The sequence below is a fragment of the Heteronotia binoei genome, chromosome 1 (assembly GCF_032191835.1).
Source record: "Heteronotia binoei isolate CCM8104 ecotype False Entrance Well chromosome 1, APGP_CSIRO_Hbin_v1, whole genome shotgun sequence".
Taxonomy (NCBI): Eukaryota; Metazoa; Chordata; class Lepidosauria; order Squamata; family Gekkonidae; genus Heteronotia; species Heteronotia binoei.
Window position 1 is genome coordinate 227,677,915 of NC_083223.1, and position 71,427 is coordinate 227,749,341.

Consider the following 71,427-nt stretch of genomic DNA (forward strand, 5'->3'; position numbering starts at 1 on the left):
GGGATGTAGGTGCGTGGAGGAGGTATTTGTGAATTTCCTGCATTGTGCAGGGGGTCGGACTAGATAACACTGGAGGTCCCTACCAATTCTATGGTTATACTTCCTGTAGAAGCCATTTTATGGCGGTCCTTTAGTAGCTGTGATCACTACACAGTGTCAAGATTCCAAAGGTGCCCTCAGGCTCAAAAAGGCTGGAGACTCCTGCCTTATGCCATCTGACTGCATTGTTTTTTATAGTTTGTAAACTATGCTGAGTCTCAGTGAGACAAACAGGCTATAAATAAATGGAGTGAGAAAATAAATATTGCCCCCCATACGGCTTAGAGATGGTAAGGGAAACTATAAAGTTAACATTTCCTTTTGGCTCTCTAGTCACCTGCAATAACGCTTGAAAGCAAGGGCCATAATCCTGCACATACTTACATCAGCTAAACTGCAGACCAAACATCCAGAATTCTAGAAAAACACAGTGAAGAAGACTATGGGATTTGAACAGAAAGGAATTAGGAAGCTGGAACTGCTTCCCACCACCAATCTCCGGGGAAAGTTTCACGGGCAAGATTTTCTTTTTCTATGTGGCTTTTAAGAGGCACAGAGGCAGGGCCAGGCCCAAGTTGGCAACACTCATTGACAGCAGAAAGCAACAGCTTCACACTCCACCGTGCCCTCTGGTCAGTAGCAGCAGGGAAAAATCACTGGCCGGAGATTGAAATCCCATCACTTGTAGCCGGGAGTAAATCCCATTGAGCACAGCGGTTTACCTCTGAGTAAAGTAAACTATTTGGACTTCAGCTGCAATTCAGAGCATGCATGCTTGGGGGTAAACAGCGGGACTTGCTGTTCCTACAAAATGCACATCAGGGCTTGCTGTTAAGAGTGCACTCCTGAACCAATTTTGCACTAAACCGTTAATCCTGGTTTAACTGTCCCCACACTGACGTTCTACACTAAAATCAAAGAAACCAACTATATGATTTTACTGTAGAATGTCAGCATGGGGACAAAGTTAAACCAGGATTAAAGGTTTAGTGTGAAACTGCTAGAGAACTCAGGATCCTGAAACTCAGTGGGGTTTACTAAATCTGCATAGGAGTCGGGCTGGAGCAAAGACGCATGTAGCTGTCGCCGCCGAGGAAGGGTGGCGTCCTAAGGGTCAATTCCTCCTCACTAGACCTTTTAATCCTAGTTCAGCCCTGTCCTCAAAATGATTTTATAGAGTTGGTTTCTATGATTCTAGTGTAGACTGTCAGTTTGGGACAGGGCTGAGCCAGGTTGACAGGTGTACCGCGGATTTGTTTCAGTTTCTCTCCGTTTTAAACCGCAGCCGGAATCCAGGCAGGGTCAGAACTACTGAATTCTGCAAATTGGACGCCCTCCCCCATAGTTTGCATTCTGCCTTCTCCGTAGTACCCCACGCCCACCCCCCAGGACGTCGGGTCCGCGCTCCCCCGTGCGCGAACTCTGCACCTGCTCGGAGAATTCCCTCTGCAGCCCCTCCCCAAGGAGAAGAGCAACGGGGGGAGCAAAAGGAACGCGGCGACTTGCTCGGCAGTTGCCTCAGAAACCGCCAGGGGGAGCGCGAGCACGGGCGTTGAGCAGTGCGGTTTAAAAGCCGGCGGACGCCGCAGAAAGCAGGCGCAGCCTCGAGAGCAGGGGGTGGTGGGAGAGTCGCGATGGCTCATGGCAACCCTGTGGTGAGGGAGGGAAGCAGGCCGAGGGAGGACAGAGGAGGAGTGAGCCCAGCCTGGAGAAGGAGAGGAGGGGCGGAGGGCTTGTGGCTGACCCTTAAGAATAAGTCTCTGCACATCAGCAGGTGTTGCCACTAGATGGGGGGCACAGCGTTTGTGTGGCCCGCTCTGCGGTGGCCTTTCTGGGACCTCTGTTGTCTAGTGGCATGGCTGAGCTGAAGGTTTTGTGAAGTAACTGGGAGAGTCGCCCTTGGATGAGCTCCCAAGTCTCTCCCCCACCCCCTTCCGGTCAAATGTAAAAAGAAAGCATAGTTTGATATACTGGTGCTGCAGATAGAAAGCATTTGAGGGGGCTGTATATTTGCAGTGAGATGGATGTAAGTTCTGTGAGCAATTGCTCTGAAGCTATTTTCCTGGTCTCTTACTGGTTGAGGTGTACAATGTTAGCAAAAGCAGAAAAGAGTTAATACTTAGCAAATGTGTTATATACTTCATGAGTGTTCAGAGCACCTGCTATGTATGGTCTCTAACAATCTTGCTATTCCGCAAGCTAAATGCGGAGAGGTGGAATTTATACATGCCATTTGAAATGTTTCTCTGCTCATTCTTTTGTAGATATGCATGTGTGAAAAACTGATTTTTAAAGAAACTGTGCTTGTCCTGGATTTCTGAGTCTGTTGCATTTTGACTTACAGTGCATATGTAATTTCAGTCATAGAGGTTTCTCTGAAAGCCACCTTAGTGAGTTTGTGGTGGCCTGATGTGAAATAAAGACTTTCTACTTCAACCTCTGGTTCTTTTGCCATGCTGGCTCTAAATATCAAATGCCGTGAAAGAAGCATCTGATATGCATTTTTAATTTTGTGACAGCACAACTCAGATGCTTGCTACAGAAACGCCCTTAGCTTCTCTCAGTCAAAAGGACATCACTCTTTAGCATCAACTTTCTAGCATATTGCCAGCTTTTAATTTGTTGATGTTGCTTACAATGGAATTAAAAACAAAACTCCTGTCTAGAGCACAGTTTGAAAGCTTTTCTTATTTGAAGAGATGTTTTGTGGGCAATGGCTGTTGAAAGTAGTTGAGGATGCTTTCAGAGTAAATAATTGGAGAAAAGTCTCTTAATTTCTTTTTTAAAAAATGAGCTTTCTTATGTGCTAAGGAAGGCTCCAAAGGGTTATGTTTAAAACACATTCAGAGTAGAAACATATCTAAAATGCATTCAAAGTTGTTGAGAGAGCTGGAGACCAACACAACCACAGTTGTCTGAAAAATGGGAAAAGGTATAGTTTGTAGCACTTGCCTTGTTCTTAATATGTGTTGAACAAAGTTTGAGCCCAGCAGTATAAGCTTTCATGCACATTCTTGCAAATGAAAGCTTATACTCAGAATTAACCTTTGTTGGCCTTAAATGTGCCACTGGACTCAAACTTTGCTCAGCTGCAGACCAACATGGCTACCCACCTGAATCTATCTTAAAATGTGCATATGTCTTATATGTCTTATTATCACTACTGTTTAATGTTAAAGGTTAAAACTAACTTTTTTCTGTAGCAGTAGTGTTGTTAAAGAGGCCACTCTTCAGCCACTCTTTCAACTTCTGAGATTTCAGTAGTCCTTGTCTGACTTTTCATATGTTCACATCCCTAAAGGGTAGCAGCTTGCTTACTTTTTTTGTTTTGGTTTTTGGGAAAAGCCAACATTCTTGGGAAACAAAATTTTACTCCCACATTCTGTGTTCTCCCCCCTAAATCACAATGTTCATTCAGACCCCCTTGTAATTTTTTTTGCAATTGATATGTTGCACAGCCTAAGTTCTACAAATCAGTTATTGGCGACGTGATTGATGGCGTCCGAGATGTCTTTGCAGAAGAAGGTGTAGATGAACAGGTTCTGAAGGAGCTGAAGCGGGTTTGTAGAATGGCTGTCTGGAATGCTTGTCTGTGCTCTCTCTCTCTCTTGCACTTTACTTGCACCTTACCAGGAATGGTTAGATGCTGACATTTGCCATTGCTTTAAAGTCCTTATTTAGAGATCTCTTCTTTGTGTCACAGTGAAGGAGTCTAACAACTAGTCTCGACACACATCCGTTTCAATATGTGATAGTGAGGAGCAGAAAATTTAAAGTGCGATGTTGGCAGTTATCAGCTGCTCACCTACTTGTAGTTGAAATCCCCATACACACAATTGCAGCCCTACAGATTTTCTGTTGTTCAAGCCTTATGGGGATTATTTCCAGGAAGGGATGCTTTGCTCACTGTTAGGTGCTTTCCACTTTCAGCTGAAGGAGGTCACTGGAGACTTATGATCTATATACTAATAGCCAATAATCTTTGGATTCTTAAATCTGAGCTCTAGGTTTGCAGAAAAATGTGAAGCTTAAATATGTGTACATATTTTGTAGTTTTAAGCAATGGATTCCTTCATTCAATGTAGTTTTAAGCAATGGATTCCTTCATTCAATGCCTGTTGTTGGCAACATCAGTATTCCAAGGCTGGGTTTCAGGGGCTGGACCAGATGGCCTGTATGGCCCCTTCCAACCCTGTGACTTGATACACCCTACTTGCATGATTCAACTAGGCCTGGCCGTTGACTATTGTTCAATAGTAGCAGCCATATAAAAGTCAGTGTGGCATAGAAGTTAGAGCTTCAGAGCAGGGTTTGTGAGACCCAGATTCAAATCTTCATCTTGCTGTGAAAGCTGATTAGGTGATTTTGGACCGGTGGGGGGGGGGGGGCGGGGGATGGAGATTGCCCAGAAGTACAGCTGCTCTCCAGAAGACAGAGATCAGTTCCCCTGGAGAAAATGACTGCTTTGGAGAGTAGACCCTGCTGAGGTCGCTTCCTTCTCCAAACCTCGTGCTCCCAAGTCTCCACCCCCAATCTTCAGGAATTTCCCAATGCAGAGGTGGAAACCCACTGATCATTGTAGTTGGGAAATCTGTTGTGATTTCAGGAGTTCTCCAGGCCCTAACTGGAAGCTGGCAACCCTAGGAGAGAAGGAAGCAGGAAAAGAGAGGAGGCTATGGGAGCTCTCAGGAAAAGGAAAGAAGAAATAGCGAGGGAAGGGGAAAATGAGATGCCTCCCACAAGTCCTTGTTGGGTTCCCACTTGTGTGTCTGTACATGTATACAGAAGCAAGAGCAGCTGCTGCATCCCCCAGGTTTTGATGCTAATTATGTATCAAAACTCAGCACACTGGGGGCCTAACATTTGGGGAATTCTGGGTATGAATCTCCGAGTGTTGTAAGTTCATCAGGTACACAGGATTCCAGTTTGGATCAGGACTACAGCATGAAGGAAAGGGGCTTTTCAACCTGCCCCAACTAAAAAATGGCCTCAGGGGCAAATAACAATTTTTGATCTGCAAAATAGTGATGGTGGGGGGGAGGCTTAACAGCCCTCACATTGTGGTTGCAAGCCAGATGTAGCCCCATGCTATCTGCTAAGTAAACTTTGAAAAAACTGGGAGTTCTGTACACAGAACTGCCAACAGAGCCAGTTTGGTGTAGTGGCTAACTTTGTGGACTCTTTATCTAGGAGAACTGAGTTTGATTCCCCACTCCTCCATTTGCAGCTGCTGGAATGGCCTTGAGTCAGCCATAGTTCTTGCCAAGCCTTGGATTCAGCAGGAGCTCACAGGAGCGCAGCTCCTGAACCTTTCTGACGGTTCCCCCTCCTCCTCCCCACCTCATCCATTGAATAGTACGTACAGCTGCATAACGATCCCTGGATGAGCTCCACCACTTTTTTTTTTAAACAAAACAACCCCTGGTTCTTGCAGAACTGTCCTTGAAACGGCAGCTTCTGTGAGAGCTCTCACAGCCCCCCCTACCTCACAGGGTGTCTGTTACGGGGAAGAAGATAAAGGAGATTGTAAGCCACTCTGATTCAGAGAGAAGGGCGGGGTATAAATCTATGGTAGTCTTCTTCTATGTAGTTGTGCCCTCTCTTTGTACAAATTTAAAATTCCTTTCTTCGTGCAAAGAGCTAGTATCTTGGATCCCAACTTGGTAAGTAAATTACCAGTTAAGTAAACATGAAGCCCCTCTCTAACTTCCTGATAGGTGACACTGATAAGCCCTAGTGAGGCCCATTCAAGATAACTGAGGCAGCCAGACTTGCTGTGTACATAAAAATTAGGCAATTTATTTCCATATCTTTCTTCTCTTGCAGCGCTGGGAAACCAAAGTGATGCAATCCAAAGCGACAGAAGGCTTCTTCAGACACAGCCACCTTTCACCCCAGTTCACTCTGCATCTGCCTCAAAATTTTCCTCAAGCCCTACAAACGTCAGCAGGTCAATGGCTGGTCTTTTGCAGTGATGCTTTGGGAGCAGAGAATGATTTTAGCCTTTCTGGGATGGGGGGGAGTGTCTGGAAATGTGGGCCAGCTCTGTTCTATATTTGCACCAGCATAGGGCTGCATTTCAGGGGCAGGGCTTACTGAAGGTTGCTGCTAAGAGTTAAAAGTTGCTGCTTCTTGAAATAAAATTTGGGGTCCTATAGGGAGCCAGGGAACAAAGCCATTTGCATTAGTTGTGTAACCCAGAGTAGGACCTGAAGGGGTATCCAGTAGAGATTTTGAAATCCAAGCCTCCCAGGTCCAGTTGTAAACTAGTATGCATTGCTGGCTCTTGAATTATAAGTGCTCCCTGGATGCACCTATAATAAAGGACTTTGAATTCTCTTTTCTTAGTGAATCCTGGGAACTGTAGTTCAGTGAATGGTTGGTGGACTAATGCTCTCTTGCAATTTTTTTAGCATCCTAACAAAATTACAATTCCCAGGATTCTTTTAGGGAAGCTGTGATAGTTATGATTAGGGATGGGCATGGACCTAATTTTGTGATGAAAATTGCTGGTTCGTGAACTAGAGGTTCATGCCCATCCCTATCCATGACCCTCCACATGGTTTCTGAGGTTTGTGGGCTTTGTGGTGGGAAGGGGGTAGTAAGAAGGATAGTTGAAATGGCTTACATCCATTTCAACTTGTTAGGCTGAAATAGATACAAGCCATTTCAGTGATCCTTCTTGCTACCCCCCCCCCCCCCGCCCTGTTTCCAAGTGTTCCCTTTAAATGGGTATTGCAGACCACACATGAAGGAAATCCAAGTGGCCAAGAAGTAAGTGAACACATTGCTTGGATTTCACTTGCATGCAGTATGGCTTGCAAAAACCATTTAAAGGGAAGGTTCTCTTTAAATGGCATTTGCAAGATCTCCCCCCTCCCCTTCCATTCTACTGGCCACAGGGAGTTTTATGAAGGTTTGTTGTTCATGTGACCCCATGAACAGAGACAGACTTCAATTTTTCTAGGTCATGCTCATCCCTGATTATGATATTAAACTGCTACAAAAGAGCTATCTGTATGTGTCCATAAGAATAACCTTGGCCTTCTGGTAGTCTAATATGACAGGAGTATTAACTCCTTCAGTGCCAGTACTGTTCATTCCCTATTAGCAGAAAACAAAGACTTTCCATCCACAACCAACAGAGAAGAAAATTAATTGCGCAGTTACTCTGTTACTGGTGACTTGCATATGAAAATACCTGCTTTTTATTTTTATCTCATTCTTCTTCCAATAAATCTTGAGTAGCATCTTTGATTCTTTCTCTCTCCCATCTTTTTATCCTTACAACAATCTTGTAAAGTAGATCTGGTCCAAGATAACCCAGTGAACTTCATGACAGAGTGGAGGTTTGGACCAAGGTCTGCCTGGTCATGAGTTGACACACGGTGTTTTAGTCCAGGGGTAGGCAATTCTTGGTGTGCATGCCAGACAGTGTCATGACTGACTGTTTTGCCCAGCACACAAGGCTGGTTCGACACTCAAGTTACCAGGGCAAGCTTTTGAAGTACTGGCAGTTGCCTTCCAGATACCAGCTGAGTCCAGCAAATATTTGAGGTGCTGGCAGTACTACTTAGAATCACAGACTTGGGAGGGACCTCCGGGATTATCAACCCTTCCTGTTCTCCCTCTCATCTGTCTAAATTCACAGAATCAGCATTTCTGTCAGATGGCCATCTAGCTTCTGTTTGAAAACCTCCAAAGAAGGAGAACCCATTACCACCTGAGGACACCTTCTTCCTAGTGTGTAGTTGAAAGGATGTTCTTCCTAATGTTCAGTAGAAAACTCTTTCGATTTAAATTCAACCTGTTGGTTCTGATCCAATCTTCTGGGGCAGCAGAAAACAACTCTGTACCATCCTCTATATGACAGTCCTTCAAGTACTTAAAGATGGTTATCATATCATCTCTCAATCATCTCCTCTCCAGGCTAAACATACTGAGTTGATTCAGCCTTTTCTCATAGGCATTGGTCTCCAGATTCCTCACCATCTTTGTTGCCCTCCTCTGGACACGTTCCAGCTTGTCTGTATCCTCCTTAAATTGTGGTGCCAAAACTGAATACAATATTCTAGGTGAGGTCTAACCAGAGCAGAGTAAAGCAATAACATCACTTCACAAGATCTGGACACTATACTTCTGATGATATGGGCTGAAACCTCATTGGCCTTTTTAGCTACTGCATCACACTGCTGTCTCATGTTCAGTGCATGGTTCACTAAGACCCCTAGTGCATTTTCTCACATACTACTGCCAAGACAAGTCTCACCCATCCTATTATTATGTTTTTGATTTTTCCTACCTAAATGCAGAACTTTCTGTCCTGTATCCTGTTGCTGTCTCTTATTGTATTTGCAAGCCCTCCCAATTTAATTTCATTTGCATATTTAATAAGCATTCCCTTTATCCCTTCATCCAATCATTTATAAAGAAGTTGAACAAAAGAGGTCCCAGAACAGATTCCTGAGGCATTCCTTTTGTCACTCCTCTCTAAAAGGGTGAGGAACCATTAACAGGGACTCTGGTGCAATTTGTTGACCAGTTACAGATACACCTAACAGTAACAGAATCCAAACCACATTCTACCAACTTGTCAACAAGAATATTATGTTAAACTTTATCAACAGCTTTACTGAAATCAAGATAAATGATGTCTACAACATTCTCTTGATCCAGGAGTAAGTTTCTCAAAAAAGAGATAAGGTTAGTCAGACATGACTTGTTCTTGAGAGACCCATGCTGGCTCTTAGTGATCATAGCCATCCTTTCCAAATGCTCAAGAACCGTTTGATGATTTGTTCTAAACTTTTCCAGGTATAGACATCAAGCTGACAGGTTGGTAGTTATCTGGGTCCTCCCCCCCCCTTCTTTCCCCCATCTCCAATCTTTTGGCACTTCCAAGAATTCTCAAAAATAATGAACAGAGGCTCAGAAATTGTATCCATGAGGGTTTTTTTTTAGTACCCTTGGATGCAGTTCATCTGATCCGGAGGACTTTGTTTCATTGAAAGAAACTAGATGTTTATGTACTACCCCTGTACTGATCCTAGGCTGCATCTCCCCTCCCTCATCATGGGTTCTCTTTTTGCCATGTTGAGCACCATTTCCTTCTCAAGAGAAGACTGAGGAAAAGTAGGAATGAGCAGTTCTGTACTCTTTTCATTACCTGTTACAATTTCACTTTCCTGTCCCCCTACCATATCCTTCCTCCTTTCTTACTTTGATCATAACAAAATAACCAGGTGTTGTTTTTAGCATCTCTTGCTAACCCAGGGGTGGTCAAACCTGCTTAATGTAAGAGCTACATAGAATGTCAGATGTTTGAGAGCTATGAGATATGAATGTCAGATTTTTGAGAGCTGCAGGACAAGAAAGGTAGGCAGGCAAATAGGGGGAGTGAGGAGAGGTGGAAATAAAGCAACTTGAAGGATGCATTTAAAGTTAAAGTTTGTCCCTTTAAAACAAGTTGTACCCCTCAATCCTAATATTTGAATTGTGAATGTCATCCCATCAAATTTCAGCAATGCTTATTAGGTCATAGTCCCCTTCCTGTATTAGGACTTCTAGTTCTTCCTGCTTGTTTCCCATACTCTGCACATTAGTGTAGAGACATGGGAATCCATGGTTTATGTGCCCTGAGGTTTTCGTTTCTGTATGTATTTGCAAGTTAATGTTTCCTGCTAACATATGTGCCATTTCCTGCAAATCTTTAGTCTTCTTATCTCCAGTTATTGGGATCATACTAGGCTTTGAATTTTTGTCTCAGTCCCACATAGGATTTAGTTTAAAGCCCTCCTTATTAGGTTTGCAAGGCTCTTACCAAACACAGTTTTTCATACCCTTGTGGGGTGCAATCCATCTTCTGATAGAAGAGCATCTTGGAAGCATAAGCCATGGTCCAAAAAACAAAACCTTTCCTGATTACATCATCTATGTAGCCAGTAATTTATCTACAGTATTTGTTTTCTTCCTGAGCCACGGCCTTTGATAGGAAGAAAAAACAAAAACACAACCTCTGCTCCCAGGTCCTTCACCTTTTTTACCCAGAGCCACATAGTCTCTCTTAATACATTCTGGGCTGTGCTGGACAGTATAATTTATTCCACATGGATGAGCAAGAAGGGATAATAATCTTGCTGAGTCTTCCTACCCTTTCTGTCACATCCTGGATAAGTGTACCTGATAGACAGAACACTTCTTGAGACAAGTCCAGATGACACACTTTAGCCTCTACCCTTCTCTGTAGGGCTTGGGCTTGGCTTGCTTCCAGTGTAGCTAGCTAAGTACAATCCCTCTCCCCCCCCTCCATCTGTTTGTTAGCATACCATCTTCACAGATAAACATTGAGTCCCCTCCCCCCAGCTCTTGCCTACTCTGTTCTAGTCTACAAGTAATGCACATATGATTAAAGAGTTGTTGGAAAAGGCAGTGTCTGGTGTACAAAGAAGAAGAGGAGAAGGGTGCAGCAAGAAGACAATAAAGGATAGTGAGGTCAACGTCTTCCTCCTTGTCTGGTTCCAGATGGCTACTCTCAGGACAATTTCCCCCTTCTTCTCAGAAGTGCCACACTCTCAGTCTTACCCTCTCTCAGCTAGAGATGTAGTTAGGAACCTATCTCTGACTCTCCTCTTTCCTGTAAAGTATGTTAATTCATAAATAAATGTTTATATACTCTTTAATCAGGTTGTGCACTGTTATTGTGTTAATTATCCTGCCAACAAAAATACATCAAGAGAAAATTTACTTGAGCTGTTGTCTTGCTTCAAAAGTCATGTCTCCAATAGCGACCAATCTTGTCTCTTGATTTTTTTCAGTGCCAAATAGGCACCTATGGACAATGAGGCAATTGGCATCTAAGATCTGTATTGATTTTCCTGACAGGAGTACAGAAGTACATTTAATGATATTTGTTTAGGTGTGGCTGCTGGCAGAGGTATTCGACAGGTTACTACAACTACCACCACCACTACAGCGGAACTGGTACGTATGTGCAATATTGCCTTATAATTTTTGTGTCATATATTGCAAAAACAAAACAACAAAAAACTCAGGCATCATTAGCAACTTTTTTGTCAGCTCAGCCATTTTCAGTATTAATACCTCTGCAAAACAGCAGTTATAATCAAGAAACAAACACTGTTAACACTAGTAATAGTAAAGACAGCATGGTGGGCAGTTTGTAAAAGAGTTTAACATCTGATCTGGTAGAGTGGCCTTTATGATACTTTGGCTGAACTCCCATTTAGTTTATTAAAATATTTGTATAAAAATCTGGGAGCTAAATTATAATTGTACAAGAAAGAGTAAATCTGGTTCTTCTTTTACCACATGGGGCCCTAACAGGACTCTGATTTACAGGGAGAGGTATCTAGAAGGCCTTGGAGAATGAAAATCTCTTTTACCTTGGTACCTAAAACTTGTAAAATCATTGCCAGGAAAGCTTCTGTAGGAAGGGAGTTCCAGAGCTTAGATGCCTCTATGGAAAAGCCTCTGGCTCTGGTGGTCAGTCAGAGCCAAACCCAGATGCACTCTGGTTCTGTGTCAGGTGCTCCTTGAAATTTAAAAAGCTTTATTTTCAGGTGCATGGGGCTGATTCAGGTGAAGGAGTTTTTAAACCTTTCTTTCCTGCACCATTTTGCAACCCAAAGTGGCCCTGAGGAGCTACTCTTTTCCTCATTGGAACGATCATGTGGGGACTGAAATTTTGGGGGGACACATCACCTCTCTAGGACTGTTTCAAGTCTGTGAACAGTGCTGGGTGGGGGGGGGGACAAGCTCCCTCTCCCCATATGCCTTTTCCTCAGTCTTGTTCAACTGCCATGTGCCTGAAAATTAAATTCTAAAAATATCACTGGGATCTTTGAACACAGAACTCCAGCACACATATGGCTGGCTCTGTACAAAGCCAGGCTTCTGACAAAGACCTTATACAGGAAGAAGTTCTACCAGGTCCCAGAGAGTGAAAAGCCTGATAGGCAGTAACCCTTGCTTTATGTTTACTGACAGTCTTGCGGCAGTCAGTTGAGCTTCATTTTGTGTAAGCCTTTTTAGAATTATACAGTTAGGGTGCTGTCAGACGTACCATTAGTGGTGACACAGCTCCGTCTCGCTGACGGATTAAATGTGTTCGTTCAGACATCCACACCTGGCAATCGAGCGTCATCCAGGGTCATCCCGGCTTGCTACGCCTCAATGGCGCATTAATTTGACAGCACAGAAAGTCCGGTCCTTTTTCAAAAAAGCTGCACAAGATTGGCTTTCTCCTGTTTGGACAGCTCATGCACGATACTGCCTCTCACCTTTTAAAAAAAAAAAAAGCCCCAGCAGACATGCGCATTGCCAGATCATCTGGGAATCTGCGGTGACGCTTCTGCTTCTCCAATCAACACAGGATCGGAGGGGGAAAATGTTACCCCACTATTTAGAACAGGAAAAAAAATATCTTTTTTTCAATGTGGAGGATTTCTGGAAACTCCCCCCCCCTCTGAAGTAACATTTGATTTCCCACCTCCAAACAGTTGGGCGCATGTTCAATGGACCCCCCCCCTCCCAGAAATCACCACCTGATCACGCATGTTCCAAGAAATGAGCGTGATAGTATTGGATGTCTGAATGCTCAACAACAGAATGAGTCGCATTCTTGGATGCTCGTCTGAATGGCTCTGCATCGAATTAATATTCAGCTGTTCAGATTTGAGCGCTACACACACGCTTTTAATGTGACGTGTGACCGCACCCTTAGTGTCTCTTTTTGGACAGCATCTCCATGGAGTTATAGAATACATGAAGCTTCGTGCATACCCTCCATACTTTGCACGTACTTACATGCCTGCAAGCTTCACTCCTGACCTATCCCTATTAATTATATATTCTGAAGAGATTCTGTACATTATATCTACTGAGTTGGGATTCATTTTTGAATTTCATGCTTTTATGTGGGTGATAGAGGTGCTTATTGTGTTAGAAAAGTTGACTCCACTCCCCCAACTTTCTTAATATTGTGGATATAAACTACTTGCAACATTGCTAATGATCAAGAGAGTCCACACTTCTATCTTATTTGTTGTGGGGTGGGGTGCCATTTACAGTTTCTTAACCTTCAACCTAATACATTATATGACATCAGTACTGGGCATGTCAAGGCCATCTAAGCCTGGCCAAAATGAGTGATACTTGGGCAGATGCATGATTCTTTCACTGAGCTGGCTTGACATTTTTATTAGTGTATTGGAAGTGTAACTCGGGATATACGTTTGATGGCTGCTGTTCAGTAACTGAAGGACTCTTTCAAGGTCCTGTAAAGGACAGAAGGGTACGCATGGGGCTGCAGGTATTCCATCATTCCAAAGCCAAGCTGCACAAGTGTTATTGGGAGTGGGGTAGTATTTGACAACTGAAAAAAATGTCAGTTTGTGCTTGAAATCCCCTGTGGAGCAGCTGTTGGCTCCACTGTGAAACTTACATGTAGCAGCATAAGTAATACAGTTTGTACAACAAGAAGCAACAGCAATTCTGTGAAGTAGATCGCAGATGCAAAAACAGTAGCTGGAGAGTTTTAATTGGCTTCTCCCTATCTTCTTTGCTCACAAAAAAGAACAAAACAGTGTGCATCTGGGAGGAACAAAACTCCTGTAAAATGTGTGCAATGCAAAGTCTTTGTGTTCTTCCCCAACAAACATGAGGACTTGTAATGTGTAGATGGAACCTGAGAGATATTGCCTTTATTAGTATTTTGTTTCTCCTTTTCTAGCAGCACAGAGGCAGAATGTATTGTTAGTATGCCTCATAGTCGAAATATAAATGATACTGTACATGTGTTCCATCAAGTATTGCCCAACTGTCCTTTAACATGTAGCCATGACTCCACTTGTTCATCTTCCTGGCAGAGTTCCACATGTTTGTGCTGTTCACTTGATAACCTGAATGTCTGACAGAATCATAACCAGCTGAACATGTGGATGTGATGCTTACATGCTATTGTTTCTTCAACCACTTTCATAGCACAGTTGTAAAACCTGTGGCCAGGAAACATGGAATGAAAATGAGAAGGTTTTTATACTCTACTTTTCTCTACCTTAAGGAGTCTCAAAGAGGCTTACAATCACCCAGTGCTGGCCAGAGGGCGCATAGCGACCCAGGCAGGCTTCCTGCCTGCCACCACCCCCACCTGCCTTTTGCAGTGCCGCACTGCATGACAGGGCTTGGCTCCGCCCCTGCCACCACTTGCCCCTCCCTTCCCCAGCACAGTGCCGCGCCATGCTCCGTCCCTTCCTCCGCCTGCGTGATCAGAGGAGTGACAAGGCTCGGAGTCAGCCCTACCCATTTCGCCAGGGCCCTGGCTGATTCTAAGTTGTTTGAAGAACAGGCTGGAGGGGGAGTTTCACCCCTCCCTCACTTCCGGAAGTGAGGGGGGAGAAGCCACCTTCAGCGCATCTTCAAATAACTTAGAATCAACCTGGGCCCTGTTGAAGCGGCCCAAGCCTCATCACGGTGCCCCTCTGATCGTGCAGAGGGGGCAGGCAATGAGACTTGGCTCTACCTGCTTCGACAGGGCCCGGGCTGATTCTAAGTTATTTGAAGAGTGGTCTGAAGGAGGCTTCTCTGCCCCTGACTTCCGGAAGTGAGGGAGGGGCGAAACTCCACCTCCAGCCTGCTCTTCAAACAACTGAGAATCAGCTTGGGCCCTGTTGAAGAGGTTAGGGCCGACTGCGACCCTTGTCGCTCCTCTGATTGGGCAGGGGGATGTAGCCTGGCGCATGCTGTGCTAGGGAAGGGAGGGGGCGGACGGTGGCGGTGGGGGGGAGAAACAAACAGGCAATTGCCTTGGGTGCGGGGGGAGCCTGATTTGGTGTCCCCCTTCCCAGTGCTCTAGGCAATTGCCTAGTTTGCCTAGTGGGTGACTCGGTCCTTCAATCACCTTCCCTTTTTCTCTCCACAACAGGCACCTTGTGAGGTAGGTGGGGCTGAGAGAGTTCTGAGAGCTGTGATTGGCCCGAGGTCACCCAGCAGGCTTCATGTGCAGAAGTGGGGAAATCAAACCTCGTTCTACAGATTAGAATCCGCTGTTCTTAACCACTACACCATGCTGGCTCTCACCTAACAACTACACTACAATGGAATGGTAGCACATGTGACTGCAGCAGTGATACACAGCAGTGCAGGGTCAGAAACTAATGGAATCCCAAGCACTCAAACTCTCATTCGAAGTCACAGTTTGGCTCTTAGATTTTGATTTTGTCCTTCCACCAAGGAGCTCAGGGCAACATTCCATCAGCATATGCTTGCTAGTAAGACTTCAGGCTGGAATCTAATGCACATGATCTATGACAGTTCCTGACAGCTTCCCTTAGCAGGTGTAGACCGGTTCTGTCCAGAGGTGCTTATGCAGAATGACTCAGCACTGTGCACTGATTGGTGCTTGTATATATCTAGGTGTATATAACTGAGAAGAGCTTGTACAGTGTATTCTCTGCTCACGAATGTATTGTCTGGCGAAGTACTTTCACTAGTGTATACCAGAACAACTATAACTTGTAAATCTGTAAATAAATGTATATAGTTAGCACAAGTCAGTGTGCTGTACATTCTTAAGCCTCACAAACAGAATCCAGAGCATACCAGCGAATATGCCAACACATTCATGGGTCTCATTTCCTCCATTTATCCTGACAACCACATTAGGATGCATATTAGGCTAAGTGAAAATGATTAGCCCAGTTCTCTTCTGATACTGTAGCTCAGGGGTGTCAAGCATACAGTCCATGGGATGGAACCAGCCTGTCCTGGGCTTTTATTCAGCCCGTGAGCCACTGGTCATTACCTTTATTGCCAGCTGACAGTCTATGCATTATGTTCTTATTTACTGTCCCAGTGCTAATGAGTAATGGGCAGTAGAAAAGGGAGGTTGGGCATCAGGAAGATAATGTAAGGAAATACTGTAAGAGTATTAATGTTTTAGCATGTTTGTATTTTGAGTAAAAATAATATTGTTAATTGGGTTTGCCCTGTGTCCTTTATAAAATTTATATCTCCCATACCTGGCATATATTATGGCACACATGGCCCAGTCCAACAAAGTGACATTTATGTTAGATCTGGTCCTTGTAACAAATGAATTTGACACCTATTACAGCATTCTGGATCTAGTCAGATATACTCCATTTTGCAGAATTGCAGGATGTAGATTCAATGTTCAAAGTGATTTGGACACATTATCCTTGTAATCTTTGTAGTAGCCCTATGAGGTGAACTAGTATTACCCCTTATTGCTAGTGAGAGAATGCCAGTGCAATCCTATGCAGGGTTAGCGCAGTGAAATGCATAGGATCGCACTGTATTCCGTTATGGAATTGATACAGACAACAGTGTGAGGGAGGCAACCTTGTGAGTTCATGGCTGAGATGAGACAACCTTCCAAATTACAGCTCACTTTTTGGGGTGCTGAGCTATATCAACCTCCCCCAGGTTTTTTAAAAGTGCAAATTACATATGGCTGTTGGCATATAAATGAATGTTCTTCATGGGTCTCTGGTCATTCTAGGCCTCTTCCAGGGCTGGCGGTGCAATTCTGACACTTCCTTCAGGACTTTCTTATCCTATCCAGATCCCTGCTGGAGTGACTCTGCAGACAGCATCGGGTAAGGGCAATGTAGTTTATGCAGCAGAGGTCTGACTCAGATGATGTTAAATTGGGAGGGGTAGCAAATACGGCACTACTATGTATGAAAAGGATCTAGGAGTCTTAGTAGACCATACATTGAACATGAGTCTGCAGTGTGATGTGGTAGCTAAAAAAGCAAATTTGACTATATCAATAGAAGCATAGTGTCAAGATGATGCAAAGTGATGGTATCGCTTTACTTTGCTCTGGTTAGACCTCACCTAGAATATTGTGTTCAGTTTTCGGCACAGCAATTTAAGAAGGGCATAAACAAGGTGGAACTTGTTGAGAGGAGGACAATGAAGATGGTGAGGGTCTGGAGACCAAGTCCTATGAGGAAAGGTTGAAGGAGCTGGGTATGTTTAGCCTGGAGAGGAGATGACTGAGAGGTGATATGATCACCATCTTCAAGTACTCGAAGGGCTGTCATACAGAGGATGGTGAGTAGTTGTTTTCTGTTGCCCCAGGAAGTCATACCAGAGCCAATGGATTGAAATTAAATCAGAAGAGTTTCTAGCTAAACAATAGGAAGAACTTCCTGACAGAGTGTGTAATGTACTCAGTGACGAGACGTGTTGAAGGCAACATACTTTATTAGCAGGTACATCACAAGAGAGAGAATGGCGGGCCGGGTCCCGATTATATACATGCCCCGGAACAACCCTCTGTGAGGCCAGGTCCAATCCTGGTCAGTTAAACTTCCCGCCACAGATCTTGATTGGCGGTGCGTATTAGCAAGCTACATCCGGGGACCAGTGGGGTTCCACTGGTCGCCTCTGTAGCGTGCGCTGTGCTGTACATAGGGATTAGAATGCAGGACATAACACTCCTCCCCCCCCTAGTTCAGGACACATAGTCTGTCAAGTACGCCGGTGCCCGGCGTTACCTGGTCGACCTCCTTGGGGTTGCTCGGGGAGTTGGTGCTGCGGCTGGCGGGGCGGAGGTTTCCCCTTGTTGAGGTGTTGCCGGACACTGACTGGCTGTCGCTTGTTGCTCATCTGGAGTCTCTTCTCTGGTGGGGTTGCTTCCGCCGCTGTGGTGCTCTTCCGCCTGTGCAGTTGGTGCGGCCGGCATGGGCAGGGTATTTTCTGGGGGTGTTGCTGTCAGTTCTTCCCCGCTTCCCCCGCCCCCCGTGGCGGTCGGTTCCTCTGGCAAAGTGCGGCGGCGCAACTGATCGATATGCCTCCTGAGAACCTGGCCCCCCTCTGTCGAGACCTCGTATGAGGGGGACCCGGTCACGTGCAGCACCCGGGCGGCTAACCACTCCGGGCCGCTTGCGAAGTTCTTAGTGTACACCGGGTCCGCTGGGAACAACCCCCTGGCGGCTTCCCTGGTTTCGGGGGAACTGCGGAGGTCAGTGGCCCGGTCGGGATGTAGCCTATCTAACCTCATGATCAGTTTCCTCCCCATTAGTAATTTGGCAGGGCTTGACCCAGTGATGGGGTTCGGGGTGATTCGGTTGTCAAATAGGAAGGCTGCCAGGCGGTGGTCCCAGTCGCCCTGTACAATACGCCCCAGGGCCTCTTTGGTGGTGCGCACCATGCGCTCAGCCTGGCCGTTGGTGGCCGGATGGAAGGGGGCAGACCTAATGTGTTGAATGAGATATCTATTCAAGAAATCCCGGAATTCCCGGGAGGTGAAAGCGGTCCCATTGTCCGTGACCAGGGTATCGGGGATTCCGTGTGTGCAAAAAACCCTTCGCAAGGCTCGGACCGCTGCTGCTGTGGAGGTGGAAGCTACGGGGATCACCTCTAACCACTTGGTGTATGCATCGACCAAGATGAAGAATATCTGGCCCTGGTATGGTCCTGCAAAATCTAAGTGAAGCTGGGACCACGGCCTCCTGTTGGACTCCCAGTGGTGGACGGGGGCGCTAGGCGGATCGGGCCGGGACTCTTGGCAGGGTTGGCACCTTCTCACCCACCCCTCTATCTTGTCATCCATACCCGGCGACCATACGTAACTGCGTGCCAGGGCCTTCATCTGCACTATCTCCGGGTGTGTTTTGTGTAAAGCCTTTAACACTTGCTTCCGCAGTGTGGGGGGGGACCACCACCCTACTACCCCAGAGTATGCACCCCTTGTGTGTGGACAGCTCGTCTCTGCATGATGCGAACGCCCTGAATTCTGGGTCCAGATTGCCCTCGGGCCATCCCCTTCCCACCCAGTCCAAAACACATGCGAGTATACGGTCCCTCCCCGTGGCCCGAGCCACCTCAGCGTCTTGGAGGGGCCGCTCGGGCAGAGTCTCCATAAGCATCACATGGTGGGCAGGGGCGGGATCTGGGTCTGTCGAGGGTAATGGCAGGCGGCTGAGGGCGTCAGTGTGTCCCATGGCCTTGCCCGGGCGGTGAACCAGGGCGTATGTACACGAGTTTAGGAACTGGTTCCACCTCAGGACTCGCTGTGATACAATTTGCAGGGTCTGGCAGTCTGGGGCAAGGAGGCCCAGGAGCAGCTTGTGATCTGTGGTGACCGTGAAGTGCCTACCATACAGGTGGTCATTGAATTTATGCACACCCGCCACAATCGCCAAGGCCTCCTTGTCGATCTGAGCATAGTTGTGCTCTGCAGGGGTCAGGGTCCTTGAATAATATGCCACAGGAACCTCCCTCCCATCTGGAAGTTGGTGCCCCAGGACTGCGCCCACCCCGTACGGGGAAGCATCGCATGTCAAAATCAATGGTAGGGCTTCATCAAAATGGTGGAACACCGCATTGGAAACAAGGAGGTCCTTGACTGCCTGAAAAGCGGCGGCCTGCTGCTTCCCCCAGACCCACAGGGCGTGTTTATCGAGCAGCCTGTGGAGGGGTTCCGCGATGGCCGCTTTGTGGGGCAAAAATGAATGGTAAAAATTTAATAATCCCAAGAAACTTTGTAGCTCCGCCTTGCACGTGGGGGCGTGGACTATTGCCCTGGTCTTGTCCTGTGTCGGGTGGATTCCCTCGGCGTCTACCGCAAACCCCAAGAACTCCACCCTTGGCACCCCTAGTGAACACTTTTCATTTTTTACTTTCAGGCCGCTGTCTGGAAGCGGCGGAGCACCTCTCTCAGGCGGCTGCTGAACTCCTCCGCATCTGGGGCCGTGATCAGAACGTCGTCAAAGAACGGTTGTACTCCGGGGATCCCTTTGAGAAGAGAGTCCATTATGCTCTGAAAGATCCCCGGAGCTACACTAACCCCAAATTGCAACTGCCGCACCCGAAAAGCTCCCCTGTGTGTCACAATAGTTTGAGCCTCTGCTGTCTTGGCGTCTACCGGGAGTTGCTGGTATACCTGGGCCAGGTCTAGTTTCCCAAAAACCTTGGAACCCGCTAGGGCCGCCAGGACGTGGCTGACCACTGGGACGGGGTATGGGTTGTCCTGTAGCGCTTTATTGATAGTGCACTTGTAGTCAGCGCATCTTCGCACATCCCCGTTCAACTTCACTGGGGTGACTATGGGTGTTTCCCAGGCAGCATAGGATACCGGTTCCAGCACTCCCTGGGCCATGAGTCGGTCCAGCTCCGCTTCTATTTTAGGTTTTAGAGCTAACGGAACTCGCCTGGCCTTCAGTCTTATCGGTCTAACGAGGGGATCGAGAGGTAAGGTGATGAACAGCCCTTTGTAACTCCCCAGGGTCCCATCAAAAACTTCGGGGAATTCCTGGCACACGTTCTCGAAGTTATTCGTTTGCATCTGCTGCACCCCCACTAATCGAATATCTAGCAGTCTATACCAGGCCATCCCCAGTAATGTGGTGAGCTGGCGCTTAACCACTAGAATGTCCAGTGGCCCCCTGAAGTTCTTCCTCTCTACCTGTACCGTGGCCCAGCCCAAAATGTGCACGGGGTTTTTCTGAAAGTCCCGCAGTATAAAAACAGCCGGTCTCATTTGGAGCCGATGACGGGGGGCACAGTTTTCTTTGGGTCTCCTCCGAAATTATAGATATGAAGGAGCCCGAATCCACCTCCATTTTGCATGGAGCGCCCTCGATTAGGACCGACAGTCTAACTTTGTCAGGGGCGGTGAGGGGGAAGTTCATTACCTGCAGGCTGGTCGATGCCGTTGTGTGAGTATCGGTCGAGTCATGGTGAGCGGCCTGGCGTCTGCGAGTTGCCTTAGCCCGGCAAGCCTGCGCTATGTGGTCCACCTTTCCGCAGTTCCTGCAGTCCATGTTGTGATAGGGGCAGTCCCGTCTCTCGTGGGGGTTGCTACAGCTGGCACACTTGCTGTTGGTCGGTCTCTGGCTCGTTGCCGCGTGGGGGCTCTTGGGCCCATTCCTTGTTGGCGGTGGAGCTGGAAGGCCTCTTCGTCCTCTGGGTCACCGGGCGCCATCTCTTCCTGGTGGACTTCTCCTCGCGGGTTGTTGTATGCTTTGGTGGTTCTTTCAAACGCGGTTGCTTCGTTGAAAGCTTGTTGAAAGGTGAGCTCCTCCTTTGCGAAGAGCTTTTGCTGCAGCCTTTCGTCTTGGAGGCCCCATACGAATCGATCTCTCAAGGCTTCCTCCCGCTTGTCGAAACTGCAGTTCCCTGTGATCTGGCGGAGAGCGGCCAGGTAGACGGCAGTCGTTTTTCCGGGCCCTTGATCTCTCTTGTGGAAGAGGAATCGGCGCACGATGATGGATGGCTGGGGCAAGAAATGCCCAGTGAGGAGTCTGACGATCTCCCCGTACGTTCTCTCGTGAGCTTCGCAGGGGCCGAGAGACCTCTGGCGATCTCGAAGGTGGCCTCCCTGCAGACGCTCAGGAGTATGTCCCTCATGTGGCTGTCGTCGGTAATCATGTTTGCGCGTAGGTAGCATTCGGCCCGCTCCATTTAGGTCTCCCACCTCTCGGGGTTGGCGGGGTCGAACTCAGCAAGATGGCCCGTCGTTACACTCAGGTTCGCCATGGCGGCGGCGGGCGCTTCTGTCTCTTGCGGCTCTGTGCCTTCCTCATCTCCAGCTAGGTCAGTGACTTCCCACTTGGGGAGTCCTCCTAGCTAGATCCCATCCTTGTCGCCAGTGTAATGTACTCAGTGATGAGACGTGTTGAAGGCAACATACTTTATTAGCGGGGACATCACAAGAGAGAGAATGGTAGGCCGGGTGCCGATTATATACATGCCCCGGAACAACCCTCCGTGAGGCCAGGTCCAATCCTGGTCAGTTAAACTTCCCGCCACAGATCTTGATTGGCGGTGCATATTAGCGAGCTACATCCGGGGACCAGTGGGGTTCCACTGGTTGCCTCTGTAGCGTGCGCTGTGCTGTACATAGGGATTAGAATGCAGGACATAACAGAGTGGTTCCTCAGCGGAACAGGCTTCCTTGGAAGGTGGTGGGCTCTCCTTCTCTGGAGGTTTTTAAACAGAGGCTAGGCGGTCATGTGACAGCAATGCTGATTCTGTGAACTTAGGCAGATTATGAGAAGGAGGACAGGAAGGGTTGCATCAGTGCTTAGCTCTTGTGGCCTCTTCTTACATGCCCAGGAAAATGTGGATCACCACTTTGGGGTCAGGAAGCAATTTTCTCGAGGCCAGTTTGGTCAGGGATACTGGAGGTTTTTTGCCATCGTCTGGGCATGGAGCAGGGATCACTAGGGATTTGAAGGGGGAGGCATTTGTGAATTTCCTCTGTTAGGGGGTTAGACTAGATGATCCTGGAGATCCCTTCCAACTCTGATTCTTTGAGTCTAAGCTACTGAGCCACACCAAGCAGAAGCATGGGTAGAGAATTCTCCTTGTGTGCTTTGAAAAGGTAGTCGGTGGCCTTGAGGATGCATGAGGAAGTACTGATTTTTGGGTTTGGGAGACACATACACAAACACCAATTTCTAAATGAGTTTAAGTAACAGAAGAGACGCACAAGATTTTATTTATGAACAGTTGCTCCAGGAGAACAGCAGCTTAGTGCTTGAAATGCATTGGGCTAACTAATTAATATATGCACACTTCTTGTTCATAAACTGTCTCATTATGCCTTTTTGAGATCATCTCCTAGCTTTTTTTACTTCTCTCAGGTTCAAGATTAAACTGGATAGAGCTTGGCTGAAGTGAAGAGGCCAAGTGTTGGTTTAATCTTAAATGGGCCAATGGAGGGAGCTCACCTGCCTTCTGCAGCCCTGATTGGCCTCTTAGTCTTTACTTACAGTTTCTTGTGTCTTTCAGGGCAGTTATATAAAGTCAACATGCCTATGGTGGTCACCCAAGCTCCAGGAGGTGGGACTGTCCTCCAGAATCCTGTTCAGCAGATACTCCAACAACTTGGGCAACAGCCCTCGCAACCACAGACCACTGCTGCTGATGCTTCCCAGGTGAACACCTTATCAGTTCAAGTATCTGGGAATGAAAGCCTGCAGGTTCAGAAGCCCATTGCTCCTCAACAAATAGGGCCAGAAGAGAATACCTTGCCCAGTTCTGCTGTTTTGCAGGATGCTACTGAGCATCAAGAAGAAGTCATGGGCAATGGGATGAGCCAGGAACCTTCTAGCTTTTTGGAGACTCCCCAGAATATTGATCTCCAAGCAGCTGTCCCTGTTTCAAAGTCATCAGAAGCAGACTCTGCTGGAGTAGCTGCAGAAATGGCACCCAGTGACTATTCCAAGGAGGGAGAAATGCCTATGAATCCAGACCGCCCATTGGACGCTGATGATATCATTGAGCTGATAATTATGGGCAATGAATTGGATGACAGTGTCCTCCTACGAGATGAAGCCACACTTTCTTTTGCTGAAGAGGTAATTTCAGCATGTGTATTCTGTTTATTTTATTTTTTTAAATTTTCTTTTCCCCAATTCCCTTAGTAGGATCTTCCTCTTGGGTTATCTGCCTGAATACAGTGCTGCTGGGAAGCAGGGGTTTCTTTTTTTGCTTCCCCACATCATTGTCATGCATTTGTGCATCTCTGAGGTTTTCCATAGCTTTTCTCCGGTCTTTCTCAAACCTACTTTGCTCTGATTTTTTAAAGGAAAGATCACGGTAAAGTCTTGATGGCTCCTATGTGGATGGTTACATTTGGATATTCTGGCTCATGTGGCAACCATTTTCCCTGATCTTGTCCCTGTGGCAACCATTTCCTCCCCCTGCCACTGAGGGGCTTTTATTATTTTTAAATCAGCAATATTATTATATCATTGTACCACTGTAATTATGGGTGTAGCAGGTTCTCTGAATTCATAGCTTTCATTTTAAAAAGTAAAAAAGTGGAAATAGAAGGAAAAAGGCAGATCTTCACAACAGAAGAGGCTACAGATTTTAAAAATGAAAGCTGGAAATTTAGAGAACCTGCTATAACTATCATTACAACAGTAGATTGATATATTTTTGTTCTGATTTTATTTTAAATTGCTCGCCTAAAGCTCTTGTGATGAGGGGGTGGTCACTTCTCAGGATTTGGAGCAGGGAAACTATGGGAAACCCTGCCATGTGGAGGTCCTATTACTATGTTCTTTATTTGCAGCTTCACTAGCAGTGGAGTAACCACAAGAGATCCCATCATCGTGTGGAAAATGTGTTTGGGACACCTTAGACACATAACTTTAAAAACACTGTAAAATCTAGCAAACTTGAAATCAGCAAACCACATCAGCTGATCATCATCAACAAATTATGTGGAGCTAGAGCAAATTCTGGAAACTAGAACAGATGCGTCCCTCCCAGTATTGATATTTGTGGTGGTCATGCCTTATCAGTAGAGCAATGAAATAGTGTCACCAACTGATGGTAGGAGGTTCTGCACACTTGGGCTGACTACCCAAGTATGCATGAAAATATAAGCCCATAAATGTCTTTAAAATATCCCTTCCAAATGGCCTGATGAGGGTTAAGCATGTCCATTGTCTTGAAATGTTGAGAGACTGGATCTGTGAGTAGGATCCTTGTAGGTCTGGTTCTCAGGTTTAGCACTGGAAGGTTAATGTGGACAAGCATTGGAGTGCATCAGGTTTGTGAATAAGTTTTTGTTGGAACTGGTCTTAAAAGTCTCCCAGTGGGTGGAAGGATGCAGCACAGAAATGACTTGTTGTAGAATCTTGGTAGGAAGAAACTATATTGTGTTTGCCAGGTCTTGCAAATTTATCCATTTCCCCTTCAAGCTGAATAGCAGCATTCAGTTGGAGTCCAGTCTGAGGACTCAAAAGGACATCACCAGTGACCTTGAGGAGATCATTCAGTTGGACGGAACAAGTGATGTTTCTCCTAAGACAGAACTAGAAAGCCCTAGAGATGGGGAAGATGAAGAGATCATTGGCATCGTGGATGCAGAAGAGCTGAAAGTTCTGGATGAGGAAGAGGAAGAAGAAGTTGAAAACAGCACCTCAGACAATCCATCCCTTAGCAGCACAAGTGACACTGATGAACGGTCTGTTGACATCATTGAGGAGGTAAAGGTTTTGATCCTGTTGAAAATGACGATGTCTTCATGTTTGTTGATTAAGCCTTCAGAACTCAAATTTGTAATCTGCCTTGTCATTTCTTTTGTTATTCATATGTGTAGCTTACTGGCCTCTGAAGACTTCAGTTCAGGCTGGTATTAGTGAGCATAAACCAGTCACAGTTACAAACATTTAGCTTCCATTGACATCAGCAGGAATTGAACATGTACTCTTTGAACTTCCTGTTGAATTTAACAGGTCTCTGAATTGTGTGATTTCCCCCCTCAATTTTATGCAATATTAGAAAGTTTCCAGTTTATTTCTATTATATTTTTCACTTGCCCATTGTTTAAGGACCTCTGGGTGGTGTACATGGTCCTCCCTGCACCTATTTTATTTCTTTAGAATAAACTTGTGACATAGGCTAGACTGAGAGTGAGAGACTGGTCACATATCATCCTGTGAACTTCATGATAGTGTGGGGATTTGAGCCCAGATCTCCCTGGCTGTAGTCTAATACTATAACTGGTATCATACTACCTCTGATGAGAGTTCAGATATTGCTTCACAGTTTACCAAAGATACCCCGTAGTCTCTGCTCCTGGATCAGTTCAGCTAGACTTGGATTAGTAGTGAATTTAGTTGAGTGTCTTAACCAGGTCACTAGTTCTTTCTGAATATTCTAAGCATGCATAATAAATACTTCTACTGAATGCACTTGGGGCATGATCCTGGTTCCCTCTCTTGTGTATGGGTTTAGAAAATCTGAAAGGGATTACCATGTTTCACCTTGTATGTAAAATTGTATGCAAAATGCTTTTCTTTCAAATGTGGTAGAAATACTGCTTCTTTAAAAATAGTTAGTAAAAATCCTAATATATTAGAACTATGCAAACTACAACTGATTTTAAAACAGTGCATTGCTTCTGGAAGAAGGAGCAATGCAGTTTGTGGCTGAGTGGTAGAGCATATGCTTTGTATGCAGAAGGTCCCATGTTCAAACTCAGCGTCTCCAAATAAAAGGAACCAGGTAAAAGGTGGCATATACAAGATGTTTACCTGAGCCTGAAGAGATGCTTACAGTCAGAGGAGGCAATATTAGCCTTTAATAGTCCACCTTGGTATAAGGCAACTCCATGTGTTCAATATGCTTATTCCTGCGCTCAGGTGACTTTTCAGGGAGAGTGAATTCTGTGGTTGGGGATAACTTTAGAGAGTATCCTTCTGTATGTCTTTGTATGAATAGCATACGTGGGTGACCATTTTGGTTCTGAAGCCAAAACAGCACAGTGCTTTATGTCAGAAAGGTAGACTTAAATGTGGGACACCTGGATCATTTCTGCAGTAGAGAAATTCTCCGCATTGACTAGGGTTGCCAAGTCCAATTCAAGAAATATCTGGGGACTTTGGGGGTGGAGCCAGGAGACATTGGGGGCGGGGTCAGGAGCAAGGGTGTGACAAGCATAATTGAACTCCAAGGGAGTTCTGGCCATCACATTTAAAGGGACAGCACACCTTTTTAAATGCCTTCCTTCCATAGCAAATAATGAAGGATAGGGGCACCTTCTTTTGGTGCTCATAGAATTGGACCCCCTGGTCCAATAGTTTTGAAACTTGGGGGGTATTTTGGGGAAAGGCACTAGATGCTATGCTGAAAATTTCATGTCTCTATCTCAAAACGCAGCCCCCCCCCAGAGCCCCTGATACCTCCACATCAATTCCCCATTATATCCTATGAGAATCAGTCTCCACATAGGAAACAATAAAGTACCCAGCAGACATTCCACCCCCCCTCGTTTCTGGTGACTTTGAAGTGAGGGATTGGCATCTCTACTCATGAGTTGCTGCCAACTTCTTCAAAGTAACACAGACACACCATCACAAGAGGAGGCCTTTGCAATCAGAGACTGAAGCCTCCGGAGGAGGAAAGTCACATGGTGTCTTTGGGGCTGGGGCTTCACCCCGCCGACCAGCTGACTGGGGGCGGGAAGGAGCCTGGGAAAGCGGAAGAACCCCCACTGGGACCTGGGGATTGGCAAGCCTAGCATTGACATTTTGAAAACTGCGGGCTATGTGAAATTTTCCACAGTAGATATTTTTCTCACCAGGTGCAAACCCGAAGTTTTCTCCTTCTTACCCCATGTTTTTGGAATACGCAGGGAGTTCCAACAATGCAAGGTAAGAAGGGGGAAACTTTGGTTTTGTACCTGGTGAGAAAATTTCACATGATGTGCAGTTTTAAAAATAACGATGTGGAAAATTTTACTACTACAGAAATGTTCCTGATCTCAAGTTTTGCCTTCCTGTGTGAGTTCAGGATGTGAACATATATTTTTCAAGCTGTTAGCCATTTGTGGTCTGTTTTGATCAGATGGTTAAATCTCCTCTTTCCCATGCAGTATTACCTGGAGCACAACCTTTATATTGGTCACATAGCTCAGCTCCTCCCATTTGGGCTTGGAATTCAAAGTCTTGCTGGCTGTGTTTTTGGTCACAGGATGCTGTTTAGGGGAGGCAGTGGAGTTCTCAAAGTGCTCCCCACAAAAAAGTACTGCAGACCACTTTTGTCTACCTTTATTTATCTATACATCTAATTCCTAACTGTGCCCCCTATGTGTGGCTACTTATTTCTGCAGATAGGGGGCACATGGAGGGTAAAGAGATTTTTCTGCACACTTGGAGCACTCCCTAGGAGTACAGAAAACTATGCAGGGGGACCTTTAAATCCCCCCCAAAATAAAACTGCTTTCTCTATGCATACACAGAGAAAAGACTTACCCAGGCAGAAGGAATCAGCAGCAGAAGAGGCCTTTGCCTTTGGCCCCCTTTGACCCTTCCCGTCAGTGCTCGAGCATACTTGGCACCTGAGAGGCTTTTCCTTTCCTGTGTCAAGAGAAAAATGACTGTTTTGGGCATATAACAGCTTTCCTAGTGATGAGGCCTTCACAGGCTTTTCTACTGTTGGGAAGCTGGGAGTGAAGGAAAATAGCAGGTGGCTTTATGGCTGCGCGCACACTGGTTTGGCCTTTACTGGCAGCTGTGGCCCCTGGCCTGCCTAGCCCAGTGAAAGCCTTGGTGATCATTGGCAAAGCTCACAGCTGCTGAACTGTGTTTCACAGGGAGGGCAGCTGTCTGAGTGGAGTTTGGCACTCCCAGGCACTGCCACCACTGCTGGCTCAAAGGTAGGGAGGAAGAAGGGGGGAATTGGCTTGGGTGAGAGAAAGGGAATGATATAGGGTTGCCAAGTCCAATCCCAGAAATCCCTGGAGACTTTGGGGGTGGAGCCAGGATACTTTGGGGGTGGAGCCAGGAGACACTGGGGTGGAGCTAAGGGGGGAGGGGGGGAAACAGCGCCAGGGAGCGTGGCGAGCCGCCCCGTCTCGGAGCGGGTGATGCCGCTGCGCGGCTGCCACCTCTTCTCCGCTCGCCGTGGCTGCTCCTCCGAGATGGGCTCAGGCTGAGCCCATCTCAGAGGAGCAGCTGCGGTGGGGCGGGGGGGGGGGGAGCGGCAGCGGTGCAGTGGCCTCGCCCGCTCCGCCTCTGGGGTGGAATCGGAGGGGGGGTGGAGGCGGGCCAGGGGCGTGGCGAGCCGCGAGTCCAGGTCGTAGAAGGGCCTGGATTCACGGCTCGCCATGCTCCTGGCCTGCCTCTGCCCTCCCCTTCTATGGTTTCGCCTCGCTGGTTTTGCCTGCGCTGCTGTCGCCTCTTGGCTGCTCCTCTGAGATGGGCTCAGCCTGGGCCCATCTTGGAGGAGCAGCTGTGGTGGGCGGGGAGGGGGCAGGGAGGGGGTGGCAGCGGCGCGACGGCCTCACCCGCTCCAGGATCGGGCGGCTCGCCATGCTCCCCGGTGCTGTTTCCCCCCTCCCCCCGCTTCCGTTTTTTTGGGGAGCGGGGGAAAAGGGTGGAAATCCTGGGGTCCCCCGCCAGGGCGGGAGGGTTGGGAAGCCTAGAATGATGTGGTATTGGCTTGGGGGGAGAGAAGGAAGGGGGATTGGCTTGGAGGAAGAGAGAGAGAAAGAGAAAGAAGGAGGGATTGACTTGGTGGATTGGAAGGAAAAAGGAGGGATTGTCTTGGGGAGAGAAAGGAAGGGGAAGATGGGGGGAAAGGGGAAGGAAGCAAAAGTGGGGGAATGCCCCCTCCCCACAAGTTTCTTGTGGGTCTCCCTTTGTTCATATTTATTTATACCTTGGATTTATAACCCTCCCTCCCCTGCATAGCAGGGCTCAGGGCAGGGTACAACAATGAATTAGGTTAAAAAACTTTAACAAACATTTAAAACAGCTCTAAAATTGTACAGTAATCAGTAAGATGGCACATAAAGAGAGCACAAATAGTGTCTCATATCCTGGTAGTAAGACAGGAGGAAGAGAGGAAGATGGAGTGAAAAGGACAGGAGGAAATCAGCCTGATTTAAAATCATCACTGTCCTCAACCTTCTCGTGTTGGAACAATCCACCTTCCTATGTGGCTTCTGAAGGTCTCCTTTTGGGGAACCTAGCAATGCAGTTAGAAAACCAGTCCAGGGAGCAAAAACAGGGATGTAGGAAGGAAAATGTCTCCATTTTCTTATGCTGTGTGATCTCCTTGGCTCTTCCAGTTGGTTCTTTATTATCCCAAATCTGCCTAGAGGTGGTTTGCACTGTGAGATCATGATTTTACACTACAAATATGTGCAGCTGTGGTATTTCTAATGAGGCAAGGTTCCCCATTCACACATTTCTTGCTTGACGAAATTCAATTTGCCCCCTTTCATTCCTCTTATAAATGCCAAAACTGAAGGTACAGCCTGCATCTATATAGTGGGACTGATGAATATTTGACTATCCAAGTTCTTGGTGGTTGTGTTACTAGAAAGGATATTAGTTTGGTCTTCAGCTAAAAATCAGAAAACTCCAATGGTGTTTTCCTGCCTTTTGTTTTCAGGACCCTTTAAATTCTGGAGATGATGTCAGTGAGCAAGAGACACCAGATGTGTTTGATACTGACAATATAATTCTGTGTCAGTATGACAAGGTACAGTACAGAATATTTGCTAGGTTAACTTCAATACTGTTCAATTCCAGCCATCTATGAGAATAAAACTTGCCATCTCATCAAAAGATATTACATAGACACAAGCCTGTGACTGCCACAGTGTATGCTCCACAAGAAGCTGCAGCCACCTGCAGCTCCCTGTGTGCTGCTGTACCTTTTTTTAGTGATATGCCTAAAATATTGGAAAAAAGAATATGCCAACAAACTGCAACAGACTCATGGCAATGCCACCCACGGAGCATTCTGGGTAAGAGATAAGCAGAGGTGGTTCGCCATTGCCTGCCCATGCATCATCAACCTGGACTTGGTGGTCTCCCATCCATATACTAACCAGGGCAGACCTTGCTTAGGTTCCAGGATCTGACAAGGTCAAGCTAAAGCTGGGCTATTCAGACTGCTAAAAAACAAGGGGAAGTGGCTATAGCACATTAACATGAAATGCTGTGGGATTCCATAGAGTCATAGAGTTGGAAGGGACCTCCAGGGTCATTTAGTCCAACCCCCCACATGATGCAGGAATTTCACACCTCCCCCCCTCCCCATACATACATCCCCAGTGACCCCCTGCTCCATGCCCAGATGATGGCAAAAACCTCCAGGATCCCTTGTCAAACTGGAGAAAAATTGCTGACTGACTCTGAAGTGTCAATCGACATTTCCCTGGGAGTATAAGAAAGGGCCACAAGAACTAAGCATTGATGCAACCCCTCCTGCCCTCGCTCTCATGATCTACCTAATTAATAGAATCAGCATTGCTGTCAGATGGCCATCTAGCCTCTGCTTAAAAATCTTCAGGGAAGGAGAGCCCAGCACCTTCCAAGGAAGCCTGTTCCACTGAGGAACTGCTCTGCCAGGAAGTTCTTCCTAATGTTTAGCTGGAAACTCTTTTGACTTAATTTCAACCCTGTTGGTTCTGGTCTGACCTTCTATGGCAACAGAAAACAATTCTGCACTATCCTCTATATGACAACCTTTCAAATACTTGAAAATGGTGATGATATCACCTCTCAGTCATCTCTTCTCCAGGCTAAATGTAAACCAGCTCCTTCAGCCTTTCCTCATAGAACCTGGTCTCCAGACCCCTCACCATCTTGGTTGCCCTCCTCTTGATATGTTCCAGCTTGTCTATATTCTTTTTAAATTGTGGAGCCCATAACTGAACAAAATACTCTAAGTGAGCTCTAACCAGAGCAGAGTAAAGTGATACCATCACTTATCTGGACTCTATACTTCTGCTGATAAAGCCTAAAATAGCATTTGCCTTTTAAGCCACCACATCACACTGTTGACTCATGTTCAGTGTACAGTCCACTAAGACCCCTAGATCCTTTTCACACATACTACTGCCAAGAAAGGGGGAGGGGTGGGTGGGCTCCCTCTTGGGTATCCTGCCCCCCCAGGGAAAGTGTATGCGCAGTACATCGCCTCTCCTTTCCCAGTGTAGTGAGCCGCGTGGTCACTGTCCGGCTATGCCTGGCAGATGGTCACTGCAATGGCCTCTCCTGCATTACTGCATCCGTGGCAACACCTTCCCGCTGGTCCCCCCCCCCCCCCCGTTTCTCACAGTTTGCCATGTCATGGTGCGACCGAATATCCGGCGGTATAACCGGATGGGCAGGCTGGGCTCACCAACCTTGCCAGCCAAGAGAAGGAAAACTCTAACATCAAACCCAGGCAGATAGAGCTCCTACCACCTGGAGGACTCACTGCCGGCATCCCGGCTTACTGGGCCATAGCAGATGACCCCAAGGTGAAAGGGTGGAGCCAGTACCACGCACACTGTGCTTCACCTAAAAATTCCTCTGCGCAGGCCTGAAGGGCATATCCGCATCCACAACCCACAACACACCAAGTCCTGCAGCGATGGGCAAGGGGCGAAACGGCAGGTGGAAGCTGCCACTGGAAGCCGCAATCCCGATCCTGCATGTAGGCAGTTCAGGGTATTGGTCGCCTGATGCTGACTCGGAGACTAAAGCATTTTTCGGCAGCACCCTGAACGACCAAGCAGCCTTATCTAGGGAAAGCACTGCTTGCTCCACACGGAGAGGGGCCTAGCCCCCCCCCCCAGTTGGCTAGCCGTGGTCAACAGGCATCCTTACTTGCGGTCACTTTTCCCTGCAGCCACTGTGGCTGGATCTGCCTGTCCCTCATTGGTTTTGTCAGCCACCAGCGAGCCTGCAGCAGACGTGGACTACTGCACCCTTCTTAAATCTTTGTTCACAAAGTCAAGCTGAGAGAGACTGCCAAGAAAAGTCTTCCCCATCCTATAATGATGCATTGGATTTTTCCTACCTAAATGCAGAACTTTACATTTATCCCTGTTGAAGTTCATTTTATTTAATTTAGCCCATTTTTCCAGCCTGTCAAGATCATCTTGTATCCTGTCTTTTGTCTTCTACTGTCCTTGCAACCCCTCCCAATTTAGTATCATCTGCAAATTTCATAAGCATTCCCTCTATTCCTTCCTCCAATTCATTTATAAATATGTTGAACAAAACAGGTTGATCAAAATAGGTCTCAGGACAGATCCTTGAGGCACTCCACTTGTCACTCCTGTCCAAGAGGATGAGGAACCAATAACAAGCATTCTTTGGGTGCAATCTGTCAGACAGTTACAGATCCACCTAACAATAACAGGATCCAAACCACATTTTATCACCTTATCAACAAGAATTGTATATGGAGTCTTATCAAAACCTTATCAAAATCAAGATAAATGGTATCTACAGCATTCCCCTGATTCAGCAAGGTGTAGTAACCTTTTCAAAAAAGGAGATCAGGTTATCCTGACATGAGAAACCCATGCTGGCTCTTGAGAAACCCATGCTGGCTGTTAGTAATCACAGCCATCTTTTCTAAATGTTCCAGGACTGACTGTTTGATGATTTGTTCTAAAACTTTTCAGGTATAGAAGTCAAGCTGACAGGTTGGTAGTTATCTGAATCCTCTTTTCCCCTTCTTGAAGATGGAGACAACATTCGCCTGCCTCCAGTCTTCTGGCAGAACCCTTTTTTGTTGTTTTTAGCATCTCTTGCTAGCCTAAGCTCATACTGAACTTCAGTGTTCCTAACTCTTTCTCTACAAGCACTGCTTATTTGCATATATTCATCCTTGGTTATAAGATCCTCCTTCCATTTCCTAAATGAGTCTTTTTTATTTCTCACGTATTTAGAGAGCTGTTTTTGGAGTCACCTTGGATTCTTTAGACTCCTCCCATTTTTTCTTCTCATAGCAATTGTGATTGTGTCTTCAGTATTTTGCTATTAAGAAACTTCTACCCCTTGGACTGCAAGAAGATCAAATCAGTCAGTCCTAAGGGAAATTAAGCCTGACTGTTCCCTGGAAGGTCAGATGCTGAAGATGAAGCTTAAATACTTTGGTCACCAAATGAGAAGGGATCACTCACTGGAGAAGACCCCGATGCTGGGAAAGACAGAAGGCAAGAGGAGGAGATGGCAAAAGATGAGATGGCTGGACAGTGTTACTGATGTAACTAACGTAAATTTGAGTGGACTTTGGAGGATGGTGAAAGACAGGAGGGTCTGGAGTGCCTTGGTCCATGGGGTCGCAAAGAGTTGAACTCGACTGCATGACTGAACAACAACAAACCCCTCTCGAACTCCCTTCTCCTTAAGTATTTCTGACCATGGGATTTTACCCAGCATAATTTGCTTTCCTGAAGTCTAACCTATACATCTATGTACAGCTTTTCTTTTTCCCAAGACTGTAAATTCCAAAATCACATGGTCATTACTGCCCAGGGTGCCCACTATTTGCCCCCCCTCCCCAGTCGGAAGAACGAGACAACACGGTATATTGGGTAAACAAACAGGGCAACTTTATTGAACAAGAACGGCATGGGGCGACCTACAACTCCCGGACAGGCCAAGGAAAACACCAGACCCTTCCCTCAACATGGTTAATATTTGTGGCAGAATGGGACTGCTCTGGTCTGCAGGCCCTGTTCCAGCCTGTCTCCCAAGGTTTTCCCAACACCTGGAGAGGCTTTTCTTTCTTGGCTGCTACCACCTGACTTTTGCAAGGAATTGCCTAATGGGAGGGTCAGGACTACCAACTTCTATTACAGGTTCTGAGGCTTTGCCTCTGTGTCTCCTGTTGCCCAGCTCCTGGTGACTCTGGGGACAGTTCACTGCCTTGTACACCCCCGGAGGAGTAGCCATTTGCCAACTTTCAACCTTCCACTGGTGTTCCTCTTAAAATAGTGTGTCCTAGATGGTGGAGATCTATGTGGTACAGAGAACCACTACCAGCTTCTAAAGTTAAAAGGTATTTATTAAAGTGGAAATGTTCACAAGCATACTTTTAGCACACTGCCAGATTGATCAAGGGATTAAAAATAGGTAAAATGCAATTCCACTTTCCCTGTCTCTATACATGTCTTATTAGATGTTAAATGTAGGACACGTGCCTTCGTTTAGGATGTTATAGAGCTCTACAGAGTGGCTATTATCTTGCAGCTTCTTTCAGCTCTTCAGGTCAGCACATGGTTAATAGCCTCCTCCTGCAGATCTCAGTTAAGAGTTATGTCTTCTCTGATGGACTCAGCACTAGGGGTGTGCATTCGGTTCGGCCGAACCGTATATACAGCCGAATCAACACTGATTCGGCTGTATACGGAATTGGCTGTAGCCGATTCCCATTGCCGCCTATTATGCGGCAGCCGAATACGGCTCACCGTATACTGCCGAATAGCTATTCGGAAGTATACGGCTGTCAATGGAAAAGGCAGAAAAGTAGCTTCTGCAGCCTCAGTGGAGCTGCTTGCCTACTTTCCTGCCTTTAGTGGCCTCTTCCTGCCTCTCCCATAGCCTTCCTGGGATCAGGGAGGGGGGGAGGGGGAAGGGGAGCCCCAGCAGCCAATCCAAAGCATGCATTTGCAAAATGCATTGCAAATGCATGCTTTGCAGGGCTGTTGTGTAGCTGATGGCCCATCCATCAGCTACATTGTTGTTATTTTGATCTTTTGCTTACTTGGGTATCCAAGTAAGCACTGTTGTCTGGCCAATCAGAGAGCAGTGCTATTTTTTGAAATTGCTCTCTGTAGGGCCAGAGAAACTTTTTAAGGAGTCTTCCTGGCTGGACTCCTCCATTGCTGTGTTGGTGTATGTGGGTTGGTGGTGTGAGAGAGATTGTGCTGCTGCTGGCTGGCCCTTGGCTTCAGCTGCTGCCTGCTGCTCTCTCACTCAGCCTTACCAGACTTCCCTGGAGTAGAGAAGACAAGGTAAGACAGTTTTGGGGTTCTTGTTTTAGTTTTTGTTGGTAAAAGGACTAGAGTCCCTTTACTTGCCCAGATTTGGGTGGGTGAGTACTGGGTGGGTAGCCTATTTGGGGTTGGGGTTAGGTTCTGCTGGGGGTGGGGGCCTGGGGTGGGGGTTTTTTGCTAATTTGCCCATATCTTAATTTAGTGAGAGGACTTTTAAATGTGCAGTGTCCTTTTACTTCTCCTGATTTGGGTGGCTTGGATTTCTTGGGGTTAGGGTGAAGGGGGTTTTTTTTGGGGGGGGGGGGGTTGGCAAAGTTCCTGTATTGTTAAAAGTTGAGTTTTTTTACTGTGTTAAAAGTATTCAGTGTTTGATTTGTTGCTGCTGTGTTGTGCTGCTGCTGTTGCTTTTATCTTCAGGTTATTGGGGTGCTGTTTGGCCTAATTTTCATTGCTTAAAAGGCCACTTTTGTCCCCCTTTTCCTGGTTCTGGTTTTAGGGGTGGGGGTGTTGTTGTTGACTGATTTGGCCTGAGCTTTCTTGTTGGTGAAAAGGCCACTTTTTTAACACTTGACCTTTTGTGATTCTGCTGGTTTTGTTTTGGTTTTTTTTAATTACCTCTAGTTGGTGTGGGGGTTGGCGAGGGTGTGTATGGGCTGTGTGGGCTGGGTCACTTTCTTGTTTTTATAGAGTAGATTGTGTGTTCTGTGGCAGGGAAGCTGGCACCTGGGTGAGAGACCCAGAACCAGCAGGCTTGTTGTGGTTGGCCAGCTCTCCCCGTGTTGTTTGGGGCAGGACTGGAGAGCTGGCAACTGGGTTTGCTGCAGCCAGGTCTGCCTCAAACCCCCTGCCCCCCCAGTAGCCTCTAATTATGCCCTATGTTGCCATTGATGTCAATGGCCCATAGGGTATAATGATGGAATAGGGGCACCCTCTTTGAGTGCCCCTGGAATGGGATCCCCTGGCCCAATCTTTTTGGGACTTGGGGGGGGGGGTTGGAGGGGAGAGTCCCCTGCAGGTCTCCTGTAAATTTGGGGGCTCTCCCTCAAACCCCCTCCCCTCCAGGCGGCTTCAAATATACCCTATTTGCCATTGATTTCAATGGCCCATAGGGTATAATAGGGCCGTATATTCAGAAATAGCCGCGCATCTACCGTATATGCGGCTATTCCGAATGCGGTATTCAGCAGTATACGGGGATTCTGAATTTTTTTCCTCGTATACTTCCGAATCCGTGTAATGCCGAATTTTTTTTTTTGCACACCCCTACTCAGCACCCAAAGAGAGCTTCCTCCTTATTCTCCTGAGTTTTATCACCTTTTCTCTCCCCCCGCCCCACTGACCAAGTCAGGCAAGGGTCAAAGAGATTCCCCCCCCCCCCCGGAGATGTCAAGTTCCTTCCTTCCTGAAGTATCACTAGTATTTAATTCCTCCAAATCTCTGTTACCTACTTGGAGGGGGCGGGGTGAGCTTGACCATCACATTGTCTAGACCTATTAGTATTTGTATAAAGGTGGACTGTGGTAAGTCTTGAAAGCAGTTGAACTGCTTTCCCCCTTCCCAACCTGTTCTCTGATTTTTTTTTTTTTTAAAAACTCTGAGTGAAAGTTTGCTAGTTTCAAACCTCCAAAGAAAAAATGCATTTCTTCACAATATTTCTGGTACACTGAGCCCTGGTGCTTCAGACATCAGTGAAAGGAAACAATGACATGATGTGACTAAATACTGGGATTCTCTTGTTCTGTAAACTAGGCTTATTGATTCAGGAAGTCTATCAGATGCTCAGTTTTGAGTCAACAGCCTTGGATAATCCCGATTAACATGTGAGCAAGCCTTTAGGTGAAAGTGTCGGTTGGTTACGACCAGGAAGCTTTGAAGGATGCAAGAATAGAAAATCAAGTTGTCTCCAACTGGAGCTCAACTACACAAGACACAAGGGCTTCTGTGAATGGGGCTCCCAGCATCCCCCCCCTTAGAAATCATGCTCCTTCCATTTCATTCAGAACCTCTTATGGGGAGGGGGGAGATTATGCATTTGCCTACATGCTGTTTTCCCAAACTGAAATGGCCCCAGAGAGCTGCTCTTTGAGGCAAATGACAGTGAGTTGCTTTAGGCCATTTCAGATCAGGAAAATGATGTGGAGGAAAATGCTTGATTCCCTCCTCCTCTCACACTCCCAGTCAGAATGGGGGGGGGGCATGATTCTTAAAGGGAAAAATGGCAAGAGCTTCATTCACAGAACTCACCTGCAAAAAGCCTTGTGCACTCTGTTACACATGTAAATGCTGGAAATTCAATGGCAAAGCACATGTTTTCTGTGCAGAGGTCCCATCTTCCATCATTTGCATTTGAACTAGAAAACATCTCTAGTAAAATGTGCTGAGGAAAGATCTTTCTCTATTCAAGATTCTGGAATGTCATTATCAGACAGAGTGGATGGTACTGAGCTCAGGAGACCAGAGGTCTGATAATGCCAACTTTGTATGTTCAAATAACTCATAAAATTAGGAAAGGTGGAGGGTTACTCCCTAGAAGTACCCTTGTACCACTCCCTACTAGTACCCTTGTAAGCCTTAAAGGGTACTAGTAGGGAGTGCCTTCTGTTTCCCCTAATTTTATGAGTCATTTAAACATACAAAGTTACATTATAAGACCTTTGGTCTCTCGAGTTCGCACTGCCTGACAATGACATTCCAGAGTCTTGGATGGAGAAAGGTCTAGTGATGCCTAAGCTCTCCAATAGGCAGGCCCAGTAATATTTTCTTTCTCTGAGGAATTGTAGCTCATAAGGAGAGCTAGGAATCTCTTAACTGAGAATTGTCTTTCCCAGGAGTCTTTGGGGAAAGCCATGGCATTTAAACTGGCACAAAACTTCTGTTGGCTGTTTCCTGTGGATGTTCTGCTGGCAGGAAATTCTGAGAGAATTACCCTTCTCCCAGCATCCTCCTGTGTCCACTGAAAAGACATTGTTATGGGACACTTGAAGACAAAAAGCCATGTAGAGGAAACAACAATGGGGAGGTGAGATTAGCCTTTCTCTCTCTTCCATCAGTGGAATGTCTGTAGCAGTTGTGTCAAACATGTGGCCTGGGGAACGAATCAGGCCCCCATTGGGCTCTATCAGACCCCCGAGCAACTGGCTGTCATCTGCTTCTTTCTTCCTCTCTCTTGCTTTCTTCTGCATTATAGCTTGCTTTGCCAGGCTTTTTCAATCTCTTGCTTCCTTCTGCATCATAGCTTGCTTTGCAAGGCTTGCTCAATCACACAGCAGAGTTACTGAGCCAAGCCTCTCTTCCTTCTATTGGCTGAGGATGCTCACCCCCCTGGTCCCCTGGAGAAGGAGGGAAAGAGTCTTAGCTTCCTTTGCCCAGTTCCCTGGATCTCATGGGAGAGATACAAAGAAAGCACCTTTAAGTCCAGCAAGTGCTAATGTTTTAAGCATGTTTTATTTTAAGTTTTTTAAAAAATCTTTAATTGTGTTGTATCCTTTATAAAGTTTATATCTCTGCTACCTGGCATTACATTTTATGGCACACATGGCCTGGCATGACAGGGTCTCATTTATCTGGTCCTCATAACAAATGAGTTAGACACCCCTGGTCTATAGAACACAGCCCTGTATATATGTAATTTGTACATGCCCTTGCAGTGTTCCTGATTTGAAGTCTGAATACTATGTTGGCCATCACTCACAAAGGAAAGCAACTCTTCTTTAGTAGGGCCTTTTAATCTGCATGAATGGAAGTTCCCAGTAAGTCACTTTGATAGGCTTTGCCTTTGGCTTTTTACCAGGTTCAGCGTAGCAAGAACAGATGGAAGTTCTACCTGAAAGATGGAGTCATGTGCTTTGGGGGAAAGGACTATGTCTTTTCAAAAGCCATTGGAGATGCAGAATGGTGAAGCTGACAAACCACTGACAGTGTTGTTATTATTTGCATTATTATTTAAATACATGATGTGTTGTACCCTTCAGTAAGAATATGCTGGAATTTTTGTGTTCTGAAACTTGGAAGTTTAATGCTGAACTTCACATGAACAAAATATATGGATATTATATAAAATAAATCCTCTGTCAATAAAGACTGCATGTTGACCAGCATTCCTTGTCTACTTGGTGGTTTTTTTTGTGTGTGTATGTGTTAAAAATATGTCTAAGCTACAAAATCCTTCCTTCCTTCCTTCCTTCCTTCCTTCCTTCCTTCCTTCCTTCCTTCCTTCCTTCCTTCCTTCCTTCCTTCCTTCCTTCCTTCCTTCCTTCCCCTTGATGCAGGAGGAAAGTGAGTAACTGCCTCCCCACCCTAACCTAATAGAAGATTCCATGTGTACTCCAGCAACTTACCACTGGCTTTCCCAGTTGCAAAACCAATTTCTTGCATTGTTATTCTACCCTTCCTCCTGAGAACTTAAAGTGACATACATGGCTCTCCTCTCAACTTTATCCTCACAGTAGCCTTGTGAGGTAGGTTAGGCTGAAAGAGTTTCATTGCAAGCAAGAACATGAACCTAGGTTCTGTCCAGTCCAGGGCCAGCACTCTAGCTGCTATAAACACTGTTGCTCTGCAGACATCTATAGGCAAGGCAGTTTTCAGCAGCACCTCCATGGAAACCATACTTTGTCTACCTCATGGCTTTTTAAAAAGGATTAGACAAATTCTTGGAAAACAAGTCTATCAGTTGCTTGTAGCCATAGTGGCAAAAAAGGACCCACAAAAGCAGTGTACCTCAGATGCTGTGGATGGCAAACACAAGCGGAAGACCTGTCAAGTCAGCTGATTCAATAACGAGACCTTCTTGATAAAAAGTTTCTAGTTTATTGATATCATTGTTCTCGACTGCTAAGAGATTGAAAGACTGAAGATCATACAGTAAAGTGTAATCATATAAGGTATACTTCAAAGGGATTCTTTAGGGAGGGGGTACTATGCAGGGCACATTCACATATTGATGTTACAAATTCATTCTCAGGCCTGTTGGCCTTGGACGAAAACCTCCCCCGGTGCCCAGCCTGAGAAGGCACTATAATCTCTTTCACATATTCCCATTTCAAAGCAAAGCTACATAACAACGGAAGGGAGGGGGGAAAGGAGAGGTTGAGCTAGCAGCATTGGTATACAGTGTGGCTTTTACCCAGAATGCTTTCCCCTGAACCAAAGATAGAATACAGACTTGACCAGAGTTGAAGCAGACTTGACATACTGCCCCCCCTAAGCCCCCGCCACCGCTTGTGGCTGCGGGAGAGGCAGATGGTTTTTAGAGTCCTGGACCTTGTGGCCCGAAAGGCCCTGTTCCCCCTTCCGAATAGGAGGGGATCCTGGTGGTGGAGGATGCCAGTCCAAAGAGCCAGGGTGTCGACGCAGCAGGCTGCAATGAAATACAGGGTGTATTTTACCAAGGGCAGGAGGTAGATTTAATTCCACAGTCACTGGGTTAATGACCCTTTTGATCTTAAAGGGTCCCAGGAACTTATACGCCAGTTTCCTGGAGGGTTGAGAGAGAGGTAGGTTCTTGGTTGATAGATACACAGAGTCCCCAGCTTTGAAGTCCCAAGCGGGGACATGAGACTTGTCATACTGTCTTTTATAGGTCTCTTTGGCAGCCTCTAGGTTCTCTTGGATGGATGGCCAACTCCGGCTCGGACCTTGCCACCACTGTTCAAAGGCTGAGGGGACCTCCTGACTTTTCCCCCCCGGTAGGAGGGGGATTGGTTTCCCCTCATACCCAAAAACTGTGGCGAAGGGAGAGGCTTTGGTGGAGCTGTGCGCAATGTTGTAACAATATTCTGCAAAGGGGAGGAGGTCCACCCAGTCGGACTGGCGTTGATTTATGAAACACCTCAAGTATTGCTCTAAGACCCCGTTTACCCTCTCCGTCTGTCCATCCGTTTGGGGGTGGTAGGCTGAACTCAGACCCTGCTCCATGCCCACCAATTTACAAAACTCCCGCCAGAAGGTGGCAACGAACTGCAGCCCGCGGTCGCTGATGACCTTATCTGGGAACGAGTGTAATTTTACCACGTGATCGAAGAAGAGGGCTGTCAATTTTTTAGCTGTGGGCAATTGAGCGCACGGGATGAAGTGGGCTTGCTTTGAGAATGTGTCCACCACCACTAGAATTACCGTTTTTCCACGTGAGGGGGGGAGCTCCACTATGAAATCCATCGACAGTACCGACCAGGGTCGCTTAGCCGTCTCTATTGGGTGTAGGAGCCCCAGCGGTTCCCCCCCCTCCATTTGGCCATGATGCATACAGGGCAGCCAGTCACAAATTCAGACATGTCCTTCCGCAGGGACGGCCACCAAAACTGCCAGTTGACTAAGTGCAGGGTTTTTACATAGCCAAAGTGCCCAGCTAGTTTGGAGGAGTGGCAGAGCTGCAATATCTCCCTCCGGAGACCCTCCGGAATGTACAGCTTCTCCCCCTTATACCAGAGCCCGTCCTTTCCCTTCAGCACCCCTTCCGGCTGGTCCTTTCCCTCCCGCTCGGTTTCCGTGGCGATCCGCTCACGGCTGATCCCTTCCAGCTCCCTCCTTTTCTGAGACCGGGTGGTGACCATGGCCGCTACTTGGGAGGGTGAGATTAGAGAGTCTACCACCTCTTCCCGCTGACTCTCGTGCTGCGGGAGGCGGGAGAGGGTGTCGGCCAAGAAGTTCCTCGTCCCCGGGATGTGCCTCAGGGTGAAATCGAATTTGGAAAAGAAGCTCGCCCACCGGATCTGCTTCTCGCTCAGCCTTCTTTTCCCCATCAGGGCTTCTAGATTTTTGTGGTCGGTCCACACTTCGAACGGCACCTTGGCCCCCTCTAACCAAGACCTCCAGGTTTTCAGGGCAAACATGACTGCGAACGCCTCCTTGTCCCAGACTGACCAGTTCCTTTGGTCATCTGAGAATTTTCGGGAGATATAAGCGCATGGCCGTAGTTTCCCTTCCCCGTCCCTCTGCATGAGAATGGCTCCTACGGCCATGTCAGAGGCATCGCATTGAACCATGAAGGCCCTTTGCTCGTAAGGGTGGCTTAGTACCGGTTCGCTAGTGAACAGGCGCTTTAGCTGGTCAAAGGCCGCCTGACACTTAGGAGTCCAGTTTAACTGGGCTCCCGGCCGCTTGGCTTCCAGCCCCTTTCCTTTCATCTTTAGGAGCTCGGTCAGGGGCAGGGCGATCTGGGCGAACCCCTCTATGAATGCCCTGTAGAAATTTGCGAACCCGAGAAAAGATTGGAGCTGTCTGTGTCCTCGGGGGGGGGGGGGCCCACTCGAGCACTGCCTGTACTTTAGCGGGATCCATGGCCAACCCCTGACCCAACACCCGGAAGCCCAAATAGTCTAGCTCAGTCCGGTGAAACTCACACTTGGATAGCTTAGCGTACAGTTGGTGCTCCAGCAAGGTGCTAAGCACCTCCCTCACCAGCTTCACATGGGACTGTTCATCTTGTGAGTAAATAATGATGCCATCCAGGTACACCACCACCCCCTTATACAGAAATTTTCAGAGCACATCATTTATGAAATTCATGAACACCCCTGGCGCCCCCTGCAACCCAAACGGCATGACCAGGTACTCGAACTGGCCCATCAGGGTGTTAAACGCCGTTTTCCATTCATCCCCCACCTTGATGCGCACTCGGAAGTACGCGTCTCTCAAGTCCAACTTGGTAAAAATTTCCCCCCGGACACTGTTCAATAAGTCCCGGATGAGGGGGATGGGGTAGGCATTGGACATCGAGATCGCGTTTATCCCGCGAAAATCTGTGGAAAGTCTAAGCGAGCCGTCCTTCTTCTTGCAGAACAGCACGGGGGTGGCGTGGGGGGCCGTGGCTGGTCTAATGAATCCCCGCTCCAGGTTTTGGTCTAAGAACTTGTGCAGTTCCTTCTTCTCGGCCCACCCCATCTGGTAGAGTTTGGCTTTTGGCAAGCTCTCCCCTGGGATTAGTTCTATGGCACAGTCTGTGCTCCGATGGGGGGGCAACTGGTTGGCTTCTTGCTCACTAAACACCCCCATCAGATTGCGGTAGGCACTTGGGATGGGGTGCGCCTCCTCTACCGACACGCACACCCTCTCCTTGGCCACGGGAGCCCGCCGGCCCCATGCCGTGTCCCACAGGTGGTTTCTACACAGGGGGTCCAGAAACCTAATTGTCTGGGCTCTCCACCGGATTAGGGGCTCGTGCTTTTCCAGCCAGCCCACCCTCAATACCACCGGGTAGGAGCACGAGGGGGCAATGACAAAGATCTCGTGGTCCCAGTGCTCCTCGATCCCCATGGGGCAGGCCTGCGTTTCCCGGGTGCACGGCTCTCCGCACATCACGGACCCGTCCATTTGCTCAAACAGCATGGGGTGAGGTAGCGGCGAGCTCTCCAGCCCCAGGGCTTCCACTACCTTAGGGGAAATCAATTCTCGGTTGCACCCCGAGTCTATTAGGGCCCGAATTTGCAGGAACCTCCTCAGTTTGGGGTTTAAAAGTTTCACTGTGACAAAGTACAATCGTCCCGTTACTCTCACCGTTAGTGGTGCCTCTTCCCGCTCGACCTGCTGTTTGGCACCGTTCAGAGCAGGCCGGACTCGTTTCCTGCCGGTTCCTCGGCCCAGGCTAGGTCGGCCAGCTCCACGGAGAGCAGCATCTCCTCGTCCAGTGGTTCTTCCGGCACCACCGTGCTGCTTTTTGCCGCATCCTTAAGGCGGCCGGTCACCTTCTTCGGCCCCGGTGTACTTGGCTTCGCTGTCGGCAGGGGGGCCCGGGTGGGGGCCGGCTGCGGGCAGCTGGAGGCAAGGTGGTTCGGGTCCCCGCACCGGAAGCATCGGCGGGGCCCCACGGGCACCGCTGCGGGTGGCCTCTTGGGTTTTGGGGGTTTGGCTTTTCCCGGGGCGCCCCTTGTCTGACTCTTCCCCAACTGATGTTGGGTAGCATCACCACTCTCTTCAGGTTAATCTCTACTTCTCCCGCCAGCTGGATCCACCCCACCAGGGTGTCTGGGCTCGCTAGGGTGAGGGCCCGATCCAGGATGCTGGCGTTCAGTCCATTAGAGAAATGCTCGATCTTCATTAGCTCGCTCCAGCCCCGGACTCTGGCCGCGTTCGCCTGGAAATCCGCCGCATACTTGCGGATGGAACGGGACCCTTGTTGCATGTTACGGAGGGCCGCCAGCGCGCGGGTCTCCTGCAGAGGGTCTTCATACTGGGTTAACAAGGCTTGAAGGAAGGTGTGCACATAGTCCAGGTCAGGGCTCATAGTTTCGCAAAGGCTCACATACCAACGCTTGGCCGCCCCTCTCAGCTTCGAGCCCAGGTAGTCTACCCTGCTAAACTCATCTGGGAAGGCATTCCCCCAATAGTACATAAAGCTGTTTGCTTGAATGGTGAAGTAGTTCACCTCCTCCGGATCCCCGTCGAAGGTCGCATCCAGCTCTTGCCCTCTGCCTGCGTCGCGGGGAGCCGCCGGTGCCTGGGGGGCCGCCGGTATCTGGGGAGCTGTGCCTCTTTTAGGGGCTGCCGCCTGGGCCGGTTGGCTTGGGCGGCCTCGGGTCACCGGCTGGGTGGGTTGCTGCCGCCGGGACCCGGTCACCCTCAGCGCCCTCCCCAGTTGAGCCGTCAGGGTGTGCATCTCATCCTTCAGGCTCCGTATCGCTCCGTCGACCTCCCGTCGGACCATTGAGTGAAACATCTGATAGTCTTCATCTTGCATGTCTTTGGGCCTCGGTTCTCCGCTCTCAGCCCCTCTGCACTCAGCACCCATGTTCTCGTCCTCTGGGACCTGGACAACGATGATGCTGTCCGCCTCCCCCGACTCAATGGGACCCGGGTTGGCAGCTTCTGCTCCGGCGATCCGGACTTGCTTGGTGTGGCGAGTCAGGATGGCTTTCCGGCGGATCGGGGCCTGTTCCATGATGGTGGTAGAGGTCCGCGGTTGATACTGCCGGGGTGTGATCACCAGCTGGAACTGGGGGGGGGGGGACTCCGCGGCTCTCCTGGAGTCGAGGACGTGCCATGGCGCCTCTGCCCCTTCCAGGTCCACGTTGATGGGAAGTTCTCCGTTGTCCGGAATCTGCTAAGCCATAAGGCTTTAAAGTTGCCGGAAAGGTTAAACTTCGAAGGGGAGTCTTTCAAAATGTCAAGTCGGCTGATTCAATAACGAGACCTTCTTGATAAAAAGTTTCTAGTTTATTGATATCATTGTTCTCGACTGCTAAGAGATTGAAAGACTGAAAATCATACAGTAAAGTGTAATCATATAAGGTATACTTCAAAGGGATTCTTTAGGGAGGGGGTACTATGCAGGGCACATTCACACATTGATGTTACAAATTCGTTCTCAGGCCTGTTGGCCTTGGGCGAAAACCTCCCCCGGTGCCCAGCCTGAGAAGGCACTATAATCTCTTTCACATATTCCCATTTCAAAGCAAAGCTACATAACAACGGAAGGGAGGGGGGAAAGAAGAAGTTGAGCTAGCAGCATTGGTATACAGTGTGGCTTTTACCCAGAATGCTTTCCCCTGAACCAAAGATAGAATACAGACTTGACCAGAGTTGAAGCAGACTTGACAAGACCTAGCCTTACTTTTGAACTGTCCAGAGGCATTTGATTGACCACTGTTGGAGAACGTATGGAGAACTAAAGGGCTCCTAATCTAATAAGGCATTGCTTACGTTCTTGGTGATTAGCTTGTCCTTCACTTAATAATGACCAGTCTACAGCAAAGGAATCATAGTGATTTTCTCTTCAGTCAGAACATTTGATTTACAGGTAAGTACAAAGCAACATCTTAGAAAAGATAAACGGAAGTATTTCTTCATCCAAAAAGTAATTAATACATGTGGAATTCTTTGGCGCAGGAACATGAACATATGAACATATGAAGCTGCCTTATACTGAATCAGACCTTTGGTCCATCAAAGTCAGTATTGTCTTCTCAGACTAGCAGCGGCTCTCCAGGGTCTCGAATTGAGGTTTTTCACGCCTATTTGCCTGGACCCTTTTTTTGGAGATGCCAGGGATTGAACCTGGGACCTTCTGCTTCCCAAGCAAATGCTCTACCACTGAGCCACCGTCCCTCCCCTGTGGTGGCAGCAGCTACAAGCATTGAGAGCTTCAAGAGAGGATTGGAATAAACGTGGAGCAGAGGTCCATCAGTGGCTATTAGCTACAAAGTATAGATGGAATACTGTCTCTGGGGCAGTTATGCTCTGTATTCTTGGTGCTTGGGAGGCCACAGTGGCTTCTGGAGTGCTGGTCCTGCTGTTGGACCTCCTGATGGTCTCTGGCTTTTGGCCACTGTGTGACACAGAGTATTGGACTGGATGGGCCATTGGCCTGATCCAATATGGCATCCCTTATGTTCAACAAGTTTTGGCAACTCTAAAATACTGAACAGCAGCCAATAAGGGGGCCTAGCACACTTGTGGAAAACTGCACTGCCTGTTCACTGATCCAGAGCCCATAATTTATAGATCTAAATCTCTCAGTTTCCAAATGCTTAATGTTTTTCAGGCCTTTTGTGTTGGTTAATCTCTGGAAAACAATAGAATCTTGAATCTTAAAGGATAATTCATTGTGACATAAAGGTGGCCAGCTGACACAATGGGCTCAGGTTGGCTCCCAAAAGCTAAAGCCATAACTGACTTCGTAACCTTTTAATTGCCACATGACTCTTGGTATACACAGCTTTGCTCTAAAATCTGACATATTTTGACTTGCATGGGCTCACTCCTGCCATCTCAGCTTTTTCATTTTTTACTGTGCATTTTTTAAAAAAGTGCACAGATTTTTAGAAGTGCAATTTTTAGACAATCTATTTCAAAGGGCTCTTAACCATTAAGGCTAGTTTAATTAGTCTGGCAAAATGTTTGGTCACTTATGGTTGGCAGTTGCCCATCTGGCCATCTTGCAGCTGCCCCGCTGTTCTTGTAATAAGAGGTATGGGCGCAGAAACAGTTCAATGTAATTGAGCTCAAGCTCTTGCTATTGCTGAGCTTTCTCATCTGTATGAAGACGTTTTCTTGGAAGCCCTTGTGAAGACGCTTGCATAGCATGGAGTTCATGAGAGAGAATGAAAGGTGCATCAGATGATATGCTGCCTACATGAAGTTTTCCTCCACATGACAAATACTGGCACCCTGAGGCCATTTCAGAGCAGGAAAACAGTATGGGGTGCTAATCGCCCTCATGCTTTGGTCCCAGTCTCAATTGGGCCTTGCTGACCTGGCAATTGAGTTCTGAGGTTGGAACTCACAGTTCACATCTACTTGGAAAATATTTCCAATGGACCAGGGGTAGATATGAGGTAACCTATAATTAAGCCTTCAGAGTTACAGCCCCACCGAGAGGAATTTTGAAAGAAACTGTGATGGCAAATACAGGTAAAATCAGTGAAGAACAGCATTGCGGCTGTCTACTTGGCAGTCTTGGTTGCAATCCTTATGCATCCTGCATCCTAAATTTTGAACATTGCAGTAGATTTTTAATGTGAGAAGTATGAAAGATCAGCAAAGCTGTTGAATGCAACCATTAGATTAATTGGATATGCCTGTCCTGGACAGGTTTCTGTTTGTTGGAAGACAAATTCTGATCTTCATCTTGATTGCTCATGCTAAGAAGCTATTGCTGTAAGAAGGAAGAATAATCCACCCATAATTTTTTTCCAGGTGCTTAGAAGTGTCTGTATTAGGACAAGAATTTGTCCATAAATAGTCTGTCATTGGTAGTGAACAGTGAAGTGGAGAGGTTCTGATGACTCCAAATGGTTCAGGTTGGTGAAAATGGAAAGCAGCTTGGGAAAAGCTCAGATACTGGGTAAGTAGGACAATAATGTGGCAAATGAGGTTCAATGTTACTGGTGTAATATAGGTCTGAATTAGCAATGATCTTGGGACTATAGTGGATAGCTCAAAGAAAATGCCAGCTTGATGTGTGTGACAGTGCTTTTTTTTTAGGGAGGGACGGTGGCTCAGTGGTAGAGCATCTGCTTGGTAAGCAAAAGGTCCCCGGTTTAATCCCTGGCATCTCCAACTAAAAAGGGTCCAGGCAAATAGGCATGAAAAACCTCAGCTTGAGACCCAGGAGAGCTGCTGCCAGTCTGAGTAGAAGACCGACTTTGATGGATTGAGGGTCTGATTCAGTATAAGGCAGCTTCATATGTTCATAAGCTTGGTGTGAGGGATTACTAGGAAACAAATGGGTCACTTCCTTTTCAAACAAAATGCTCTTGTAGATCTATGGTGTGGTTGCATTTGGAATACTAGGTACAGCTCTGGTTACTATCTCTTGAAGGAAATTTTAGAGCTAGAAGAGGTACATAAAAGACACTGAAACGATCAATGTCCCACTGGGGAAAGCCTAACCGAACTCATTTGGGGCTCTTTTTTTGTAAAATAGCACGACAGAGATTTAAAACATTATTCATTGTATAGATAAATTGGACAGAAAGTTCTGCCCATATTTCTAGACCTTGGTTTGACCCAATGAAATGAATTGGCAGTAGATCCTGAACATATAAAAAAAGTACTTTTCTACATAACATATTATTAAAGTATGAAATTCATTTTCACAAGATGTTACTTAGGTGGCTTTAAAAGACTACCAAATTCAAGCAGGAAAAGTCTAAGTATGGCTGTTAGCCATGATTGCTACATAAAGCTCTGAAGTTCAGAGGCAATGTATCTCTGGAACAATGATTGTGTGGATAACAGTAGTGAGAGACTACTACCTATCTTCCTTCCCTGCGGCAGATGGCATCCTCTCAGAGACATAAGTTGCTGGACTGGCTGGGTCTTAGTCTGACTCTATGACTCTTCCTGAGCTTTTATCATAGCATCATTATAGATGAACAGCTCAGCCATTGGAATGATGAAGAACTCTGCAGCTCTTCAGCTTCTGCCTGTTTGCAGTCTAGGGCATGATTGTCATATTGACTCTGTCCAGGTGTCAGTGCAGATACTCAGCAGCAAGTAAAAGACCCTGCAGAAATCAGCAAAGAAGATGGGGACCTATTGAATTGTCTTGTACTGAGGCTGTGTTGCCATTGACTTCAGCATTGTCTGCCAGGCTGAAACTCTTCAGGCTCTCAGGCAGAAGAAAGGTGTTTATCAGCATTTGTGACATGAAAATCCTGTATGTGGAGATGCTAGGGCTTGAGGCTGGGATTTCCAGAGGAAGGCCATATGATAACCAAATTTGTGGTAATTATTAAGGTTTTAATAAATCAGATTTGTATGTAGAGGAAGTTTTAGTACATATTTTACTATGTAGTGCACCTGAGGGGAGGTGGGGGGGTGGGCTCCCTCTGGGTGTCCTGCCCCCCCAGGGAAAGTGCATGCGCAATACATCGCCTCTCGTTTCCCGGTGTAGTGAACGCCGCATGGTCACTGTCTGGCTATGCCTGGCAGATGGTCACTGCAATGGCCTCTCCTACATTACTGCATCCGTGGCAACACCTTCTCGCTAGTCCCCCCCGTTTTCACAGAGTTTGCCACGTCATGGTGCGACCGAATGTCCGGCGGTATAACCGGATGGGCAGGCTGGGCTCACCAACCTTGCCAGCCAAGAGAAGGAAAACTCTAACATCAAGCCCGGGCAGACAGAGCTCGTTAATGTAACATCTACCACCTGGAGGACTCGCTGCCGGCGTCCCGGCTTACTGGGCTATGGCAGATGACCCTGTGGTGAAAGGGTGGAGCCAGTACTGCACACACTGCGCTTCACCTAAAAATTCCTCTGTGCAGGCCTGAAGGGTATCCACATCCACAACTCACAACATACCAAGTCCTGCAGCGATGGGCAAGAGGTGAAACGGCAGGTGGAAGATGCCACTGGAAGCCGCAGTCCCGATCCTGCATGTAGGCGGTTCAGGGTATTGGTCACCTGATGCTGACCCGGAGACGAAAGCATTTTTCGGCAGCACCCTGAACGACCAAGACAGCATCAACCCCACATCAGACTTTTCCCTGCAGCCGCTGTGGCCGGACCTGCCTGTCCCACATTGGTCTTGTCAGCCACCAGCGAGCCTGCAGCAGACGTGGACTACTGCGCCTTTCTTAAATCTTCGTTCGCGAAGTCAAGCCGAGAGAGAGAGAGAGAGAGAGAACCTGACACCAGAATGCATTGCAGCATCCCTTTAGCTCATTAAAGTCAAAAACAAAGTTGCTGAGGGAAGGGTGACAGTGGATACATTAAAAATGCACTAAAGATCAATGAACAACCAGCAATTTCAACCCCCCACCCCCCTTTAATTCATAATGTGCAGAAACATATCTTCACCATTCAGCCAGTTTGGATGCATCTGAACATATGACTATGAATATGTTTGAATATGCTTTTACACAGTTAACTTGAAGCAACATGATAGATGGGCAAGAAAACAACCCCTCTTATCTATTTCCAGTGTCAGGTTCATTACAGCAATTATAAACATGTTCTAGCATTAATGGATTGACCTTTTGAATTGGATGTTTAGTGTATAATTGCTTTTGGAGTATGGCATGTTTAAAGCCATTTTCCTTTAATGATATTTTATTTTGCAAAGGAGAGTAGAAATCAGTCAAGAGGGATGCTCTTTCTATCTGAGTTAGGTTTTTTAAAGTCTCAATTGTTTGTGAAATCTGAAATGTGCCTCTTACTTTCAGGATTGGTGTTATCAGTGAAAACTTTTAAGTTTTAATCATCTATAGTACATTGTATTGAGGAGAGTGGGCAGGAGAAGAAAAAGAGAGAGAGAAGCTGGAGATCTCTCTCAGCTTGAGAGCTCACGAGGATTGCTGTCATGCAAAGCTCTTGCCAATGAAGGGAAGTAAATGTATGGGGAGAGGAAAGAGCAAGTGGAAGACAGGGTAGAGGTAGCCCATCTATTCTCTCCCTTCACCTCAAACACCCAGGACAGGATGTAAGTTGCTACTTTCATGACATCAAAACTATGGAAGTACCTCTCCAAGGAGATTTGTCTTTTCCCCTCTAATGCTGTCCTGCCAGGTGAAGACTTTCTCTGTTTTGTTTGGCATCCCCTCACTGACCTTCCTATATATGTATGTTGTTTTTAATTATGTGTGTGTATATTTATGGCTGGCTTTAATGGTTTTGATCACTTTCTTGGAGGCCATAGTTGAGTGAAAAGGTAGCATTAAAATGTTTTAAAGAAATACTTTCTGATTTCTTTTCTAGAATTTGAACAACTCATCCCTCCCCAGCCCCTGGACAGATATTGCAAACTAGTTTTAAAACTCCCTCTTGTTTTGAAAGAAGCTTGTTCTGTGTGAGAGGTTCCTGTTCAAGCCACAGAAGTCCACAGTTCTCTTGGGAATGAGTTAGGTGAGTTAACAGAGGCAAACCTTGAGCCAAAATGAAGTGTTACTAGTGATGCATGGCTGCCACTGGAATCAGCAGCCCCGTATCTCTGTTTGATTTCTTTTCAAAGCAGCAGACAACCTCCATAACCTGCAACTTGGAATCATCATTTTTACACTGTGGCATATTATCACAAACAGGAGGCTGATCTTATTGGCAGCTTCTTAACTGTGGCGTTAAAACTTTGAAGTTCCTAGTTGAGAAATCAATGGAGGCATAATTAACTCTGATTTACGTTGCAAAAGGCATTTGTATTCCTACATGGAGGACATGTTCCATTTTGTTATCTACAGAAATGTCGATTTGTTCTTCGACAAGTCCATGCAAAGCATCTAGCTAATTTTCACTTTTCTCCCATCATAAACTCTGAGCATAGCAACGGTATGTATCATTGTGGATTTGAAAGATACTGCTCACTAATTTCTTCCACAAGCATATTTGCATGCTTTTGGGATGATTTACTAGAAAATATTAATCAAAATGGGAAAAAAGTAATAATGCTGTTATGAGATTATAGAAGGGTCTTGAAAATAAAAGCTTGAGGCTTGCAAAAGGAAAATTGTTAAGAAAACCCACATGGTTTCAAATGTCATCATGAAAGCTATATTTTTCATTAGGGTTGTTTTCTGAAGCAGAATTGATAGTTACCTGCTCTCCATTGGGCTAGACATTCCAATAGCTTTTTTCTGCTGTCTCTCTGTCCTCTCTTACCAGCTACCAGAAGAGAGTCACCTTCTACAAGTTCGGATAGAACTGCCATTCAAAAATTCAGACATATTCCCAGCTTTCTAGGGACCATTTTCTAAATATTAGCTTCCCATTGATAAAAACACCAACAGACTTAAAGGGATGACTGGTCAGCTGTTGCAACTACAATTTTTTAACTCTGTGTGAATGATGAAGGAAAGTTGCTTTCTGGATCTTTAGGGATCATTGACAATCTGAGGCTGGTTGTGCAAGACATACAAAAGCAAGTCTGTTATAAGTGATTAGCGTGTTGGAGACACTCTATGACTGTGAAGACACAGGGTCAAATCCCTCTTTGGTCACAAATCTCAGTGGGTGAGCTTGGGACAAATGCCGCCTTTCAGTTTTCACACAGTTTCTTTTGCAGGTTGGGTGCTGAACTGGAGGTTTTCTCTAAGCTTCCTCACTAATGTTGGTGTGAAGAAAAGTGTGGCATCCTGAGCTGCTTGGAGGAAGGATGGGATTTATAAACTGAAAAATAACGACACTTCCACATTTTTTCTCTTGGGAATGGGCAAGGTGAATTAACAGAGGCAAATCTACCATAAAAAATTATGGTAAATGCATGGCTGCTGTTGAATGCCTGTGTTCCTTATTTTTCTTTCCCAAAACATTTAGTAAGGCACAACTCATATGCTATTGCAAGCTTCCCCATTCCACAAGTAGCAGTCAGTGAAAGGAAGCTAAGCAGGGAAATGCACAATGAAATAATGTTACACTTAAATATTTGTGATAGAAGAGGATAGGCAGAGTTGCAGATATGGTGTCACCCTGTGTAGGTCTGCCCTGACATTATGTTACCCACAGGTCCTACCTTCAGATGAAAGAGGGAGACAGTCCCTATCTCCATAGCCCTGTGCAGATACGCACAATTTATGAGTGCTTAGAAGCATCCTCCATAATTGTAAGAACTTAGATGACTTATGGCTAGAGCGCCTTCAATTCCCCCCCCCCCCCCCACGCTTCTTAACAGTGTCAATGATTGCTTGCTCAGTCACTGGAAAACACTTGGTGGTATGTGATCCTTTTAAACAGACCTCCCTCTAAAAAGAAGAATGAGGTAAAAAAAAATTATGGGAGAAGTTGACTAGCCATTAAAAAGGTCACTTAACTGAGTGTGATGGGTCAGTACTTACAAAATAAAATTAGCATCTGAAGAGCAAATTTTTTTTAAAAAATAATCTCCAGCAATTCTCTTAAACTCACATTACCAGTGCTTCTAGTGGAGAGAAGTATAGTTCTGTGGATATAAAGGATATTGAGATAGAAAGTGCTCATTGTGGTGGCTGGAGGAATTACTTAAGACTTAAATTTTAAAGCAGGTTATATTAAAAATATATATTTGTCACAAGCTAACTGCATCAATTGAAAAGAAAGAAAAGAGAGCCCCAGGGGTATCAGGGGAGTCTTAAGCCCTCCTTTTTTGGGGGGAGGGGGGAGGCAAATAAGATGAAAAGCAGGCTCCTGCCACATCCACCTTGTTTGAGGCTTGGGCTGCCTGCTCATGGCAATGGACACTGGCTTCCACCTTATCTGAGGCTCAGGCAGTGGCTCAGCAGTGGCTCAGCATGGCAGCCGCCTGTGCCAATCCTATCTGGGGGAGAGCTGGTTTGGCAGCAGCAACTTGTACATGCCTCTCATAGAGTGAGGGTTTCTCCTTGCTACTGCAGCCCTCTATTGGTGATTACATCTTCTTGGAAAGTCCCTTTATTAAGAGCTCAATTTTTTTTTAAAGCAAGCAAACAGAAGAGATTTCTAAGGGGGGAAGGTTGAACTCTGCCTTTCCTTGAGATTCTACACATTGTGCTAATGAACTCTGCTAATTAAAGCTGCCCACTGCAAATCTATGTGTGCCTACTTGTGACTAATTTTGAAGAAAAACATGGGAAGGAGTCTAATATAGTCTCTGCAACCACAGTGAGGATGCAATCCTTCCTGGGATTCAGCTTACTGAATAAAAGGGGTGTTGCATCTTGGTAGGCCAGTTTAAGGGTTGTCTGGGAGGCCAAAACCACCCTAGAAAACCACTCCTTCCTGTCCCAGGGATCATCATTCTAGTCTGGGGGCTGTCATTCCACACCTTGGGACCTGAATTACTCAGAAACAAGTCCCGTTTTATTTAATGAGGCTGACTGCTAGGAAAGAGGATTGTAGCTCATTCTACTTTTGGTCACTGAGTTTGACCCATTCCCTTGGTTTTTGTGATCAAAGCTGGCCTGGCAATAAGAGTAAAATGCAAATAGTGTTGCAGGTGACTTGGTGAGACCCTCACTTAGTCTCTAGGAGCTGGGCCTTTCTTTAAGAGTCGGTGGCTCGCAAACATAAATGAAGACAAACCAACTGAGCAAAACAGTTGACAATTGAAGCACTTTCACAACTAAAAATACCAGTACTACCAACCTTAAAGCTATAAAATTAAAGAGAGCAAAGTGAATTCCTTTAAAACCAATTTTTCATCTAGCAACTCAATGAAATAAAGGTAGGTATCAGATAAGCATGTTTGGGAAGGCATTTCACAGTTGGTGCCACAACAGAAAAGGCCCTGTCCTGATAGCTGCATACCTAATCTTCGAGATTGTGGGGCTGGAAGAGGTTGTCAGATGACTTCAATGAATGGACAACCATGCCAGTCTTTGCCTGCATCTTCATGTGAGTGACTCAAGATCACACGACACATTACATCAGATGTCTGTAGATCTCCCAGCTTTTGTTAAAGGCTTCATTGCTGGAAGGGGGTCTTAACCCCTTTCCCCTCTGTAGTTTTCCCCATCATTTTTTGGGCAGTGATGCTCTGTATTCTTGGTGCTTGGGGGGGCACAGTGGAGGGGCTTCTACTGTCCTGGCCCCACTGATGGACCACCTGATGGCGCCTGGTTTTTTTTGGCCACTGTGTGACACAGAGTGTTGGACTGGATGGGTCATTGGCCTGATCCAAAATGGCCTCTCTCTTGTCAAAATCATCCCCCGCTCAGACTGTTATTGGCCACTGTGAGAGAAAAAAGATAGCTACAAAAATGATGCTTGGATTCAGCCTTCAACTCTTTCCCAACCTTAACAATTACTGGGAAGTCTGATCATTGATCTCTGTAATAAGGGGAGGGACCTGCCAAAGTCTCTGCTGCCTTTCATGCTGGGGAAAGTTTAGGGCTAAAGAGTCCTTTGCCTGTATCTTTACTGGTCTGGGAGAAAGTTAACGCTGGAGGCACTTCAGCTCTTGCTCAATACAAGTTATGACCCACCCTCTCTGTTAAAAATTACGTATCAGGGATGTACTTTGGAATGGAGCAATTGGCAAAGGGTGAGAAGAAAACATAAGTGTAAAGAAGGATGGACTGGTTACAGTGATCCAGGGTTCAAGTACTACTGTTAGCATATTTCTATACTTCTACTCATGTTTGCACATATTTCACGTTATGTACACATCAAATACACATTTTCAACAAAGCCTAAAGGCTATTAATACTCACTGTTGCCAAATGTTATCTGGAGCTCTCAGGATAGTGGACTTTCCAAATTGCTTGTGCAACATCTAAATGAAAAGCCCAAGTCTAAGGGGGGGGCAGGGAGACCCTCGATCAATTCAGATAAGTATAAAAAGAATCATTCCTTGCACAGCTGAAGTCTAATCATTTTGAAAACTCTCTCAGCAATAATATAACATGACAAGAGAAACCCAGGTAAATAAAAATTGCAGGAATTTCCCTGGGGGGGGGAAACACTTCTGCTGCAATGAGTTCTTAAAAAGATGTTTTTGGAATAAATGTGGGTTGCATTGTTTTGGGTTTGCAGGTTGCTGGGCACTCTTTCCTTTTAAAAAGTGGGACGTTGATCTGTCTCTGCACTTAGAAAAGTAAAAAGTGGAAGCTACTTTTTTGGCACATTCTGCCAGGAATAAGTGGTATTGCATGTGCTTGCTTCTTCCAGGGGAATCAACAGGATGGAAAAGTGCTGAACTGTGGCTGGAATGTGCAGCTGCTTTTTACCATTTCGACACCATACAGGACTGTGCCTGTGGTTTTGGGGAGCAAGAGACATTTCATAATTCCTTCCTTTGAAGCAATGACTAGTTTTGCCTGAGTTCCACTCTGTTACTATCCCGGGTCCAGGTATGCCTTTGGATCCACTCTAGCAAGATGTACCCCCAAGTTTGTCCTCTGGCAAGAACAGAAAAGTCTAAGACAACCATGGATTCTTCTCTGGTAAATATTTCTGATAATATTTATTAGAAACATTATGGGCTAGTCCAGATTCCTTCCTGCAGTGGCCAACTATGAGGGCAAACTGCACCTTATAGTATACATGAGTCTGCCATGAAGATTCACAGCCATGTTTGCAATTGCAAATTCTTGGTGGGATCGCTATTTAAAGTAGCCAAGGGTCTGGTTTGGATTGTGACAAGAGTTTTAAATGGAGTTCCCATTGGGAACTCTCAGCTGCAGTACGACTGCAGGTCCTTGTGGAGGACTTGCATACACTGTAATATGAGGTTGGGCCTTGAGTCTCCCAGAAGCCAACAAATAAAAAATAAAAGCAAATGCCTGCTATTACCATCCCACCTCCACTCCAGAAATTGGTGTTGAAAAAAGGAACACTGCTTCTGGAGGCTTTCTTTAGCTGTCATAGCTAATAGCCAATGATAAGTAGAAAACAGCAAGAGTCCAGTAGCACCTTAAAGACTAACAGAACTTGTGGCAAGATATGAGCTTTCGTGAGTCACTGCTCACTTTTTCAGAACAAGATGCAAAGAAGTGAGCTCATATCCTGCCAAAAATGTTGTTAGTCTCTTTGCTACTGCTACAGACAGAATAACATGGCTACCCATCTTAGAATCATAGAGTTGGAAGGGACCTCCAGGGTCATTTAGTCCAACCCCCTGCACAATGCAGGAAATTCACAAAAACCTCTCCCTAAAATCACAGAATCTTCATTGTTGTCAGATGGCCATCTAGCCTCTGCTTAAAAGCCTCCAAAGAAGGTTTGACCTAAGCCAATGATAAACCTTTCTTCTATGAACATTTCTGTCCCCTTTAAAATATATCTAAACTAGGGGCAATCACTACATTTGTGGCAGTGAATTCCACACCTTAATTTTAGTTAGAATAAATTTATAAACCTCATAGAAATAATACAAAATAGAAATTATGAATTGGATCTAAACAAGGAGGCTGGATGTAAAGTTATTCCATTCACAAAAACAATCCTTCCATGAGCAGCAGGATACCTTTAAATCCAATGTGTGGCCAATAATCTGGAATGGGGCAGCCACCCTCTGTACTCTTACTGTATACTAGACAGTGATCCAGAGACCAGAAGTGTATTTTGCTGCAATAGGTCTTCCTTTCCTATATAAGAGTTGGATTCATCTAGCAGGAACAGTTTTAGGTAGTCATAAGAACATAAGAGAAGTCATGTTGGATCCTGCCAATGGCCCATCCAGTCCAACACTCTGTATCACACAGTGGCCTACACACACACACACACTGTGGCTAATAGCCACTGATGGACCTCTGCTCCATATTTTTATCCAATCCCCTCTTGAAGCTGGCTATGCTTGTAGCCGCCACCACCTCCTGTGGCAGTGAATTCCACATGTTAATCACCCTTTGGGTGAAGAAGTACTTCCATTTATCCGTTTTAACCTGTCTGCTCAGCAATTTCATTGAACGCCCACGAGTTCTTGTATTGTGAGAAAGGGAGAAAAGGACTTCTTTCTCTACCCTCTCCATCCCATGCATTGTCTTGTAAACCTCTATCATGTCACCCCGCACTTGACATTTCTCCAAGCTAAAGAACTCCAAGCGTTTTAACCTTTCTTCATAGGGAAAGTGTTCCAAACCTTTAATCATTCTAGTTGCTCTTTTCTGCACTTTTTCCAATGCTATAATATGCTTTTTGAGGTGCGGTGACCAGAATTGTACACAGTACTCCAAATGAGACTGCACCATTATACAGTGGCATTATGATACTGGCTGATTTGTTTTCAATTCCCTTCCTAATAATTCCCAGCATGGCGTTGGCCTTTTTTATTGCAATCGCACACTGTCTTGACATTTTCAGTGAGTTATCTACCACGACCCCAAGATCTCTCTCTTGGTCAGTCTCTGCCAGTTCACAACCCATCAACTTGTATTTGTAGCTGGGATTCTTGGCCCCAATGTGCATTACTTTGCACTTGGCCAAATTGAACCTCATCTGCCATGTTGACACCCACTTACCCAGCCTCAACAGATCCCTTTGGAGTGCCTCACAATGCTCCCTGAACAATTTAGTGTCATTGCAAACTTGGCCACTTCACTGCTTACTCCCAACTCCAGATCATTAATGAACAAGTTAAAGAGCATGGGACCCAGTACTGAACCATGCGGCACGCTGCTGCTTACCATCTTCCACTGTGAAGATTGCCCATTTATACTCACTCTCTGCTTCCTATTAATGAGCCAGTTTTTGATCCACAAGAGGACCTGTCCTTTTACTCCATGACTCTCGAGCTTACTAAGGAGCCTTTGATGAGGAACTTTATCAAAAGCTTTCTGGAAGTCAAGGTAAATAACATCTAATGGGTCTTCTTTGTCCACATGTTTGTTCACCCCCTCAAAGAAATGTAATAGGTTAGTGAGGCAAGATCTTCCCTTACAGAACCCATGCTGAGTATTCCTCAATAACTCGTGTTCATCAATATGCCTACTCATTCTGTCCTTGATAATGCTTTCTACCAACTTTCCCGGTATTGAAGTCAGACTGACTGGCCTGTAATTTCCCGGATCTCCTCTGGAACCCTTTTTAAAGATGGGGGTGACATTTGCTGCCTGCCAGTCCTCAGGAATGGAGGCAGATTTCAATGAAAGATTACATATTTTTGTCAGGAGACCATAAGTTCAACTTTGAGTTCTTTCAGAACTCTTGGATGTATGCCATCCAGACCTGGTGACTTATTAGTTTTTAATTCATCAATCAGTTGTAGGACCTCCTCTCTTGTCACCTCAATCTGACACAGGTCTTTCAACACCCCTTCCAAAATTAGTGGTTCTGGAGCAGGCAAACACTTCTCGTCTTCCACAGTGAAGACGGAGGCAAAAAATGCATTCAGCTTCTCAGCCATTTCCCTATCCTCCTCCAGTAATCCTTTGACCCCTTGGTCATCCAAGGGCCCCACTGCCTCCCTGGCTGGTTTCCTGCTTCTAATATATTTGAAGAAATTTTTATTGTTGGTCTTTATGTTTTTTTGCAATATGCTCCTCATAGTCCCTTTTTGCCTGCCTGATCACAGTCTTGCATTTGATTTGCCACAGCCTGTGTTCCCTTTTATTAATCTCACTTGCACTAGCTTTCCACCACTTAAAGGAGTCCTTCTTACCTTTTACAGCTTCCATTACTTTGTTTGTTAACGATGCAAGCTTTCTCTTAAACCTGTTTGTGCCTTTCCTAACTTGTGGTATATATTTTATCTGAGCTTCTAGGATTGTAGATTTAAATAGCCTCCAAGCTTCCCCAAGGGTTTTGACTGTATTTACCTTTCCTTTCAGTTTCCTCATCTCAGAGTATTTACCCCTTTTAAAGTTAAATGTGGTTGTGCTGGTCTTTTGGGGCAACTCCCTATTTATACAAATGGTGAAATCAATAACGTTATGGTCACTGCTCCCAAGCGATGTGATCACTTTTACATCTCTCACCAAGTCTTGGGCATTACTTAGGACCAAATCCAGGATCACCCTACTCCTGATAGGTTCTGTGACCATCTGCTCAATAGCACAGTCATTGAGAGCATCTAGAAACTCAGTCTCTTTCTCTTGACCTGAACACATATTGACCCAATCAATCTGCGGGTAGTTAAAATCACCTATTACAACACAGTTTTTACGTTTAGTCACTATCTTTAATCCTTCCATCATATTATAATCGTCCTCTATTTTTTGATTTGGTAGGCGATAACAAACTCCCATACTTAAATTTCCTTTTGGGCCCTCTATTTCGACCCAAAGCATTTCTAGAAGGGAATCTAATTCTTTGACCTCAGTCTTACTGGACTATATACCCTCTCTGACATACTGAGCCACCCAACCTCCAACCCTTCCCTCCCTATCCTTCCGATATAATTATATCCAGGAATCACCGTGTCCCACTGATTCTCCTCATTCCACCAAGTTTCTGAAATTCCCACGATGTCTTTGTTTCCCCCCAACACTAAACATTCCAACTCACCAATTTTACTTCAAACACTTCTAGCATTTGTATACAAACATCTATAATTTCCCAGGCTAGTTAGGCCCACAACCTTCCTCCTGCTGCCTTGAGACTTTGGCAGACAGTCCATACTGTTTGTCACCGTCTCAGTGGACAACTCTAATCCATTACCTAGTAGAAAAGTAAGAGCTAACCCTTCATCCCTTTGAGATGAGTACTCCCGAACCAGAGACATTTCATCTCCTGTTGGCTTTCCCCCAAGATTTAGTTTAAAAACTCCTCTGCCACCTTTTTGATTTTAAGCGCCAGCGGCTTGGTTCCATCTGGGGACAAGTGGAGACTGTCGCTTTTGTACAGCTCCCGCTGGTTCCAGAAAGCATCCCAATGCCTAACAAACTTAAACCCTTCCTCCCTACATCATCGTTTCATCCACACATTGAGACTTCTAATTTGTGCCTGTCTCTCCAGCCCTGCACATGGAACAGGTAGCACTTCTGAGAAAGCTATCTTGAAGGTTCTGGCGTTAAGTTTCCTAGCTAGCAGCCTAAATTTTTCCTCCAAGACCTCACGACTGCATTTCCCCACATCGTTGGTGCCAACATACACCACGGCCACTGGCTCCTCCCCAGCATTGTCTGTCAGCCTATCTACAACACATGTAATGTCCGCTACCTTCGCACCAGGCAGGCAAGCCATCATACGGTCAGTATGCGGTTTTGCCACCCAGCTGTCTACTTGCCTAAGGATCAAATCACCAACTACCAAGACCGCCCCCCCTCTGCCCAGGGATGGTTCCTTGGCATGAAAAGATACCCGCTCACCAACTGAAGAAGAGGTCCTTACTGAGGGTGCATTCCCCTTATCCTCAGCCCAGTGCCCTGTTCCCTCTTGACCCTCATGCTCCCTGGCAGCAACGAGGCTGCCACATTCAGAGTGGGGCTCATCTAATACATCCCCGAGAGTCTTCTCAGAATGCCTAACAGACTGTCTCTGCTTCTCCAGGTCAGTCACCTCGGCCTCAAGGGTACGAACTCGTTCCCTGAGTACCAGGAGCTCCTTGCATTGAGCACACACCCAAGACTTTTGTCCTGTGGGCAGATAGTCATACATGTGACACTCAGTGCAAAACACTGGAAAGCCCCCACCCCTCTGCTGGCATTCTACCTTCATGATAGCTTTTTTCAAAAATATGCAGTCCCCTTTTAAATCCTGTTTGTTTATATGGCTCCCCTTCTGGAGGGTCTACTTACCTTATTGGGAACACAAGAAAATAGGGATCTGGGTTCCTGGTCCTTACAGAGCCCCCAGGCTAAGAGCCATAGGCCAAAAGTCCTTTAGCTCTTGCCTTCAGCTCGCGCCAAAGGCTCGTAGCTCTGGCAAGGCGCAGCTGAATAATGCAAAGAGGGTGGGGAATACAGCTATTCCCAATCAATCACCTTCAGCCCACTCAAACCAAACAGATAGCAGTTCCCCAGCAACCACAAACTCAGAATTTTCAGCAATCACACAAACTCAGAAATTCTCAGCAACTTCCCCAGCTGCTTATAAAGCCAAACCTCACCCTTGTAGCACTTCTTCTCTGCTCTCTCTCAGAGCTCTCTGAAATGTGCTCAGCCTCTGGCAAGGCACAGCTTAATAATGCAAAGAGGGTGGGGAACATAGCCACTCCTAATCAATAAAACTTCAGCCCACTCAAACCAAACAGACAGCAGTTCCCCAGCAACCACAAACTTGGAATTTTCAGCAGTCACACAAACTCAGAAATTCTCAGCAACTTCCCCAACTGCTTAGAAAGCCAAACCTCACCCTCATAGCACTTATTCTCTGCTCTCTCTCAGAGCTTCTCTGCTGTCTCTCAGAGCTCTCTGAAATGTGCTCAGCCTCTGGCAACGTGCAGCTTAATAAGCAAAGAGGGTGGGGAACACAGCCACTCCTAATCAATCAGCAACAATCACCTTCAATGACCTTCGGCCCACTCAAACCAAACAGACAGCTGTTCCCCAGCAACCACAAACTCAGAATTTTCAGCAGTCACACAAACTCAGAAATTCTCAGCAACTTCCCCAGCTGCTTAGAAAACCAAACCTCACCCTTATAGCACTTATTCTCTGCTCGCTCTCAGAGCTTCGCTGCCCAGGCACATTAGGAGTATTATATCAGAAACAAAATATACATTGACAGGTGGGGAGGGACCCACGACCACAAGGAACTTATTCCCCCTGTCATCCTTCACCCCTGTGTATTTCTCCACCACCCCTTCTCTGTCAATCTTCTCCCTCTCCAGCTCTCCCCACAACACTCCTTGTGTTTAGCACCCACCCCAGCTGGTCCCCCTCCACTGGCTAGGACAGAGCTTAGGCTGCTGCCCTGCCTTGACTTTCCCAGGCCCTGGGGGCCACTTCAGCTGTGCCATCAGGAGCTGCGCTGGTGCAAGCCAAGTCCCCAGGAGCCACAGGTACAGTCTGCTCATTAGGAAGGGCAACTGTGGAGGAGAAGGTTGCCTGGAGACTGGCATTGTCCAGTTTTGTTATCTGTACATGCACAAAACATGATAGTTTGGGGAGGGATTTAACCCCCCCCCCACTAGTTTCTTTAAATTATCAGATTTTTCTACAATCTTGTGAGTACATCTAATTTGCTGAACTATGTGTTTTCTGTCAGTGTGGGATCTGATCTGCAGATTTAAGTATCTACAGATGTACCCACATGTGATTGTTAGAAGATAGGATGGAATTTCTCATGTCTTTTATGAATATTGAAAAGTGTTTCTTTTTCCTTACAAATGAAATTGTGGGCAAATCTACGAATCTCCTAAATTTTTTTTAAAAATTAGGCAGGGTTGCTAAAGGCTGTAGCTGGCCATCCCCCTCTCAAGTACTTATTTTATTTTAAAGCAAACTTTTTTTGTAATTGTAGGTTCTTCTCCAGTTGTTCTGTCCAAGGAGTTTTGAAACTGTCAGGAAAGCAGAGAAATAGCAATGTATTATTGGTACTAGTTGTGTCAACCAGAATTTAATATTGCTGGGTTATTTGCAGAGAAATACAACTGTTCACTGACCTAAGCAAGATAAATGAGGCTATGGGCCTCATCTTGAAAGGTTTAATATGTTCCTTTGCTGCTTTTCAATAATCTGTTTGCTGATGAGACATTTATGAGCGCTATCAGCGTTCACAGTAAAATATTTTAAAAGTTATGATAGTTTAAATTCTATTATGGAAAAGACCTCCCCCTCCAGTTCTGCAATGGCCATATATTCATCCCTGTAAAAATGCTGCAATTTGACATCTTTGAGTCAGTGGTGTGAAAAACCAAGCAAACCCAAATGCTTTATAGGCATTGCTGATCTTGTAGCACCACCCTGTCTTTAGCCACAGCCATTTATCACTATCCTCTTCCATGCTGGGTGCTGCTCCTTCAGATATGAAGCAAGTGCCTTTGAGCATGGTGCTGTAGCCCTGTATATGTTACAGTGAATGTGCTTACACTGAGCATAAAATGTACATATGATTTTTCTTTGTGTATGTGTTGAGTAACTCTCACATTACATTTAAGACAAGTGCTGCAGTATCAGTTTCATTTGCAAAGTGAATGAGTGCACACTCCACCTCCCCCATTGGAAGGTAGACAGATTTTCAGCTTCCAATTAGGGCCTGGAGATCCCCTGGAATTGCAGCTGATCTCCAGAGATCAATCCCCATGGAGAAAATGGCTCCTTTGGAGGACCAAGTCTGTGGCATTATTATCTGCTGAGGTTCCCCCCCCTCCCCAAATTCCTCTCTTCTCAGGTTCCACCCCCAGATATCCAGGAATTTTCTGATCAGAAGTTGGCAACCATATGGTAACCCATGGTGATCATGGTACCAAAACTCTGGAACTCCCTCCCTGGGGAAATTTGTCTGTCTCCCTCTATCGGCGTCTTATGCTGACAGGTGAAGACTTTGTTGTTTCATTCGGCATACTTCTCAAAACTGTTATGGTCTCTCCTCCCTGGTTTCATTATTGTTTGTTAATTATTTTTTGAGTTGAAAATGTTTTAAAAATTGTTTTAATGTTTTTATGTATGCCAACATGAGGACCCTGATCAGTTGGAAATATTGCATAAACTGTTTCAAATAAACAAATATACAGGGTTTTTGGGGGGTTCTCTGACCATTTAGATCACTGGGAATTTTCCATGGGTAGGACAATGTTTTGGAGCAGCAGCAAGCGAGAAGCCTTTGCTTGCTGCAGCAGAGCCTGGCTTTGATCCTGCCACTTGAGTTGTACTGAGTGGTACTACAGAAAGAGGTGTCCTAAGGATGCCAGCCTGCAGGAGGGACCTGGGTATCCCCTTGAATTACAGCTCATCTCCAAACTACAGGTGTCAGTTTCCTTGAAGAAAACAGCTGCTTTGGAGGATAAGCTCAATGGCATTATTCCCCACTGAGGTCCCTGTTCTCCCCAGGCTCCATTTTGAAATCTCCAGGAGTTTTCCAACTTGGAGCTGGCAACCTTACCTGGATCAGCCTGATCAACCCTGAGTAGTGGACCCCTATCAATCAATTGATTGGACCCCAATGCACTGGGGCGCTGGGAACTTTTATTTGTAGGACCTGGCTGTGTTCAGGCTGCTTTTAGAATAAAATCTATGTGAAGCTTGTTTCTTTAGAAAAGAAATGGATGTTTTTTATTGTTAAAAATCCATACTGTGATAGGAAAAGCATCGGTAAGCTCTGTAAGATCAACAGAGTTTCTGAGAGGGCATGTCACTTTCATGGATGTCGGGAGAGAGGGAGCAAAGGCAAGAAGAGGAAGGGCTTGCAGCTAGATGGAAGTCCTTGAGATTTAAATTCTGGGACAGAAGAGACAGCAGCAGAATAGATTAGAGGAAGGATGATAAATCCAGGTAGGCACCTGTGTTGGTCTGAAGCGGCAGAACAAAGCTTGAGTCCGGTGGCACCTTTAAGACCAACGAAGTTTTATTCAAGTTATGAGTTTTCATGAGCATGCACACTTTAAGATACAATTAAATGGAAGAAAACCATTCAAACTTATAGAGGCTGAACAACAAACTAGGGTGCAGCATGATGAAGATATTTTAAGATATGTGAAAACAAAACAGAAATAGCAAGCTTAAGTTCATACAGTCAACAGAGGGGGAACAGCGAAGCAATAAATATGTCAAAATAGGAGATAAATGTGTAAAAGTATCCTTCCTAATTGTGGGAAGTTAAGAGTTTAATGGGGACTTGGTTATTACACTCCATTTGTTTCCTCTCAAGCATGGAGATAACTAACAGCATTTTCCCCATTTGGCATGGGGTGCAGTGTTATGTCAGAGAAATATATTCCAATTTGCATTGCATTACATTGCAAAAATTAGAAGCAGGAAACCAGCCAGGGAGGCAGTGGGGCCCTTGGATGACCAAGGGGTAAAAGGATTACTGAGGGAGGATAGGGAAATGGCTGAGAAGCTGAATGCATTTTTTGCCTACATCTTCACTGTGGAAGATGAGAAGTGTTTGCCTGCTCCAGAACCACTTATTTTGGAAGGAGTCAGATCGAGGTGACAAGAGAGGAGGTCCTACAACTGATAGACAAAATAAAAACTAATAAGTCACCAGGTCCGGATGGCATACATCCAAGAGTTCTAAAAGAACTCAAAGTTGAACTTGTGGATCTCCTGACAAAAATATGTAATCTTTCATTGAAATCTGCCTCCATTCCTGAGGACTGGAAGGTAGCAAATGTCACCCCCATCTTTAAAAAGGGTTCCAGAGGAGATCCGGGAAATTACAGGCCAGTCAGTCTGACTTCAATACCGGGAAAGTTGGTAGAAAGCATTATCAAGGACAGAATGAGTAGGCACATTGATGAACAAGAGTTATTGAGGAAGACTCAGCATGGGTTCTGTAAGGGAAGATCTTGCCTCACTAACCTGTTACATTTCTTTGAGGGGGTAAACAAACATGTGGACAAAGTAGACCCAATAGGTGTTGTTTACCTTGACTTCCAGAAAGCTTTTGATAAAGTTCCTCATCAAAGGCTCCTTAGTAAGCTCGAGAGTCATGGAGTAAAAGGACAGGTCCTCTTGTGGATCAAAAACTGGCTCATTAATAGGAAGCAGAGAGTGAGTATAAACGGGCAGTCTTCACAGTGGAGGACAGTAAGCAGTGGGGTGCCGCAGAGCTCAATACTGGGTCCCATACTCTTTAACTTGTTCACAAATGATTTGGAGTTGGGAGTAAGCAGTGAAGTTGCTAAGTTTGCAGATGACACTAAATTGTTCAGGGTGGTGAGAACCAGAGAGGATTGTGAGGCACTCCAAAGGGATCTGTTGAGGCTGGGTGAGTGGGCATCAACATGGCAGATGAGGTTCAATGTGACCAAGTGCAAAGTAATGCACATTGGGGCCAAAAATCCCAGCTACAAATACAAGTTGATGGGTTGTGGACTGGCAGAGACTGACCAAGAGAGAGATCTTGGGGTAGTGGTAGAGAACTCACTGAAAATGTCAAGACAGTGTGCGATTGCAATAAAAAAGTCCAACACCATGCTGGGAATTATTAGGAAGGGAATTGAAAACAAATCAGCCAGTATCATAATGCCCCTGTATAAATCGATGGTGTGGACTCACTTGGAATACTGTGTACAATTCTGGTCACTCAAAAAGGATATTATAGCATTGGAAAAAGTGCAGAAAAGGGCAACTAGAATGATTAAAGGTTTGGAACACTTTCCCCATGAAGAAAGGTTAAAACGCTTGGGGCTCTTTAGCTTGGAGAAACGTTGACTGCGGGGTGACATGACAGAGTTTACAAGATTATGCATGGGATGGAGAAAGTAGAGAAGGAAGTACTTTTCTCCCTTTCTCACAATACAAGAACTCGTGGGCATTTGATGAAATTGCTGAGCAGTCGGGTTAAAACGGATAAAAGGAAGTAATTCTTCACCCAAAGGGTGATTAACATGTGGAATTCGCTGCCACAGGAGGTGGTGGCGACTATAAGCATAGCCAGCTTCAAGAGGGGTTTAGATAAAAATATGGAGCAGAGGTCCATCAGTGGCTATTAGCCAAAGTGTGTATATATATATGTGTGTGTGTGTGTGTAGGGTGGCCATAGTGTCTGAAGGCCAGCCAGGGACACCTTTTTTGGGGGGAAGGTAGGGGTGCACGTGTGCTCTGCCGGAAACAGGAAGTGACGTCACTTCCGGCGATGTCACGCCACCGCCGGAAACAGGAAGTGACATCACTTCCTGTGACATCATTTCCCCGCGCCACCTGCCGGAAACAGGAAGTGACATCACTTCCTGTGACATCATTCCCCCCGCACCACCTGCCGGAAGCAGGAAGTGACATCACTTCCTGTGACATCATTTCCCCCCCAAATGACATCATTTCCCCGAAATGCCACTGCCGGAAACAGGAAGTGACTTCACAGCACTTCCTGTGACGTCCCCAAAAATCCCCCAAATATCACCGCCGGAAACACAAAAATTATTTATAGAGAGGGAAAGGGGGAAGTAAAGTTAAATGAAACTCTTTTTTTACTTTTTTCAAAGTGAGAAGACTAGAGAAAACGGGTTCCATGCTGAGAAGCCAGTCAGATTCCAGTGAGATTCCAGTGAGACTGTGCTGCATAATGCAGCCTATTTATTTTGTCCTGTTTGCTCTGTTGGCTCTATCTGCGCCACCTTCATCACTTTCGGGGTGTGGATCCCCCCAGTGGGGTGGTCTCCCGACTCCCTCCGCTGGCTGTTTCTGATAGCCCTGCGCCCCCTCTTTCATTTGATATGTGTCCCGTGCGGGTGCCACCCTCCTGCCGGGAGATGCCGCAAAATGAGCCCCCTTGAGGCTTATGGCGGCAGGGCTCGGGGGAAGCGAGCTAGACTGCTGTTCCTTTGAGGGGTTATAGAGTGTTTCGAGCCCGTCCCTGTGGCATCGGTCCCATCGTTGTGGGGCCCAGGGGGCCAGTGCAGCGGCACGCCGAAGCAGCCTGTCACTAATAACACAGGTCGAGATGCAGGACAGGAACCCGGAAGTGACCGACAGGCTGCTTCAGCGTGCCGCTGCACTGGCCCCCTGGGCCCCACAACGATGGGACCAATGCCACAGGGACGGGCTCGAAACACTCTATAACCCCTCAAAGGAACAGCAGTCTAGCTCGCTTCCCCCGAGCCCTGCCGCCATAAGCCTCAAGGGGGCTCATTTTGCGGCATCTCCCGGCGGGAGGGTGGCACCCGCACGGGACACATATCAAATGAAAGAGGGGGCGCAGGGCTATCAGAAACAGCCAGCGGAGGGAGTCGGGAGACCACCCCACTGGGGGATCCACACCCCGAAAGTGATGAAGGTGGCGCAGATAGAGCCAACAGAGCAAACAGGACAAAATAAATAGGCTGCATTATGCAGCACAGTTGAGAAAGTGCCTTATCCCATATACTGATGAAGTAAATACAGGATTTGAGAACAAAATTGCACCAGAAGACACAAACACAAAGCTCCCTTACACTGAATCAGTGCTTGGGTCCACCAAAGTCAGTATTGTCTACTCCAGGGGTGGCCAGAGTTGCTTAACAAAAGAGCAACACAGAATAAAGGTCAGATGTTTGAGAGCTGCAAGACATGAACATCGGATATTTGAGAGCCAAGGAAGGAAGGAAGGAAGGGAGGGAGGGAGGGAGGGAGGGAAACAGGGGAGATATTCTCTGCTGGTCTCCTGTGCTGTCTGGCTAGGTCAGCAACCAGAAAATACCAGATACCTCCTTAGTCAATGAAAACAATGTACATAAATACACAAGCACTTGAAAAATACGCAAAGCACAAGTAGTATAGGAAAATGATCACCCTATCTATATGGCAAAAAAAAAAAAGTCAAAATGCTGTATTACACAAGCTATTGCCAATAAATGCAAATGCCAATAAATGCAAAAGTAACCATATATCAAACCACCAAAACAGGGAGGGAGGGGGGAGGGAGGGAGGGAAGGAGGGAGGGAGGGAAGGAAGGAAGGAGGGAAGGAGGGAGTAAGGAGGGAGGGAAGGAAGGAAGGAAGGAAGGAAGGAAGGAAGGAAGGAAGGAAGGAAGGAAGGAAGGAAGGAAGGAAGGAAGGAAGGAAGGAAGGAAGGAGGGAGGAAGGAAGGAAGGAGGGAGGGAGGGAAGGACGGGAGGAGGGAAGGAGGGAAGGAAGGAAGGAGGGAGGGAGGGAAGGAAGGAAGAAAGGAAGGAGGGAGGGAGGGAAGGAAGGAAGGGTGGAGGGAGGTAGGGAAGGAGGGAGGGCGGGAAGGAAGGGAAGAGGGAGGGAAGGAGGGAAGGAAGAAAGGAAGGAGGGAGGGAAGGAAGGAGGGAGGGAAGGAAGGAAGAAAGGAAGAAAGGAAGGAGGGAGGGAAGGAAGGAAGGGAGGGAGGGAGGGAGGGAGGGAAGGAAGGAGGGAAGGAGGGAGGAAGGAAGAAAGGAAGGAGGGAGGAAGGAGGGAGGGAGGGAAGGGAGGAGGGAAGGAAGGAAAGAAGGAGGGAGGGAAGGAAGGAGGGAGGAAGGAAGAAAGGAAGGAGGGAGGAATTAAGGAGGGAGGGAGGGAAGGAAGAGAGGAGGGAGGGAGGGAGGGAGGGAAGGGAGGAAGGAAGGAGGGAGGGAAGGAAGGGAGAAGGGAGGGAGGGAGGGAAGGGAGGAATGAATGAAGGAAGGAAGGAAGGAAGGCCGCCCCCTCTTGCCAGCTGCCCCCCCCATTTTCGGCCCCCTCCCTCCCTGCTTACCTTCATCCAGGGCGGGTGGCGGCCGCTCCTCCCGGCGGCTGGTGCTGCTGGCGGGGCTGTCGGCGGCTGCGGAGGCCGGGGAGGGCCTCCGCTGGTCTCTGGACGGCCTCCGGGGACCAGCGCCGGCCTCTCCGCGGCCTCGGCTGGTCGGCGCTGGTCGCTGGAGGCCCTCCAGAGTCTCTGGAGGGCCTCCAGGGACCAGCGCCGGCCTCTCCACGGCCTCCGCTGGTCGGCGCTGGTCGCTGGAGGCCCTCCAGAGACTCTGGAGGGCCTCCAGGGACCAGCGCCCGCCTCTCCGCGGCCTCCGCTGGTCGGCGCTGGTCGCTGGAGGCCCTCCAGAGTCTCTGGAGGGCCTCCAGCGACCAGCGCCGGCCTCTCCGCCGCCTCCCCGGCCTCCGCCACTGCCGCCGGGCCCCGCGCACGGGCGGGGAAGGCGGCGAGTGAGGGAAGGAGTGTCCCTGCGCGTCCCGGTATAGCCAGCCTGGGAGGCGGGAATAGGGGGCCAGAACCAGGACATTCCCGGGTGCCCGGGACGGTCTGGCCACCCTATGTGTGTGTGTGTGTGTATACATACATATATACATACATATATGTATGTGTTGGACTGGATGGGCCATTGGCCTGATCCAACATGGCTTCTCTTATGTTCTTAAAACTATACTAATATACTCTTCTAAAGAATATACTAAAATACAGAGGATGTATAGCCCTTCTTGACGAAAATACATTGTAAGGACTGAATGAGTTTAGCATATGTAGTTAAATAAGAAATCAATATCACTATTAAGTCCTGGGTTTTTTTCCAAGTGCTGTAATAATTTGTAATTCAGCAATTTCCATTCTGTTCTTGAAGGTCCTTTGCAATAAAACAGCTACTTTGAGGTCACCAATTGAATGTCCTGGAAGGCAGAATTGCTTTACAGATTTCTCAGTTTTATGATTCCTGATGACAGATTTGTGTCCATTTATTGGTAATGTAGGGTTTGTCCTGTTTGCCTTACGTAGAGATCTGAAGGGCATTGTTGGCATTTAATGGCGTATACAATGTTAGAAGATGAGCATGTGAATAAGCCTGAGATGATGTATTTGATGTAGTAAGGTCCAGTGATTGTGTTGTCTGTGTGTATGTGGCAGCAAAGTTGGCATTTGGGTTC

At 46.6% G+C, this 71,427-nt stretch overlaps 1 protein-coding gene across 2 annotated transcripts; it reads left to right on the top strand.

Moving 5' to 3' along the window:
• The first annotated feature begins 1,550 nt into the window (after positions 1-1,550).
• GTF2A1L (general transcription factor IIA subunit 1 like) lies at positions 1,551-39,387 on the top strand. Of its 2 annotated transcripts, XM_060248916.1 has the most exons (9): positions 1,551-1,694; positions 3,498-3,599; positions 5,866-5,989; positions 10,955-11,019; positions 16,580-16,676; positions 22,828-23,396; positions 24,753-25,040; positions 29,956-30,045; positions 39,081-39,387. In XM_060248916.1, the coding sequence occupies exons 1-9, from the start codon at positions 1,674-1,676 to the stop codon at positions 39,186-39,188; spliced, it is 1,464 nt and encodes a 487-aa protein (XP_060104899.1). In that variant the 5' UTR covers positions 1,551-1,673; the 3' UTR covers positions 39,189-39,387. The 2 variants fall into 2 exon arrangements, with proteins under 2 accessions (XP_060104899.1, XP_060104900.1); XM_060248917.1 differs by lacking the exon at positions 3,498-3,599.
• Positions 39,388-71,427: the final 32,040 nt, after the last annotated feature.

Excerpts from the sequence above, each read along its gene's own strand:
- GTF2A1L (XM_060248916.1), top strand. The coding sequence starts at position 1,674 with ATGGCTCATGGCAACCCTGTG. Across the intron at positions 16,677-22,827 it reads GACTCTGCAGACAGCATCGG|GGCAGTTATATAAAGTCAAC; the intron begins GTAAGGGCAATG and ends TGTGTCTTTCAG. Across the intron at positions 23,397-24,752 it reads CACTTTCTTTTGCTGAAGAG|CTGAATAGCAGCATTCAGTT; the intron begins GTAATTTCAGCA and ends TTCCCCTTCAAG.